Source organism: Saccostrea cucullata, unplaced genomic scaffold (assembly GCF_032062105.1).
Source record: "Saccostrea cucullata isolate Sc308-1 unplaced genomic scaffold, CSIRO_AGI_Scuc_v1 ctg3194, whole genome shotgun sequence".
Lineage (NCBI taxonomy): Eukaryota > Metazoa > Mollusca > Bivalvia > Ostreida > Ostreidae > Saccostrea > Saccostrea cuccullata.
The window spans coordinates 25,204-92,495 of record NW_026939654.1 but is presented as its reverse complement, the minus strand read 5'-3'; the positions used below and the strand labels follow the sequence as shown (position 1 = coordinate 92,495).

Here is a 67,292-nt window from a genome sequence, read left to right as displayed (position 1 = left end):
TACGACGCTGCCGTCTGTTTTTCACCGGCATATTTGAGATTTTATTAAAGGACTTAAGTCTACTAATAAGGTAACTTAAGTTTAGTCTGAGTTTGAGTAAGAAAAAGAACTTAAGATTTTTTCAGAAATGCAATATTTTGAGTTTTCTCAAATTTGAGATTAATCTCAGAAATTTGAGTAAAAACTCAGACTTAAGTCTGAGATTTAACTTAAGATTTTTTCGAGAAATCCAAGCCGGGTCTGTGTCTGTTAAGAATGGGAAATTCCATTTAAAAAATCAATAAAATGTGCATGTTCCATATGTGACTCCTTGTTGAAGGAGTACTGTGAGAATATTATCTACAAATGAGCTAGCTCTGTTGGTCAATTGTTAGTAATAAACACCATTTGTTTAAAATCTGTTCTCAGTCCAATGATTTTGTATTATTATACAATAATATTTTTACCATCCAATATCATTTTTGATAACAGTTGAAATGAAATGATGATACATGTATGTTTTACAAACTTTCACATGAAGGGCCTTAGCAATACACATAGGGAAAAAAGGAATTATTACAATAAATATCTTTATCATAATTCATGGTCATTTTTTTCAAATATAAAAATAGTACAGCCAAAGAAAGCAACTTACACAAAATTAATTACTAAATATCATTACAAAAATGAACAGAAAGGGAATTTATAAATTCATTAACATCAGTAAAAATTTATATTCCTAACCTAATCTAACCTACAACACTAAATAATATTCTATTTACTTCTACAGAGCGAATTGCAATAATTGATAAAAATCATGTCATTGTTTCATAATTAAAGAATAGAGTTATAAATGGTTGTGTAAAATTTACATTGCAAAATAATTAAATATAATCTAAATTTCTAATTCTTAGTTTCTCACGAAGGTATACCATAAGGCGATCTCCTTGGCTATTCCTTTATTGTACTTTTGATTAATACAATCGTAAGGTGAGTTTCCTGGCCAAAAACACATGTGATAACAGAAATTGACATGGAAAAAAAAACAACAAATTCCTTGTCCATTTAAATAACTAGGAGACGATGCTCATTTTCCTAACGTTTGAAGAACTGGTTTTCTGAACTTGGTACAGACTACATTTTATTATTCATATTATCAAGTGAGCAATATATAACAAACGTACGTGAACATCTTTCATAATTTCTATTCTTTGTATTTTTTCTTAAGAACATTTTCTTTGCGGTATACTTAAAATCGATCATATAGATTGACCTGAACAATATCTTCAAAGAAGGATATAAAGATAATGAACAGTATTCAATATCAAAGTCAATGAAATAATACAAAATAGGTGAAGAGCAAACACGGACCTCCAAAACATCAGAGGTGGGATCAGGTGCCATGGTATCCCCCTGCTGACAGGTCATACCGGCCGTGTGCTCCTTGTCATGATCGGAAAAAATAATGGAAAAAATCCGTCAGTCAGCATTTATTTGACTCAATGATAAATTATATTTGCTGATTTGTCATTGTATCGACCATAGAACTTACAAAATGATTACTTTAAACGAGACTGCTGATATTCTTGTTTCATCAACTTGCTTGACAATAATTTAACTTGGATTAGAAATTGTTCATTATTACGTAGAGTATCTTTTGCGTATCATCATCATGCTCTTGTGTATCGAATCAACTGAGATATATACACTCCGTATGCAGGTGATGAAGGTATATATTGCTGCATAAGTAAGGAAAATTGACAATAAGAGATTTAGTCATCACGTTTTTTATATAGTTTGGTATGTAGATTACCATTAACGTATTTTTTCAAGTAAAATATCCAAGTATGAAACAGATGTGTCAGACTCTGTGGTACTTTTTATGTCAACCTCACCAGGGTATATCGTATCGACGTAGGAATGGAAATGACAATTGTTAATTGACAATACGTCGTCGATATCTCTAAATGAAGAGTTGAAGGCCACAGCAAGTTTTTTTTTTCTCCTGCATATGATTTTCCAAAAATTCTGCTTGATATGAATATGAAAATAGATCTGTTAATAACGGAGTGCAAATGATACCCATGTGAATTTGAATAGATTGTTGGAATACCTGGTCTCCAAATACCACATTGATATTGTCAATCAGAAACTGAAGCATCTTTCTGGTGTCAATTTTATAGCACTTGTGTGTGCAATCAGAATGTGTTTTTAACAATATAATTTTGCAAATGACCAATGGCCAGGTAAGTAAAATTACGAGTTCCGTTTTTCTTTAAAAAGCAGCTGTCAATGGTATCAAAAAGCCTAGACTTTAATTTATCGTGGGAATGGTTGTGTATAATGTTGAAAAGTCGAAGGTTGTTATGCCGTTGATTTTGGTAAATTGTAAGCATATTTGCTTTTCATTCACCGATAGGTCAATTGTTCGTGGTCAGAACCACTGTGCGTCTTCATAATAATATCCATATAAGGTAAACAAAGGTCTATTCTACCAGCGCATCAACAGCGATTGTAGAAAAATGTTGTGTGACCTACAACTATTACCGTAATTTATCCCAAAATCAAAAATAAAGTAGATTGTGATTTATAATCCCCTTTTCTGTTTAAAATGAAGGAGATTAGTCAGAAAGGTATGGAAACACATTTTCATAGAGACTTTTTCAAAAAGAAATAAGACTACATGTATACAACTTTCCTTTTTACTGCACATGTAATATATATCAAATAGGTTCCACCACATAACATTTTACGGGTCATCCTACACCACGTATCTTGAATTTAAATCACAATAACATTAGTAGGGGTTAATTTACAAATGGTTTTCTGCTCAGTGTAACGTCTATGCTACTTCAAAAGTGAATTTCTTTGCGAAAACAATAGGAAAGGTCATGGGGTTTTCTTAGAGGTCTTTTATAATCTATAGAACTTTTCAATTTTGAAAAATTACAATAAATACCTCAACATTTTTTATAATTTGATAATTTGATAAATGTATATTGCATTTACTTATTGAATGTCCTTCCGTATTGACAGCACACTTTTTTTCTTTTTCAAAAGCTTTTAAGGTATACCTCTAAAAACTCCATTGATAAGAACAAAAAACATCCTATTGCACATTGTACACCTATAATTTTTGTGTTGAATTATTTCAATTTCAAATAACTAGGTCAATGACTTACTTTTCAGGCCAGTGGCCCTTGAGTATTTCATTGGAAATACCTCAATTTTTCACACTATGACCATTTTTTTTTTCACTTAATTATTACAGTCCGAATTTCCTCTGTCATATTTATATTTTTTTCCAATTTTTAATCGAATACTACAAAAATCTGAATGCGCAGTACAGTTAAGGTGCGCAATGGAAATATCGACTAAATTTTGTATTTAAAAATGTATTCGTAATCGGGATGGCGATTATTTTTAGTATATTATTTATATCAGATAATTGTAATTATGATTAATAACTACATATCGAGGACGATTATATTTTATATTTAGACTAGTCACGTGATACGGCAATTACGCGATTTTAGCACATTGACTTGAAGTATTGATGTTACATATAAATATCACTAGTGCAAGGACATAACCAAGTTTAATTTCCAAGTTTAGTAATATATAAATATTTTCAACACGCATTGTAGTTTTTAAAAAGTGCTGCGATCCTGTCTAAATTCTGCAATTTCATTGTTAAAATTATACTTGTATGACCGAATGCTATATTTTTTGCTGGTCAGCGGCATGAAATATTGATATAATTAAATTGTTTTTAAGATTTCATCAGGATCGCAGCACTTTTCAGATACGTTAATATTTCTATAGTTGATTTGTAAAAGCTTACTTTGATCCATAGAGTGTATGCCCTTGCAATAGATCGATTTATTAGGACCCCCCACATTACCCTACGATGTACTTGCATACAAATATACGGCAGTGTCAATTAAATACGTAATGTACAGAAAATATATTAATAAAATAGTGAAGACATTAAGTTCAAGTTATTGGACCATAGAATATCTGTAAATAATATTTTATTTAATGAGAGAATACATATTTTGTTGAGAAAATATTACTTGATTTGTCTCCCACTGCATACAAACTACGTCACGTTGTAAGAAATGACGTCATTTTGACAAGTGTATTGCGATCAGTGACTTGTTTATAACTTGTTATGTGGGATTTAACTAACGACAAAACAACACGCTGTAGTAAGTTTTTATGTAGTTTGATGATTTCCTACTGGTTAAAGTAGCAGATAAACTCATTATGTGGTATTTTAAAGAAATGTTGTATAACGCATATTGTGTATGATGTCATAGTCAAGTTTTCCCGTACAAATTAGGCTCCGCCTCCTTTTTGTAACCTTAACTGTGCTGCGTGATAAGAACTCTAAATTAATTATAGGCTCAGGTTACTTTTGTTGCCCTTATTCTCATGGTACTAGCATTATATAGGGTCAATGATCAAATTATTGAGATATGTTGTCTGGAATGGATTTTGTTCATATTTTTAATGACTTTATTTCATGGCATTTAATTATTTGAAATAACGTATGAGTTTTAACACATATAATATTTGCATAATGATGTCTTAAAATACATGTAACCTTTAAATTGTGATTGATATTACAAAACATAAATTTTTTTGACAAAAATAAAAAGTTAAAAAATTACGGTAATCCGAATTTCCTCTGCATTACCATACTTTACTTCCTGTATATTTTCCTCAAATAATAAAAAATTAAATTCTAAAATTGATATTGAGTTAAAACTAAGTTATTTTATCCATGTAGAACCTTTTTTGATTTAACATATTATACTTTAGAAAATTTCCTTTCTATTTTCGAAACCTGAGTAAACGTCACCCTTAAGACTTTCCAATAGATTTTGTTTAGCGTAGTTTTTTTTTTTTAGTTTATTTGATTCATGGCAAAATAAGTTTTGTAAAGCTGGCCCTAAAACTCCCTTTTCTCAGCAAGTTTGCAAGTTTGTTTCCCTCATGTACATGTATATACACGTTTTTCTTACGGGTAAATTTGTCCATTGGTTGAAGTATATAACTTCGTTGCAGATTACATTTTGGTTAGGTGTTAGAAAGATTAGAAGTTTGTTTTCTTCTAGGGTAAAAACACTTCCTCGCGAAGAAATACATACAAAATCATGTAGACCTGTATCGCCCCCACCCCCCCCCCCCAGGTTATATAGAATATAAATGGTAATTTTTGAAGAATAATTGTTAAGGGTGTTGAACACAATTACATGTACCCCAAAAATTTCAAAAAGCTTTAAAAAACTAACTGGTGAAAAATTATTTTTAAATCATTTCCTTATTTTTATTAGTATGTACATCTTTCCACCATAGAAGTTTTTGATATTCATAGTTTTTAAATTTTTATTTTCAAAAAATATGCTTATTTCCATATACTGTAGATCACTTAATTTTCGCGACACCTTATTTTCGCGAGATAGTCATTGACTCTTGATTAGCGAGACAAAATTTTCACGAATTGTGGTTATTGCTCTATATAATCTTAAGGAATGCTATTCTACGCGAGAAATAAATATTCGCGAGCACTCTGTCTTGCGTAATTACGCGAAAATAAAGTTCTCGCGAATTAATAGTGATTTACAGTACCTCAATGCATTCTAAATTAATTAATTAATTAATGTTCGGATAATTATATTTTTTTAAAATTTCTCCTCGTAAATCCTATCTACTCTAAACTCTTTGAATTAGTTTGAGAGTATTTCATACAGAATGGATATTTAAGATTATAAAATATGTTTTTTATGGGTCGGATATCTAAAACGTTTTTTATAATGGCACGATAAGTATAGGTTACATCATAGAAGCCGAGTAGTATTGATTATATCGTTTTCATGGGGTGTGGAAATCGAGGGCGCGGAGCGCCCGAGATTTCCACGCCCCATGAAAACGATATAACCAATAGTACGAGGCATCTATAATGTAAGCAACTTGTCGCATGTCTGATGACGTAAATTTCATTGAGAGTGTCAAAATTTAAAAAAAAATATTCAGAGTCATAAACTTAAAATTCATTTCAAGCTAGCTCTCCAACATGTCGGACGTTCTTAGTGAATTTGTCTTTGACTTTTTAACTGAGTTTGAAGATTTTGACAATTTATTTTTGAGGTTAGCACTCGACAAATGTAAAATCACAGAAGCAAATATCAAGGAGTTTAACGATATAAAGTATGGAGATTTTTCCGTAACTTTCAAAATTTCAAAATGGATTAATGAACGACCGGGAACTTTCAACCTAGTTAAATACATGTGTTTAAATTTAGTTAAAGGCTAAGAAATAGCTTAACATCTTCATTTTTCTGTAGTTATGAACTTGTGAAATAAAATTAGTTTTTTTTCTCATGACCTGATTTCTGCCTCCTGCAGTGATATATGAAGGGGCGTGGAAAGTATTATCGCATATGTGATATGGGATATATCACCACACAAAGATCAAAGAAAATCACCGCAGATATGCGACAATTATATTTTTTCAAGAATAGTGTTTGATTTTAAAGATATCTGAATAAGTAGTAAAACCTTTTATGCATATCATGAAAAAAAAACAACACTGAGCACTGTGTAATATACTCTTAGTCATTAGAGGAGCACAATACTATTGCTCTGATTAGCCTCTATTTTTGATTTAATTGCGGAAATCTTTCTTTGTTAACTTTCTTTTTCCGCATCTTGTCTTTGCCTTGAACATGCAAAAGTTTAGAAATATTTACGATTAAAAAAAAAATCCAAGTTCATTTTCTTGACAATCCTAGGTTTGAATCAAAAATATTCTTTGATATTTAAACTGATTTGAGATATATCTCTTAAGGAAGAGGATATGCTATTAATATTCACAATCACAACAAAGTGGTGTTGGAATCGTATTCTCGTGATTATATATTTTAGTCAAGTTTTTTTTTTTAGGAATTGCACAATAAAACAGGTACAATAACTTGATCAAAAATCAAATTGACGGACGGCTGATAATTTAAGTACGGCTCCGTGTAAAAATCATGCAGACAGTACAGAAAAGGTGATTCATCGACCATCTTCAAATTCAATAAAATTGGGTCTAATATATTCATTTGGGTCTAAATTGAATATAAACAGTTGATTTTGTTATAATTCTTCTTTTTTCATATAGCCAGGGATAAAGTACTTGAGGTGTAATTTTGTATAGATAGTGTGCAAATAATGCTTATTTCAGAAAAGAATATCTTTAAAACCCTAGAAGAAGTACAAAAACTTAATACATAATTCAAGTGAACATGGAAGGCTTAATAAAAATTTACTTTAATATTTTTGTGCAAACGAAGTATTGAAAAGATACAAGGTGTTTAAAATCGAGAATTTGTCAAGATTCTTCAAATGAGTTATCTCCCATTGCAATTTTACATAGGTGGCGCTAGTAAAAATAAATGGCAGCCTCCATGGTTAGCTGTACGATGCAAAGTTATTTTGATGCATCCTGTGATGTTTATTGCAAAAATATGTGTGAAGTGACATAAATTGGTTGAAAGGATTCTACAAGAACAGATTAGGCATAGTTTTCGGGCAAAAGTATAGCCATGTGTCGTGTTGATTAGTATATTGACCTTGTTGACGTTCTCCCGAAATGGTACTCGCCTACTGACACCGTTGTGATCTATCTCAGAAGTTTAAATTCTACGGTAATCCACCAGAGTCCAAGAGTAAACTCTCAGAGAGGGGTGGCAGTCCGATTTTGTCAGCTTACTCGACTTGGAGACTGGAGAGGGAAGATAATGTACATTTGGACAGTTACGTTACATTTGACCAGGTAAGATCAGGTCCAGAACACTGCAGAACAATTTCTTGATTAAGATAATTAATTTTGTAGCTTGAAATAGCTATGTAGCTTTAATATGTTGACGGTGCGACCGTTAGGGCGAGCGCATATACTTATCCATTTTCATTTAGATTGGACATGTAAATCCGCACGTGACATTCGGTGCGTATTAGATTCTGACGTCATATGACGTCGTTTGTATGTTGCTTTACCAAACTGAAGCCTGAACAATGCTGATTTCAAAAAGTTTATGAATATCTTTCTGCAATAAACAGATAAAATCATTAAATCAAGACATGTTTATTATTCGTTTAACTTTTGTTGTTATTCACGCGAGAATGTTGCTTTAGAGTTTGTGTATGAAGCGATGCATTGTGGGTCTAAATTACTGCGGTAAAAAATTCTTAGGAATGAATGTGCAGTAGTCTGAATTTTCTCTTTGCCCAGGCGTTTTCATCAGAGCTCGCAGATACGTGCATCGCTTTGCGACCCTTGCTGCACTCGCTATTAATCTATTCAAAATAGCTTGGTAAAGCTTTTTATATGCAGTCAAAAGTATTTTACAAGTCCTATATGACAATGTATTATGAGTCTTTTATAAAAAGGAAAAATCATAGATACTTGTAGTATTGCAGCTGTTGAATACTTTTAAGCAAAAGACGAATTTCCATTTTCTTAAGAGCTCGGGTACACTACCGTTAATGGAAGGTAATTTTCAGCACAATGTTTTTGTCTCTACTCTAGCATTCTACAATTAATTGAATGAGTCCCCAAGCATGACAGTCTACTATTTGTTAATACAAATCAGAAGCGACACACGGTTTTCGTCGATTTACTGCATACTTTATTTACTTCATCACCAAAAACAATAGAGTTTCTTTTTTACTTTATACAGCCAAAATTGAAAGATTAGTTTCCAAAGACACTGCTCGATGCTCACATTTAAAATTGTAGTTTTAGATGATAAATACAGTGAACCTTCAGATATCTGGATGCAATATATCCGAATGCTTCAGTATTCGGACGATTTTTCATCGGAACGAAAATTTTTAACATTATTTTGTCTTATTTAACTGGTAATTCAGGTATCCGGACACTTCACATATCTGGAAATTTGACTAGGAACCAAAGCGTCCGGATAAATGAGGTACCACTGTAGTTGCTTCCAATAATACCGTACAAACCTTGTGACGTTTGTATGTCTTACTTTTGATATTTGATTGAGGGGTTAAATGATAATTGTGCACCTTGTGCTGCTGTCTAAAACTATGTAAAGAAAACTGATAGCCAATTTACATGCAAATTTAAGCTGATGTGTCATCAGATAATCTTGTCGTCTAGACCTGTTTGAGTTACTGTGCACTCCCCTATGTGCGATGAGGCATGAATAAGTATGATGGTATGGTTAAGGCAGTGTTTGAAAAAACTGTTGCTCAACGCCTGAGATACACAAATTTTGTCACAGGCAAACAGATTTGTAACAGATTACAGATTTGACACCCAACTGAAAATGAAAAACTTTTCAAAAACTTGACCTTGGTCATGACTTTTGAATGAAAAATAAAGGGCTTTTCTCATTGGGATTCAAAACCCAGGCGCACATGGATCTTAAAAAATAGATAGAAAACTTGGAATGGTTTAAGTAACAATCTTTTTAAATCTTCTCAAGAACATGAAGATGATGATAGGGAAGCATTCTCTGGTGATGTAGTGTAAAGTTAAACCCCCTTTGGGTAGGATGGGGCCACAATGGGGACCAAAGTTTCACATTGCAATATATAGGGGAGAATATTCCCTAGAACAGCAAAGCCATGATTAATATTGTTATGACCGCTGCTCGGGGTAGGTAGGGGTCCACTTTGAATATTGTAATATTCAAAAATATAAATTATGTAAGACCCCTAACTCTTTGGTTAGTGGCTATAAAAGACAGCAAGAAAACATCATTGAACACCACCAACTAATTAGACTCCAAAGGTGGGAGAATATCTGTCATGCAACTATTTTAGATTTTTAATGAAATTACTGCATTATATAAACTTGATATTCCATGTAAAGTAATTTATAAAATCAAAATAACCATTTAGTACCTTGATAATAATGTAGCATAAACTAAAGAATTCTAAATTGATGAATGATAAGTTCATGTACATGTATATTGTATAGTGTTGGCAAATCGGACGATTTTTAGTAACTGGTTACTCGCTTAATCTTCCGATCGAGTACCCGGTTACTCGGATGATATTTTGTTATAGTTTCCGTATTTATTATTAATCTCATCCTTTTACACATTGATAGAAGTGGATAATAAACTTTGCATATATAAACTTTATTTACAAGTGCAAACTCCAAAAACACAATATCTTCGAAGAATTTTGATTTTAAATGTCACTTGAAACGGGGATTTTGTTTTTGTTTTAAGAAAATAATTTTTTCGACACCTGTAGAAGATATATGTCGCGATCGAGGAAAATTAACATACCCTGTAACACTAAATACAATTACTGGTTATATTTGTTGAGTTTAATACAAGTCACTGGTTATCGAATTATTTTTCAATCTTATGTAATATAGCATATTTGTAGTTCTACCCGTATACGCCAACTCTGATTCACATGAATTGCATCCGACAGATTTCGAGTCAGTCGTTCTTTAACAATATTTCCACGCTTTAGATGTTTGCGGCGACATGTTGTTAAAGACAAAGTTTGTAACCCTGACTAACATAGGTCTAAATGAGGTAATTATAACCCAGGTCTTCAAAACGTGTGCCCCTGGCAATTAAAGTCATCAATTAAACTAATCAAAACAAATCGATCCTATTTTTGAACTACTAGTCTAGAGCAAGCCTAACGGTAATTAAATTAGGGAAATATGTCAATATACATTTACAAATAACATAAAAAATATTTTACACATATTTACCATGAAAAATGTATTTTTATCCAAGTAACCGAATAGCAGTTTTACTAACCGATACTCGCATCGTTCGAGGGTTAACCGGGTACTCGTTGCCAACACTAATATTGTAATTATTTTTTTTAGGAATAATGGAACATAAGATATTTAAAGCTGTCAAAAAGCTGAGATTAGAGTTCAGTGGATTCCATGACGGTACTTTGGATAATGTTAATTAGGCAGCAATTCTTTTCCAAAGGATCTTAAGTGCTTTTAGAAGAGGCTAATAAACAAAGGACAGTCACTTACTACAGAAGAGAAGCAGGGGAGATTAGTGATATTCTGAGTGGCATGACTGCACCTTACAAAGATGTAAAACTTTAAAAATTGTGTTTACATATACAATGATTATATGATAAATGTATCTAGTAATCAATATTACAATGTAATATGATTAATATTTTCAAATGTTTTTTACATTTTACTGTTCATTAATGAAAAAAATAATTTGTGTTGTATTTGAATTTGGAAATGTAAAGGAATTTATTTTAAAATGTAAACTGATATTCTTACATGTAAACATGTACTGGCATATGTACATGGTGTATTTATTGGACTCTGACAAAAGATGATGCTACTTCTTTTTTGGTGAAATTATTAATCACAATGATATTTGTGCACATGATTTTTTTTTTAATTTTCCATAGGGTATGGTATCTATGAAAACTACTCAGCCTTTTTATTTTTTAAATCATAGATATATTTTATTTTCTTGGTAACTGAAATCCTCAAAAAATGATATTTTGTTGTTTTTTGTCAACATGAATTATCTCCCCCTTTCAGCTTGAAATTAGAAATAATACTGTAGATATAGATATAATTTGATTATTGAAAATAAATAATTGTGTTGTATTTGGATTTCGAACTATAAAGAAATTGTTTTGAAATGCTATTTAAATTTAACATGCATATTAAATATATACTTGACATTTATTTGACCGTGATGAAAAAGTGAATTTCCCATTTTTTGTTTAAAACTCTTCAATGGCTTTTAGAAATTAATAATCAATTGCTCAAAAATGTTTTTAATATTTTATTTGCCATAAGGTATGGTGTCTAGGAAATAAACACTGCCTTTCTGTTTGGCTGTAGTGTATTTTTTCTTTAAATTTTTTACCATATAGCTAAATTTAGCTGTAAATCCTTTTGAAATTGAAAATTTCAGTTTTTCTCGACATGGATTATCTCCCCTTTTCAGCTTAAAATTAAAAACTATTACTGGACGGGGTAATATTTGGATTAATTATGAAAAGTAAATAATTTAATTGTATTTGAAAATGGAAATATAAAAAAATGGTTTTGAAATGCTATTTATATTTTACATGCAAACATATATGGCATATATTGGACTGTGACAAAAAAAGAGAAATTACCATTTTTGTACAAAATTCATCAGTTGTTTTGGGAAATTAATAATCATTTGCACAAAAATGTTTTAATAATTTTATTGACTTTAGACTATAGTCTCTATGAAACTAGCATGGCTTTTTAGTTTGGCTGTGGGGTTTTTAGAAATTTTTGATAGATAAAAATCCTAAAAAATGGATATTTTACATTTTTTGCCAATATGGATTATCTCCCCTTTTTAGCTTAAAATTAGAACACATTACAGGTCATAAAAATATTTTGACTAGATATGGATAGTAATTACTTATGCTGTATTTTAATAAGAAATAAACATAAATGTGTTCTATTGTTTAGTTTTCTTTTCATTTAATCTTCATTACTGGTATTTTTGCCTGTTTTTAGAGGAAATTTCAGCCATTTTTTGCCCAAAACAGTTTTTCGGTTGCCATGGATACCAATGGCAGAATTAAAAAAAAAATTATAATTTTTTTTGGAGTATCTTAGCATACTCTACCAACATGCAAAGTTTGAAGAAATTCTGAAACCCCCCATGAATCACCCTCTGCATGATTTTTACACGGAGCCATACTTAAATTGTCTAATTTTTCTATTATGCAGTATTTACTTTTTTGTGCTTGTTCATGAAGATGATTTTTTTTTTTCAAAATTTTTTACTTGAAAATACAACGCCTAAATATTAAATTTCTTTAAAGTAATACACGCTTTATGAAACGCCGATTTTTGTGTGAAACCAAAATGGTTATATGATTTGAAACCATGAAGTGTAATGAAAAAATAATACTTTCCACAAAATTTACTATAGAAGTCGTTGTAATAACTAAACAATTAAGCAATATCTGCAATTAAGAATTCAGTTTTTTCATGAATATCGACGAAGGAAGTGTGTAAATATAAAGGCCTATATGTAGACTCGCATGTCCACGGGAAATCATAGACTACGAAGTATGTTGCATTTTGACAACGATTATTATTAAAAAGTTATTGTGCGTCATAACAGAGTAGATGGTTCATGCTGATTACATTAAAAGATAATTATCATTAAGAGTAAGACACTTACATCCATGTCAAGAGTTAAGTGAGTTGTATCTCAATCTAAAAGTAGCGACGGCGTCACCTGATGAATTTATTTTAAAAAAACATTTCTTTTATGGCAGGATTATAAAGAATAATATTTTGATAACTTTATAACGCGTTTAATTTTAATGGTGTATTTTACAGTATTTGTGTAACTTTTATTGGTAAAAAAAATATAAAAATTTCAGACCGTATTTAAACTGGCGCATGTTACAGCGTGTATTACTTTAACGTATTCTCTTACTAAATTATCTAAAAATTTCCTTTTCAACATTATCCCTTTCGAAAACACAAGAATCTTTGTTTTTTCAACATTAATGCGCATTTTTTATTGTAAACCATATGTTTTAAGTTCGTTTAGTGCATGTTTGTGTTCATCAGCTGATTCAGCTGCATAAAAGTTACGAACAGTTTGAAATACATTTGTATTCATTCTCTATAGCATTTGTACATGCAATACTCTGCAGACCTACAACATTCTTATTCAATAAAACGACTTTAAGATCATTTTTATACCTCGAAAATAAAAAGGTGAAAGATTATTTCTCTTACCCCTACATTAGAGCTTTAAAAATCTGTTGACATACCATGCAATTGTATATCGAAAAAAATTTCCAGGTATTCCACTGATATATAATTTGATCCAGATCCCCTATCGCCATACGGTATAAAAGTGACACAAATGAACTTGTGATGAAATTTATGAATAAAAGCATTAATGAAAAATAAGTTTGTATATCTGATAAATAAATCAAGTCAAGTCACATAAACTAAAGACGATTTGTGATTCCCTTACACACCCTTAACACGGACACATATATACACATTCAAACGTTTTGAAAATTCGGAATAGTCCAGAGTGAAACTGTATTTTCTTGTCGACGGAATTTCCAGTGCATCTTATTTTCACGTCCGGCTAAAACTCACTCCTCAAACAACATGCGGTATTTACTAAAACTTCAATTAAGGGGATGAAGGACCTTTAGCTGAAAAAATACCTGTCATTTAATTTTTTTCATATTTTGTATATATCTTATTTAGTATGTCCTACATACTATAAAGCAGACATATCAATAGGTTTCTAGACTTATTTCTGAGATATTGAGTGACAAATACCATACCCCACAGTGTCTGAGCGGAGTTTTTATTCTCCGTGTTTCTGGGTCCATTACTCGGTCGATAATTGAAATTTTTCACCATAGATAAAAAATATACCAGCGGAAATGTGTCTTTTAAAATATTTTAGAGTATGAATAGGGTTAAAAATTCGAAAAAGCAAGATTCTTTTGTAACATCACATCTGGAGACGGAAATTTACGACTTTTTTAGGACAACTTAAACCATAAAAAAATTAATTTGCAAAAAATCCTATCATTCAATATTTGAAAATTTACGTCGAAGTTCAAGGTCGTCATTGTATTGATTAACTGTAAAAATATCGATTGGTGAAGCTGAGCTCAATATTGCACGGGGCAAAGTTAAACGAGTCATGATCATGAGAAAAACGTGTCATGTTTACATTTCTCGAGTACGGGAAAACCCAACTATGACGTCACACATTCCTGAAATAAGCGAAATAAGACAAACCCACAGAACTTTTCCGTCAACAACCATGTAAAAATATTTTTTGCGTTCTGAAATTTACAAAATACCCTACCATGTACATATTTTGGCCCGTTTTTATGATTTTATACTACCCGTTTTTACCGTGTATGATCTTACTAAACTAAGAGATCCACTATGACGTCAAAGACGCACTGGACGCGCAGAGTAGGGAAACGGCAGAGTGGATTAATCTATTCCGTAATTTGATAATATTTGCAAAAAATTTTGAATGTTTTCAGATATTTTTATACTAGATGGTGAACGCAAACAAACAGTCAAAAAAAATTATACAAGTACTGTGGTTTCAATCTCGTTTTGTACATATTTTATCAGAGATTATGACGTAAATCAACTGAGTCACGTGACCATACATCCTTCATCCCCTTAACACATTAACACAATTGTTATACGTAAAAGTCGGACACTTTAAAACAGAGGATTGATACTAATCCCTTAAAAAATACTGAGTAACAATTTCCTTTCTTTCTTTCAAAACATTAGTTGACACAAATTATATCTTTTTTTTACTTTTAGTGATCGTTACTGAAATGTATACATAGTATATTACGATATGAAGACACTATTGTGTTCTAAATAAAGAATCATTTAGGTATTATATCATTGACAGTCCATTATGCACTTGTGGAAAAATAGAAGACGCATATCATTTCATTTTTCCTTGTTCGAAATACACTGCCCCAAGAAACGCTCTGTTCAATGTTTTTTTAGAATTATTAATTTACGTATTGTAGACACCGATGTTCTGTTACATGTATGGGGAGATGATTCAATCAGTATCTCTGAAAATAGAAGTTAATTTTGAAATGCACGATTGTTTATAAAGAGATCTGGTCGTTTTGGAATTCATATATTTAAATTCATTTGTACATACTTCATCAAATCAATTTTGTACATGCATAACCTGTGTAAGCAGATTATCATATTGACCTTTGGTTCCTGGGAAAACTAGTTGTTGAACAATACTTTGTGTAATTAATTGCTATAAAGGAGAGGACGTTCTAAATTTTAATAACTTGTGTCAAATTAAGGATACTTAACACTAACAAAAAAGGATGCATGGATTGAAATATATTTTTGAAAGATTTTGATTTGAAATGACATAAATGAAGGATATGGAGAAAACGAACAGTATCCTATATCAAAGTCCATAAAACAATACAAAAAAGGAGCAGAGCAAACAGGGACCCCCGAAACATATCAGGTGGGATCAGGTGCCATAGAGGAGTGAGCACTCCCTGCCGACCGGTCATACCCGCGGCATCAACTCAGTATATGAATAATGAACTAACAATTAATATGAAAAACGTCAGTCAGTATTTGTCTTAATGATAAATTGTATTTGCTGACAAGGTCATTGTATCGACCGTAGAATTTACAAAATGATGACTTTAACGAGACAGTTGACAATTTTGTTTCATCAACTTGCTTGTCAATAATTAACCTCGTTTTTGAAATTGTTCATACATTGTACGTAGATCATGCTCTTGTGTATCGAATCAAATGAGATATATACACTCCCTATGCAGGTGATGATGGTATATTGCTGCATAGGTAAGGGAAGTTGATGCTAGAAAAGTTAAAGTCATCACGTTTATCAGATAGCTTGGTTGTTAGATTACCATTAACGTCCTTTTCAAGTAAAATATCAAAGTATGAAACAAGTGTGTCTGTCTCCGTGGTATCTTTTATCTCAAGCTCACAAGGATATATCATATCGACGTAGGAATGGAAATTAACATTGTAAATTGACAATACACTGTCGATATATCTAAATGTCGAGTTGAAGGCCACAGCAAGTGCCTTCTTCTTTTCACGCATAAGATTTTGCACAAATTCTGCTTCATTTGAATAAAAAAATATGTCTGGTTGTGTATAAAGTTGAAAAGTTGAAAGTTTTTATGCTCTTGATTTTGGTAAATTGTAAAAACCGTTGCTATTCATTCACCGATTTGTCAATTGTTTGTGACAAGAATCGCTTTGCGCATTCATAATAATATCCATATAAGGTAAGTAAAGGTCTACCGGTATTCTACCAGGGTATCAGCGGCGATTGTGAAAAGAAAATGTTGCTAGTGATCTACAATGTACTTGTGTGTGCAATCAGAATATGTTTTAACAAAATTATTTTGCAAATGAACAGTGACCATGTAAGTAAATTTACGAGTTCCATTTTTATTGAAAAAAAAGCTGTCATTGATATAATAAAGTCTGGACTTTAATTTATCGTGGGGAATAGTTGTGTATGAAATGAAAAAATTGTAATTTTTAAGATGTTGATTTTTTGTAAATTCTTGTAATTTCCAATTGTCCAAAAGTGCTTTTGAATTTTTGCTTATCCACATTTGATTCATACCACTTCTTGAATATATTGTTGCACAGTACTTTTGAAGATTTTCCCTCACTACTGTCTATATCTCATTGAGGAGTAATATAAGAGGCTTGGTTGAATATTCACTGGAACCCGCAATGTATCTTTGTTTGTAAGGATTTTTATGAAGTTTCAAAATCCAAAAATATAAATCCCTGAAATATAAATAAATTGAAGGTTTTCATGGTGCTTAGATTTGAGACTTTGTTTTGCTTCCTATGTCATTTCATACAAAATATGTGACAAATGGCTTAAATCAATGAAAGGGGTAAAATAACGCGAAGTTTTTAAATATTTCAAAAACTACTCACCAAAAACTAAAAATTTTTTGCATGCTGCTGCTGTAAAATGATGATTTTGTTTTTTCCCCTTCTACAAATTACATTGTCAAAGTTTTCTTTGTTATCAAGCCATTCGGAAATAAAATGTCATGAAATTTACCTAAATACATACTTTATGATTAGGTTATGCACCGGTTTTTAAAAATTCATTAATTTGACATCATTAATGACAGATAAATAACGATGTGAAAGCACTTTAAATTAGACTTATTCGAAATGGTGAGGTTAGACGGTAATGCAGAGTACCAAATTATCAAGCAACACTATGTTGAGCGGGATATGACTCTATTACAAATAGAAAGATGTTAACAATGAAAAAACACAAACATGAGTATGGAAAACCGGATAATCTCTAGTTCAAGATGTTTGAGGTTGACTTGACTGGCTGTCCGTTTCAAGAGAAAAATAAAAAAGAACAAAAAAGCAAGAGCAGGACGTCATAGACCTACACTGTACGTGAAGACCACTGTTAAACAATTCCATCTTTATCAGTTATGAACGGGATTTTGAAATTGTGTATCAAAAGAATTTACTCTGCAATTTTTGGTAACAATCGTATTTGAGATGAATAACCAGTTAACTAAAAAAATCAAATACGGTGCCTAATCTATCCTTTAATAGGTTAAGCACAGTTTTTTTCGGGAAGTTTTACTATAAAAGGGAACAGATACACAAAAACTACGAGCTTCGTTTTGACATCGTCAGGTGCTCCGACAACCGGTTTGCTAGATTCGTTTAACAGAGAGAAAAAATGTCATTTATGAAGATATGGATTTCATGCATCTGTAATAAAAAAAAAATAATTCAATATTTACAATTCAATACATACTCAATTATACTAAAACGGTGAACATTATCTATTATAAAGTCTCTGTACGTGATTTTTTTTTTTAAAAAGCCCACACTCTCCTTTAACGTGAATTATAAAATTTTGAACATCGTGTATCAAAGAGTAAAAAGTAGGGTTGGCAACTTTTTGTCCCCCGCTTGAAAAGTGGGGGATATTACTTTGTGTCTGTCCGACCGTCTGTCTAGCTGTTCGTCCGTCATTCTGTCTGTCTGTAATGCTTTCGTTTCCACACGATATCTTGAGAACCCTTTGAGCTTTTGCAATGAAATTTTGCATAGCAACTCCCTATGGAAGACAGAAGAACCCTATTGATTTTGAGGTCAAAAGGTCAAAGGTCAAGGTCATAATTTCGATAATTATGTCTGTTATAACACTTTCGTTTCCGTGCGATATCTCGAGAACCCTTTAAACTTTTGCAATGAAATTTTGCAGAACAACTCCCTGTGGCTTAAGGAAGACCACTATTGATTTTCGTCAAAAGGTCAAAGTTCAAGGTCATAAATAAATACATTCTGTTTGTGTGTAACACTATCGTTTTCGGGCGATATTTCAAGAGGATTTTGAGCTTTTGCAATGTAATTTTATACCAAAAGTCCCTAGGACCTCCCTCACCCCTCTCAATGTGTCCCGCCCCGTTTGTTTTACTAGTATTTATTTTATAACATGTCGCTATTTTAAGCATAGGGGCATGAAGGAAAGTTATTACGTATTAAACAGATTCTCGACGAACTTTATATTCTTATTACATCTATTAGAACTGTTTAATGAAGGTTAAATTAGACACCATGCATTGTGTAGAATTTTGACAATATCGAACGTGAATATGTGTCTTCATCTTTGCATATAATTTTCGTTTAAGTACAGCAGTTCCGTGGTGTAGTGGTATGACTCCCGCTTCACATGTGAGAGGTCCCGGGTACAATTCCAGGACGATCCATTTTCCAATAAGACTTTTAATATATTTTCATGTGAAATGCTATTGCAATACATGTATATACATGTAAGTCGTGACATTACACAGAAAGTTTGAGAACATATTAACTTCAAATCTGTGTCTGCATACTTTTAATCTATTTATTATCAAACTGTGAAATCACAAATTTTCGTGGGGGGGGGGGGTAATTTTCGTTGTTTTCGTGGTATGAAGAGACCCACGAATTTATGTCCAGAACGAAATGTAAAATGTTACATACATAAGTACTCATTAATTCTTGATCCACGAAATCAAATCCCAATGAACCAAGAGATTTTCCTCAAACAACGAAAATTTGACCCCACGAAAAAATGTGATTTTACAGTACTATTGATTAATTTGGATCAGTGATATTTTTTGTTTCCTACATCGCGTTGACCAATATGAATTGAAGGTGAAAAGTTTTTTTTGGTACATTTGTACATTTGTCATTCGATAACTTGCTGCCATTTTTGAATAAAAATAATACAAGTCTGATTCAGCAAATGTATTATATTTAATTTTTTTAAAGAAATTTAAGCACAAGTTTTAAACGGATACATAAATGCCTAAAAGAAACTACAGACATTGGAAGAAAGATCACAAAGAATCATTATGAGTATTTCTTTGCATAACTAATCTATTCTTTTTAAGGATTTATCATGAGCTTGCAATCATTTTCTTTTCTTTATGCAGTATAAAATTGCATTAATGGCAAAAAAGTCATCAAATCACTGCACTAATATTATTGAAATGAAGCGAAATTTATTATACGGAATAATTGTTGTTCAGATCAAGTTTACTAAAACACCAAAAATATACGCATTGCACATGAATTTTGACGATCACTAATGGCACAATCGGATACTCTGATTCCTCAAAAAGCCGTAAGTTCATTGTTGGCAAATTAGGACTCTTTTTTATACAAAAAATAGATTATTAAATCTTACGTATATTTTGGACACAAGAAGGGGGAACGTATGCTCCATTTAAATTCGCCAATGCTGTTAAAAATTGATTCTGAATACTATTATACAGTGGAGCCTCATTTATCCGGACGCTTTGGTTCCATATCAATTTGTCCGGATATGTGAAGCGTCTGGATATCTGAATTACCAGTAAAACAAGACAAAATAGCGTTTACAAATTCCGTTCTGATGAAAAGTTGTCCGAATACTGAAGCATCCGGATATCTGGCGTCCGGATATCTGAAGGTTCACTGTAGTACACTTTTTGATATGTAAGTTTAGTTCATACTCTCCTTTATATCCCAAGTGGTTCGATGGCCATAGTCATTTAAAGGAATGCGAAGATTTAGGAAAATCTTTGGAAGGGGTTGGAATTAATTATTTAAAATAGCGCTTTTGTCTGCTGTCAGAATTAGAAGCTGTGAAATACATGTAACGTCAGAAGAAAGGTTTTACCCAACTTCTTTCCATTTGTTTCAGTATTAAAGAGACAATACAACGTTTCGTATTAAAAAAAATACTACGGAAAAAAATCACTGTCAGACATTTATTTGTCAGACCAGATACATGCAACTCATTTTTTTACGTTGGTAGAGGGAAAAATGATAGCATTTAAATGCTATTCAAATTTTTTGATTTTCGATTTCACGATTTCAAATGACATTAATATTGCATCCTTAATTTCATGAATTTATCAGCATTATTCAGTTCGTGACGTGCACAACACTAGATCTGAACTTGAAAAATGCATTTCAACAATGTAACGTCAAATATTTAAAGTAAAACGTCTGAAGAATTTGAATGAAAGCGCTAACGTTTTACAACTTGTGTTGTCGTTTTTTTCTTTTTTTAAATATTTATTGCCGGACACTGTGACTATTATATAATTTATTATATACACACTTTGGAGATATATATATATATATAATCAAAACAATCAGTTCAATTTATGTACACCTGAAGACGGATTATGAGATCCAGAAAGCGCTTGTGTTAAATGAAATTTGGAAACTTCATTTTCTTTTTCTAATTATATATATATATATATATATATATATATATATATATATATATATATATATATATATATATATATATATATATATATATATATATATATATATATATATATTAATTTTTCTTTCTTTGGCAATGAAATTCATTATCAAGTAGATTTCAAGTAAATTTGTTTATTGTTTTGTCATCTTTCGTTTATGATCTTTATCAGGAATGAATATATAATAGGGTGAGAAAGCGGAAATGCGAGAGTTCGCGAGATTTTGCGTGAATTGAACCTCTGGAGATAAACAAATCCGCGTATATACATAGGCATTATAGATTTCTTCTTTTTAGTGATACAGAATGGCATTGTCCATTCTGTATTGGTTGAATTTTGTATCCGGGACTAAAAAGCTACACCAGAAGTCTGAAGTGGCTGTGAAATCTGAACACGTTCTTAAATTCCTGTACGATCCTGAGCTGAGACACGTCCAGGGAAGGGTGCAAGCCAGCATGAGGGATAGAAGCTATCATATTAACGTATGTATCAAATAGTTTTGATTTTTGATAATAATAATATATAAGTACATAAACGACATTATTTTCAATATTTCGTGTTGCATTTAGATCACACTTGGGGATAATTACACTGTGGAAGACAGTATCTGTGACTGTGTTAATGGCCAGGATAAGTGTCACCACAAAGCTTCTCTTCTGTTATATGGGTATGCATTTTTTTAATACAATAAAAAATATAAATGATTTTTTACCTTCATTTTATCACAGGTACTTGGGTCGTGGTTTATAAATATTTATAATGTACCTTATTGATATGTAAAATACTTTTTTTACATATCAATAAGGTACATTATAAATATTTATAAACCACGACCCAAGTACCTGTGCATTTTATAAATGTTATTTATCTTAATTTAGGTACAAGAATGTTAGTAAGACGGATGTAAGAGAATCTTGGATAAAACACCCAAAGAGTGGACCCCCAAAGAAAACGATGACCATGGATGAATTATTTCCTCCAACACCAAAACTAGCAAATTATAGGTATACATAAATTATGTGAATGTGAAAAAAAAAAAACAAAAGTGATATAGATTTTTTTTTTAAATCTCTCTGCATTCTATTCAAATAAGATTAAATTACGTTACACTGACAGGGCAACATCAAGATCAGTTGATGAGAGAGATATAAATTTCTTACGGGAAAAGCTGAATGACCTTGGTCGATTTTCAGGTCTTGATTTGAAAAAAAAAATGTTGAAACATGTTTTGTTCTTTGTTTAATTGAAAATGTTTATACATGTTTCCTTATTTTGTTATGTGACCAGACTAACAAAATATTTTCATTCAGTTTTTGTTGAAATGAAGTTGAGCACTATCAGACTTTCCTGCATATTGAAAGCAAAGTGTACGAGATATCCATTGAAAGTGTTTGCATACACTGTATATTGAGAAAATGTTAAAGTATTGTTATTTGATAGACTAATTAAGTATAACCCATTTTATTATTAAAATCAAACCATAACTACTGTATCATTTTAGATTAATAAAATATACTCATTTCAATCATTCATACATTTATAATTTATTAATTCTATTCAAATTGTTGGCCATGCAATGGATAGTTTCTGAAGAACCCCCTGCTCCCAAAGTGGATGTTCCATGCGTAGAGGATCTTCTGTTAACGGAAGGTTACACAAGTGCGACCAATAAAGTGCAGTGGCTTAAAACAAACCTCCGTGTATCGAAGCAGCAGACAGAACAAGTAGGACATTTATATAAGTATACTCTAGAATTATTATGAATTATAAATACTTTGAATCAGTCCCCACCCATTCTTTATTATTTTTTTTTGGGGGGGGGGGGTGTACTTTGATTTTATTCCTTTCTTTTAGTCTCTGTTGAAAATACGGATTGGCCGGATCACCTGGTCATTATTTTAAATGTAAAATAAATCACTTCCTTAAGATATTTTAAGATTGAAACAGTAATGAATATGTCTAGATGTCAAGTGTATAATGCACACATCAGTAAATACAAACCCATTTTGAAAAATGTGGGTCAGAGTATACAAATCAATTTTTTGATAATGATGGCACAACACTCATATTTCAACTGATTAACTTTCAAGAGAGGGGATTACATTTTGTAAATATTGTACTTGACATGTCTTCAAAAAGAAAAAAAAATATATGTGACATTAAAAATAAATATTAAATTGAAAATTATGAATATCATCCATATATCATTTTTACACAAAATATTTTTTAAACTATATTAATACATGTAGTACCAACTATATTATTTTGCAGGTGGCACAAATGACATGTGGTCAACGAACAAATTATCTTTGGGCTTTGGTTAAAAAAAATCGATTAACGGCATCAAATTTTGGTGTGGTACTATCGGCAATAAGAAGACAGAGGTAGTACTTTTTTTCTCATCCAAAAGTAAAGTTAACATATCTTATACAGGTATATTACCTTGTTCAAGTTAAGTATATAATTTACTTTCAACTGAGGAACTATTGATATATTTTTCAGATTCCCACCATCATTATATAAGCAAATCTTTTCCTCATACAATCTCTCGACAAAGGATGCCATATTATGGGGGATCAGTAATGAGTCAACTGCTAGGACAAAATACTGTTCATTTGGAGATGCTATTGTAGAAGAAACTGGTAAGTGCATGTGCTTATGTGTAATTTATAAAATAGCCCACAGGTTTCAAACATCTTAAAGGACAAGAATTAATTTAAACAATTTTAAATATTGGAATTGAATGTGAAAAACACCAAACATATTTATTACAGGTGTATGGCTGCATGAGAGTGGCATATTGGGAGCCAGCCCTGATGGAATTATTCGACGTGCAGCGACACACAATTACAACTACCAGGATGTAGAATTAACAGACCTACTCGAGTGCATGGCTGTTAAACCAGAAGTTTTGGAGGTGAAGTGCCCATTTAGTGCAAGGAATATGTCAATTCCCGAGGCCATAGAATCTGTCAAAGACTTTTGCTTGGGTAGGTTTTAGTTTTAAGGTACAATTTCCGCAAAATCTGAAATCTTGATTAAGGAATGGTACATATTTAATACAAAGTTTATTATTTCATGTCTCAGATTACCAAATATATGAAGGAAGGAAGTTCTACAAGTTAAAGGAGGGCCACAGATATTACGATCAGGTGCAAGGACAGCTGCACATACTTAACAGGTCATCATGTGACTTTGTAGTGTGGACTACGAAAGACATAGCTATTGTGAGAATTCTTCAGGACAGCACCTGGACCCCAAATATGTCAAAACTCATCGATTTTTACTTTTGTAAAATAATCCCAAATATTGTTCAGGAATGACATTTGGTTAGTATGACATCATATAGGCAATTTTGTATATTTGTACTGATATACGGTAGGTTTTTTATGAGTGACTTAAATTGAAGTTTTTGATTAGTGATTACGTACCAGTAATCCCAATTTATACACATACAAATATGTTATATGTTTATGTAATAATACAGTGAGTTGTAGGGCAATGTCAGACTTGTATACCTGCTACATTGAATATTTTGGGACTTGACTTGAACCGCTTGTTTTCAGTAATCATGAGGCACTATTTATAAGGAATCTTATTGTTATACATATGTACTCGGGGTAAAGCTGGAAACCAACAACAGAAGTTATACTTTGTTTTCTGAATTATTTCTGAAAGTTTTCTCATCATTACACATAATCATGAATAATTATTTCTTGAGTTTTATATTGTATTGATTGATTTTTGCTTGTAGTGTATTTCAGGTTGTTCTTAGTATTTCTTACCACTTAAAAATACACAATATAATTTTTTAATACAGTGAAAGATTTCTTTCAGAACTGTAGAAGAAATAAGTTAAGTATTCTGTTCAAATGTCTTTTTAAATATATATATATCACAAACTGTGTAATAAATTTTTGACTGTATATGCTTTTTTTTTTATCTAGTCGAATACATGTATTAGGCCATGCAAAGTTAATTACTTGGTTCTCAGGCCTTTTTTCAAGAAATATGATGAGGGAGGGAGGCATTTTTTTTTCTTATTTATTGCCCCCAAAACATGACGAGGCAGCTTTTTGCATTGTACAAAACCTCAAAAAATGATGAGGGAGGTGATTTGGTGTTTATATTTCATTGATTTAGCATTAGAAAGGGTCAATGAGGCACCCTTGGAAGAGATGAGGGAGGGCCTGAGAACCAAGAAATTAATTTTTTTTTTGCCTAATATGCAAGTAAACAAGAGACGAAGTGATGAAAAAATACATGTAAATTTTATGTACAATATGGAACTACATTTTTTGGTATTTCACATATTCCATGTAAATATTGGACATCATTTTGTCAAAGAATTATTTCATAACAATTGTACTGTTCCATTATCCAAAGAGACTAATGACTCGATGTATTAAAAAAAATGGATAAAGAATAGAAATTTACTATAACATATGTAAAATTTGCTAGCTTTCATGATATTATAGAATTTAAAATATACATGCTTTTTTGCAAAAAATAATGATAAATGGAGTATTTTCAAAGAATCTTTGTAAAGGTCAATGACAACATACTATTTACCTTAAAATGCTCTTTTCAAAGTTGTTTACAAGATTTATGATACATATAATACAACCTTTATTTTCCTGGCACTTATACATAGCACTCTACTTGAAGCAAGGTTGGGTTTGTCAAAACTTTGTTACACTTACATTTACAATATCAATTTAGGGTATCAATATCATAAAAGAAATATATGTTAAAGCTGAACACAATTACAAATACTTGGAACCTCTCATGAAATAAATTACATTTGCTCCACCTCTACATTCTTATATCATATATTAATGAGTGTCTAAATCTTGAGCCTGAATGTAATTATCTGCAATCTCTGCAATCATTGGATCTTGAAAATTGACTAGTATAGAACATACTTGAAAAATTTTCGTGCTTAAATGTCTAAACTTGTGAGGAATGTGAGATAATATCTCAAAGTTCTTAATTCTTTCATTTACCCGCTCTACATGGATACGAGATCTGGCAATTTTTCTGCACAGTTGCACTTCGGCAGGAGTGTATTGTCCTTTGTCTTTCAAGAAAGGAGGGATGTTGAGATGCACACCTGCTGGAAGGAGAGAGTGAATAGTAAAACCTTTATCAGCCAGAATCATATCCCCTGGTTTCAACTGGCAGAGCATTTTACTGTGTTCAACAATGGCCACATCAGATGTACTTCCTGGGTAAAGTTTGCTTACATATACCACAGCTCCGTTAGGGGCAACGCCTGTAACAGATTTTACGGTGTGCCTGTTTTTATATGAGCTATAAGTTTGAGACTGTGCTAACATATCCTGCCCTGGAACGTCTTGGGTCACCTCTGTCGCATCGATCACAAGACGGCAACAATTAAAATCACCAAAACTTGTCGGCATAGAGGACTTGCACTTTAAGAGGGAGGGAATGTTATTTTCAATCATGCCCTCAAAGAACACCTCATGCAAAGCAAAAATATGTGTAACCACAATATTTTGCACTGTTGTCTTACTTGTGCTGAACCTCTCAGCTAAATCTAAATTGGGAGAGTTTAGCTTCAATTTCATCAGTGTCATTAATAACTGGTCAGTTCTTGAAATCACTGCTGGTGTCCAGTTGTTGACATAATTTATGTTAATGGAAATCTCTGAATAGTTGAGTCCACTACTCTAAACATGTCTACTTTCAAGGAGGTGTACATCAGCATCTAATAAAATATGAATTTATGGAATGTAGTTGTTCTAGTTTGTTATAAAGGTAAAATAATTTCTCATACTGTATATAATTGCATAGAAAACGGTCGTATTTTTTAAGGTTGAATTATTTAGAGGGATTGACCTGCAAAAATCATTTTTTTTTTATAACTCACGTATAACATGGTATAAGTTGGATGAAGAGTTTTGGACCAAAGTTTAACTCCCAAAAATCAATCTACTTATAGGTGAGTTTATACAGTATATGCGATTTGAACAAGGACTTATTGTTGTTTAACATCGCTCTCATGAATTTTTCACTTATATGGAGATGCCTTCACTTGCCAGTGGAGGGCTACAAATTCTGACTATACTCGGCACTTATGGCCTTTGAGCAGTGAGGGATGTTTTTCATGCCAGCACTTACTGGGACCTCTGTTTTTACAGTCTCATCTGAAGGACTGGTCTCCATCCCGCAATGGGATTTGAACCCGGGAGGTAAGGATCAACTCCTTATTTCACAATGCTCTAACCACTTCACAGAGGGAGCTACATTGGAACAAATAATGTATCAGTCAGTAAAAAAATGGATACCTTCTTTTCATCATTGATGATCTGGCTTATGGTGAAAGGTTGTTTCCTAGTCTTAAGAATAGCTATTTCTGATGTCAGCTTGTCAATTTGTTGTTCCATTTCCTTCAAAAACCATATAAGTGTGTAACTGTTTTTTTTACAACATTGTACACAAAACAGAGTTTAAGTACTACAATACTAAATACATGTACTACTGAAATTTTTATACTCACTTGGATTTGTTTTAATAAATTTGACTCTTTATCGCAGTAACGGTCCCGTGTCGCAGTAGATGCTGGTCATGGTCAAAACCCTCACTAAATGATTGAATTGGTTGTGCAGCTTCTGTCTCTTCCACCATAACCGCATTTTCTTCTCCCTGGTTTACAGATGGGCTCTGTTTGCATTGTCTGTATGTGTTACATAATTTGCTTATAACTAACTACTTCAAATTTTTACATATATTCTGTCAGATTTTTTTAACTTCATAAATTTATATTAGCTGTTGATAGAAAATATTTAGTTATTGAATAAATTGTATGGTAAAATGATGTCTCAAAATAATGACACAAAAATATTCAAAACATACCTTGAAATAGCATTAGAGTCTCCAAAGTCAAAATACTGTCCTTGATTCCAAGGGAAGATAGTTGGTCCATTTTCTTTTTTTCCATCTTTGAAATGACAGCTGCATATTCGAGATCTGTCAGCTGCAGTTACTGTCCTATCTTGTCTCCTGAATTAAATATATTATATTCAAATTATAAGTGTAAATATAATCTAGACAAAGATTTCATGTCCGAATACTATTATTTTCAATTTCATAGCTCTTGTAGATCCACCTCCCCTCTCCACCCGTGCTCTCGTGGGTGATAATTCGGGATAACTTTAAGTTGACTATAAAAGACCACTGTTACAATGAATCAGAATATATTAAAAAGTGAAATACAGTGATTTAAGCAGTTCCGGATCGTAACGGGAAAAACACTCGGTAAATTATTTATGCAGGACCTGTGTTTGATTTCTACATTGAAATAAATAGTCTTTTATTTACTCTTTCAAGCCACATTAATATTTTGTTTAAAACGTTATACTTTATAATCGAAGTTTTCCAATTAAAATATGCTGGAGCTCAAGCAGTTTAGATGATTTCAAGTAGTTCCGGTTTTCGCCACCTATCGTTGTTATTTATAGTTGTAACAACAGAGGTCGTCTCAAAATTCATTTTTAACGATCAGATCTTAAGTTAATTAGGGACAATAATATTTTTCCCCACTTTTTTAAAGACTTGAGCTCGAAAATGGAATATCAATTATATCATATACAAAGAAGAAAAGATCATGTTTCAACAACTTTATTAACGATAAAATAAACTATCAAATATTTTAAAAAATAAAAAAAAAACATAAAAATCAGAAAATTGCATTGGAAAATTTAACTAAAAAAAATCATCAAAATAAAAAATATATTTAATCAAGGAATTGTTGTTCATTTCATACAAAAAACGAGGAATAGGACATAAATGCCCAACATATAATTCACCAGTTCACTTAATTGTATTTGAATGCACATGAAACTTTGCTTTATATAATGTGTGAAGTTTGAAGAAAAGGTTAAACTTGAGTACATGTACTTTCAAAATAAATCATTTTTATACACAGTAGATGAGAAAGTTGAAGGCAATAGGGGAAGTCAGTTTTAAAAAAAATACACACAGTTGAAAAATTCTTACCAAATTTAAAATTATGTATAAGTTACAAAAATATCTTGAATAGTTTTTTTGGTTTGAAAGTTAGCAAGCTGCAAATTTGAGAAAAGTGAGGTCAAGGTAAAAACAAATCTTTAAGCAGTTGAATACCTCTCACTATATGTGTCAGCAAATGAAGTTTGATAAAAATATCTTGAAAAATTTCTTTGAAACTGAGCTTAACACAAAGTATCACAGATTGACAGAAGGACAGATGACGGACATGACAAACACTATACATGTTACGTGTAATATACATTATTAACCTCTGCAAAAAATTCTCCATTTTAATCCAGAATTGTCTAAAAAGAATTTGATAAAACTTTCGGCACACTGATGACCTATCAGAAGGCCTGCTGCATACATTGTAATTAGCAGTAACCCTCTTTTGGTTTCATTGGTGGTTTCATAAAGTTCTTGCTTTCTTTTAATTTCGGACATTTTCTTCTGTTTTCTTCCCTTGACTACTTTAAGTTTCTTTGGACTCAGTGATATATTATAGATATAGCAAACATTGAAAAAAAAATTACACTCTACATTGTATAATATTTAATGAGATTGTTCATTCTTTAAGTTTCTCGATTCAATTTTATTAATTTGTTTACATGTATTTTCTTCTAAGGATCTTTGAATTTGTAGTATCTTCTGTAAACAGCATGTGAGAGAGAGAGAGAGAGAGAGAGAGAGAGAGAAAGAAGCTATATGGGGGAGAGAGAAAGATACTTAAAGCCATGACTTTGAAATTAATAATACTTTCTCAGCCTTTTAAAATCAACATAATTTATGATAAAACTCTGAATGTAAAATAAATTCATGTTTCTGACTTCTTGTTTACGTATTTTCTCTTGTTTGTTTTACCAGCTCTTTTGAGACAACCCCGTTTATGGTTCATTCGGAACTGCTTAAAATGGGATGTTGTGAATATTGCTCTTTATTTTGGATTTACGCCGTATTTTAACGAAACCGAAATTTCATGAGATAGAAGATACATCAATGTTTCATTCACATGTCTTAAATGAAATACATACCTTACCACAGTTTCAGAGCACGTCTTTACTTTCAAGAAAGCACGTGTTTAATGTCGGTCAACGTCACTTAAGCGCTTGCGTTTGTAAACAAAAAGCCTGGACACGGTAAGATAGACGGAGTTTTTTATCTCGCTATGTCATCCAGAGTATGGACAATACATAAAGCTTCATTTATGTAAAGAATCATTAGAAACAGAAACATTTATGTTTGCATAATTTTATTTATTTGATTAAAATTATTCGGAACTGCTTAAAATCCGGAACTGCTTAAAGCACTGTACAACACTGATAACTCTGTATTCTTAAGCTGAATTCAATTTCAGGCATTAGGTAACATGTTATAGGCGTACGATTGAAAGGACAGTGTATAACCCGACATTCCTCTGTTATATTTTGAGAAGTGTTTTTTAAATAAAACATCATACCTGCAAAGTTTTTCCCATATCTTTATTGATTTCTTTGGGAACCTGAAGAAGCTGCAAGTTTCCCGCAAGCTTTGGTGGTTACAGCTCGCCACAAAACAAAGCATTTTTCACGAGGTGAAACCGGCAATATTGAACCGAAAGCACATGTTCGTAATGTTTATCTCCAGCAGCCAAACCGGAAGTGACGCACAAACGAGACTTTCTTGCCCTATTGTTAGAATTTGTTATTGTTGTCTTGGGGTTTAACGGTACCCTACACAGTGTTTTTTTTTTATTTTTTTTTTTTATATATAGTTTTTCATAGCATTTTTACATTATTGTTTTCTTTGCGTTTTAATTATTTTTAGTTTTATAAAACACAAGATGAAACACACCCTTTAAGTCCGGTTTAATGGTGGCTTATAGGTCCTTAATGGTGGTTTAATGGTTGTCTTTAAGTCACCATTAAGAACCTTTAAGTAACATTTACACCACAATTAAGTTACCATTAAGCCATCTCAAAGTCCTTAATGGGTGCTTAAATGTAGCTTAATGGTGGCTTACAGGTCCTTAATGGCGTATCTGAGGTAAAAAAAAAAATAAAAATACGAGATTAAGCGGAGATTAACATGATATTTGTTATTTACATTCAAATTAAAAATTTCATCTATCTTGAACTTAAATATCCCTTCGTTTCTATTACTTAAATTGACTTTAAAATATGTCTGATATTTATTTCCGAGTCGGAAATAATTTGGTTATTTTTTTTAAATTCTGCGATAACTTTGAAACGCAATTGATTTAAATTGTGTAATTTACAGGAAAGTCTTCTCTTTATGTAAAGTAACAAAACAAATAGAAAGATCTTTTTAATTTTAGATAGTCAGAACTTATCAAAAATCCGCCATATATCACTTAAATGGGTGCTTAAATGTAACTTAATGGTAGCTTAATGGTGGCTTACAGGTCCTTAATGGTAGCTTTTAGACCACCATTAAGTCACCATTAAGCTACCATTAAGAGAGAATTACAGGTGCTTAATGTCCAAACTCCATTAAGCTTCCATTAAGCTACCATTAAGCCACCATTAAGCCACATTAGGCAGTCGATAATATTGTTTATATGGGTGAAAAATTATTTTTATAGTGATTTGTTATCAATATTATAAATATAGAGTTCGCACATATCTTGATTTGGTAAAAATAATGAAAAAGAACGAAATTCAAAATTTGAAAAAAAAAATCGCCATAGTCGGGGCGCGATCCCCGTGACCTTAGGATTATATGGCAGATGCCTTATCCACTAGGCTATCACCGCTCTTGATTACAAAAGAAAATATTAAATATTTAACCTTTATTTTTTACAAAATTTGTTTGGACTTATAAAAGTATTTACTAGTATTTTGTTGAACGTTTCCAAAAGTCTTGAATTGATTTATTAATCAAAATATAAACAATTTTATTTGTGGAACTGTTTAAAAGGCTTGTATCACATTAATATTTCTAAACCATTAAGTTCGGCTTTTAGATTCATTTAATGTGATTGAGTTCTTCGCTCTGTTATTCGAAAATTTATACATGTAAGCATTAAATCATGATTGAAAATAAATTAATTATTGATAAAACACAAAAATCTATCATCGAAAAAGAAAGACGAAAAAACAGATTCTTCTATTTTTTTTAATATACTGTGGATATTAACGGTTTCTGTGTCAACAATTTAGTGACAATCCTCGCGTAAGATTTACCTGGTTTTACGTTTACAAAAACTTTTTTTAGAATATCATATTCAGTATCAATTCTTTTTGTATCATAATGGGTATCAAAATAATTGACTTTTTACGATGAATCATAATTTTTAAATTGTTATATACTTGCGTTAAATTTGAATTTTGTAAAAATAATTGATCATCAAAATCTGTCAGTGTACGTTGTGTATATATAGTTTCCTGCTAGTTAACCGGGGACGGTGGGCACACCTAATTAAGGTCTATTGTCTGACCAGTCGGTGTACTGTACACTGATAATCTGTTAATCTTACCCCGTTTCTCAATGTGTATACATCTGGTCGGATGTCATGTTTAGTCTGATCGGCCGTTCTTCTGAAAATCTGTTTTGAAATAACAATCATTGAAGGCCGACTAGATTTTGACAGATACTTACCGCTGCATTATCAACAAAAAAATAATAATAATAATAACGAATTGATTAAAATTATTCATGATGTAATAGTCATTCAAAAGTTTTTTATGGTAAAAGTCAATCTTTGAAAACTAAAGATTTGTATACCAGTAGCCCCCCCCCCCCCCCCCCTCAACAAAGACATTTTTTTTATGAGATTATACATCTTCGCTAGTCAAGGGTTTCCTATCCGATACCTACTCTACAAGAGTAGGTATCGGATCAGAAACCCTTGGCTAGAGAAGATGGAGATTATATGACTTGAAGTTATATTCCTGTGAATTCTGTAGCGGAATGTTTCTTTTAACACATGAAATAAAAATACCATTTTGTTTTTAAAAAGTAATATATATTTTGTGTTCATGGATAAAGATAATTTTAAGAACAAATTGATTTTTGGTATTGAAGATTTAAGATATTTGACAAGGACTTGCTCCCGGTGTGTAATAATTATTTATTTTTAAAAATCATATACACTAAAAATAAAAACAACGCATGTAATAATTATTTATTTAAAAAAAAATAATACACGGTTCTGATAAAGGATGTCTTGTTTTATTATCATTGTAAATGATTTTTTAAAAAAATTATTAGACACCTCGAGCAAGCCCATGTGGCTATTAGCTAACTTTGTTCTCAGTGATCAAGTTTTATGCATGTTGACAAAAAACTCGTAGATATTATGATCGAAACAAAATTATGAGTTGGAATAGATTTTGCGTAAATGATATTAAAATAACTAAAAGTTAGTTCAAAGATTCTATATAACATGCGTAAAAGTTTAATGAGGTTCGACCGTTAAGTCACCATTAAGCTCAGCTTAATGGTGGCTTAATGGTAGCTTAATGAAGTTTGGACATTAAGCACCTGTAAGTTGCAGCTTAATGGTGGCTTAAAGGAATTAACTTCTTTAAGCCACCATTAAGTCACCATTAGGCTACCATTAAGTGATTGCTTAAAGGTGGTCTTTCGTCTTGTGATAAATGAACAATTATTCAAGATAAATATTTAAAAAATATTTACATATTTGTACATGTGTATCTGGTTTCTTGAAAATACATTTTGAACACAGGCACCTGACGTTACTTATTTTTCTTTTAATAAAAAAAATATACACATACCGAATAATAAACTTCGGTATGTGTATATTTTTTTTATTAAAAGAAAAATAAGTAACGTCAGGTGCCTGTGATTTTGAAGTATATTCTTTGGTTTCTAAAAATTATTTTTATTTTTAGCTGCAGAACTGTAGCTCTGCAAAGAAAAACTGATTAACAGACCGGTCTGTCAATATATTTCTTCAGGCTATTATATTTTATTTCATATCTACTTTCTTCCTTTTTTCTCGTAACATCTTAAGTGACATAATATAATTTAAAACTGTTTTATTTTTTTTTCATACTTACGTATTTGTATCGCCAAACATTATGAAATCAATAAAAGCAATTTTTTAATGTATAAGTTTCGAGCTTGATCATCATCTATATACACGTAATATTCAGTTTATAGACAAAATTTCATCATCGGCTAGGGTAAAAAAATGATTATTTTAACAAATTTATTAATTTCAATTAGATTTGATTTTTTTTTTAAGTTATTAATCTTAACGAGAAGACCTCAAAATGGCGGGGGCATGATAAAAGTTAATAACACAAGAAATTGAAATTGTAAATAATCGTATAAGACAAGATTGAAATGGGGTGAAATGACCTAGGTAGGTGAGAGAAATGACCCACCGTAAAGTGACCTACCATGAAATAGTAGGAGAGAAAAATAATCTGGAAGTGAATAAGTTTTAGAGAAAAATGACTTGACACCAACACAACCATCACAAAAAAAAGCCTGTTGTTTAAATTTTAGTTTTTTCGTAAATTTACATAACTACGAATTTACATGACTGGACATGATGTTAAAAAATGAACACCCCAACCCGCTTATGGCTGTGTACAAGTTGACTAATATTAAAACGATAAATTGATATCCTCGGTTTTTAGAACCCTTGGTTAGCATAATAAACACTAAAGAGATATCAAATCGTAAAATTCCAATGTACAGTTGTCAGTCAGGCGGAACAAACCTCATTATAAGCACACTTTCTCTGAGGACAAGAATAACTAACTATGTGTTACTCAATACAGGTACTCTTGGCAGCATTGAGCTGCGATGAATGTCAATTGTATATATTCCTTACAATTTAATAACATTGATTTTGGCTATATACATATCAGTAACTGTACTCCTCGGATTTGATTTAGGCCTATATAATTTGCATCCATTAATGGAATGTTTTACTACATTCACGAATAAAATTGCCTAAACATAAAGAACAGAATTTCAGAGGCAGTAACCATTACCATTATCATAATCATTTTTAAGCGGTTAGCTTCGCTAACCGCTTTATGGCATGTATCGACACCGGAAACTTCCATAAGGCGCTACCTATCGACAAAGCCTCTACCTATGATTTGTTTCTAACACATATAACATATGCTAATTAAAATCAAGACTATCAAAACAACATAATCTTTCGGTTTTTAATTTTTCTCTGATTTTGTTTGTCAATGAAATAAATTTATAATTGTTGTATTAAAAAAGTTTATGTAAAGGAGCATTTGGTGTCGAGATTAATTTTCCGTGACGTCAGCTGATGGCGATCGGGCCCTGTGACGAAATTCGAAGTCAGCATGAAGTTTAGCTGATAACATTATCAACGCGTTGGATTTAAACTTAAGGAAGAAATATATAGCGAGAAATATCATATTTGAACCCAATGCTACACGAAAACCAGTAGGCGTATCCGATTTATGTGTTAAATTGAGGCCTGAATCGAACAAGGGGTCAAAATGGCGTTGCACGCCTTGTGTATTTATACTTTCTATAGAGGGGATAGAATGTTTCGATATTTGGCTAATTTAGAGACTTACTGATAAAAATTCAGGTGCCTGTGATTTATTATAAGGCACCCCTCGTGAACAATAAATATTTGACCGAATTATGCTACTGGCACTGGGAGGACGGGTTAATTACTGGCTAAAGGGGTTGAAGGTTATTACCGACTGCAAAACATCGGAGAATCTCTCGATTGAGTTTCCTTTTCTTTGCAAGAATATTAAGACATCCCTTTAATTAACTTGATTAATACTAGTACATGAAGAAAGCCTTGATATAAAAAACTGAATACATCTGTAAGTTGTACAGTTATGGATTACTTCCATAATGAAACGTTTGTTTTCTTCTCCTTTTTTTTCTCAATTGAAATTATTTAAAAGATGATGAAAGCTTTGTTTCCAGGGATAAATTCTGTACTCAGTCTAATTATTACAAACGATTATAAACGATCACATTTTTATTTAAATATTTGCCGACTCTTTTTTAAATAATTGTCATTTATTACTTATTCGAACATTTAATTGTATGAAAAGTCAATAATGTACATTTCTTAAAACTTTATTATCTTGTTTACTTGTCTTTCTTCCTGTGAGAGAAATAGTTCATAATATTGATAAACAGATGTACTCAGTATCTGTATCAAAATACAGAATAAACAGCGATCGGTCTCAAAAGAAAAACGGATCCTTGAAAGTTCCGGTGCCTAGGAGAAGTAAGCATCCCCAATGACAGGTCACACCTGCTGACCCGCAGTGAGCCTACGAAACTGAAGCTCTCTGAAATTAATTAATTTACAAATTCTCTGCTCGTCCATCCGTTTTTCTCAGACTAGCCAGCTAAAGATCTATGTACAGTACATCAAATAAATTAATCTAAAAAATTTGAATTATCATTTATTTTTCTTTTTGAGTTGTTTGTTATAGTAGCCTTTATAGTTACCTAATCATGCTAATTTCAGAATCAATAGAGCATGAAAGACAATTAAATTTGCAACATCAACATATTTTTTTTTGTTCTGAGCACTTTTGGACGCCACCAATGGAGACAATTAGGAAGAAATTTTTGAAATTGAACTTCCTGTCTTTCAAATTGAAAATCTCAGGTTGATATTTTGAAACATACATTTGTGACATCAATCTGGGATGTTATTGGTTTTACCATTTAGTTAAGTACTACAAAAGTCAGTGTGTCTGCTTCTTCGCTGATGACATTGGACAAAGATATGCATGCTTACTTATGTATCATTACTCAATGCATTTTTTGTTATTCTACTCTGTACAGTCATATTCCATGAAAGCATGCTAACCGCTTTTCAGTACTTTCAGTACTTTGATTAGTTATTAGCAGTGAAAGTAAAATGATATAAAGGTTTATTAAATCAGAATATATATCATTAGTGACGCAAATACGGTGTCTTTATAATTGGAAAAAGGACTTTAATTTTGTAAACAATTATTATCTTGTCAAAACAAATTGGATTTTGTTGTTGTTCCAATGCACTTTAATTTGGTGGATCATTTTGTAATGAAATTGATCCGAATAGACCAATCAAGCCCATCGATAGTATAAGTAATAAAATTTGAACGGAAATACTAGGGTATTATGAAGAGTTTTGACTAAGAGCAATAAAATTGGGAACTTTGAAGTAAATAAGTAAAAGAGCTTAGGGCTAGAACTCCTGTGGTGCAGAGATGGGGACTGAGCCCATAAATATTATTAACATGTATTTACCTGCATTTGAGAGTGGTGCCATGTTGGGGTTCATAGGTCAACGGACAGACCTACGAACAAAGCGTAGGTGGTTGGTGATGGTGAATTAGCCAATGAAATGCATTTTTATATCCGGGACCATGGATACCCACTGAACACAAAATACCCTGTTTTGGTCAGAAAAGAGTATTCCCGGTTTTATTCCTAAATTACCAACTCTTTCTTATTCTATTTCTGGGAATCATTCTTTTGGACTTTTGAGTATTTATTTATTTGGAGTTCAGTCTTCAGTTCTTTGTATTTTGGACGGACCCTTTGAACAATTATACTCTTCAAAAAAAGAAACGCATCGTAGAATTTTAGTGACACATTGAACAAAAATATAATTTAGTAAAATGATGCATTGATAAAACAGAATGTGGTAAGCAAACGGAATACTATCTAAATGTCATAATTACTCAACAATTTTAAAATTATAGTCAGTTTAAGACCATTAAAGATCAATATCTGGTATACCCCCCGCAGACACAAATGATAGCCACAAACGGCATCTAATGGAAGCAAACGTGTGTAATTAAAACCGTATAGGAATACTCTCCCACTCCAAATGTAGAAATTTAGTCAGCTGTTGCAGAGTCTGGGGATGCAATTGTCTTTGACAAATCATATCAATCCATTTTGTCCAATGCTGCTTCATTTGGATTACATCTAGCGATTTAAATGACCGTGACTGAAACAGGTTGTTGTTTCTTTGCAAGAATAGGTGTATCAAACGAGCCATATGTGGCTGTTTATTGTGAGATTGCAATACGGCTCTAGGATGCTGCAAAATTGAATGGGTATGTGGAGGCAGAACATGGTTAGAGTACCTTTTTCCATCAAAGTCCATTGAATTCGAACCAAGTCAATTTTACTTTCTTATAATACCATTTTCCATATCATTACACTACCACCACCAACCTTTTTAACGTCCTGGGGGCAGTTATCTATCTAACCTTCATTAAAAAGCATTAGCACTCTTAAACTTGTGAGAGGCTTTCAGATAAACATTCTGGACTCGTAGGTTCACCAAAATGTTCATCAGTGATGCTGTGGTCATACTCTATTCATTTGAGATCTTTGAAGTCGATATTTGGGGTGTTGTGGGGTCGAAAAATTGCACGAATAATCCTCTTGCAATAATTCGTAGTCAACTGAAAACGGTCTTGTGATATGATCTGTGCAGTTCAGGGATAGCTAATGCTTTAGATGACGTCCTTGCATTACATTCATGCAATTTGCATTATCCTCGGAAGTGATGCTGTGCTGCTGATGTCACACGTAGTCTACCATATTTTTTGCGATCATTGGGTGTTCAATGTTAATGGTTTATGTTTTATAGGTTAGATATGGTCTGTGTGTAACATTAAAACCTCTTGCAAATGTAGATTGCGGTACCCCTGCTTCCAGTCGCCCATTTTCCTTTTTGTGCCACGCAACATTCAGATGCAGCATTTTTAGGAAACGTCATTTCTCAGATAAAACAGGATTCAAAATATCGAGAACCCCTGCTTTTGATAGCCCCTTTGTACCTGAAGGAATTGCATCGGAATTCAACAACTGAAAATTGAGATAAAAATTTTGGTGGAAATTTTGCAAAATCACGTCTTTTTGTCTGTGAGACTTGTAGAATAACTGTAAAGTTAACAATTGTATTAAAAAATCATTCATTTCACTCGGATACATCGTATCCATACAAAAATAAAAGGTATGACAAAACCATCACAAATTTTCAGTGCATTGTTCCTACTATGCGTTTCTTTTTTTGAAGAGTATATATAAAAAGTGTATTGGTCTTTTCTGATCATATTTCAGGAACGAATATTTCTAAAACTATACGATCACGGAGAAATTGTAAATTGGATTAATAAACTTTTAAACCAACAAAAATGTACTCAATGGCTTACAAAATACTTCCACATGTACACGTAGGTACTTGCACGGCTTGTCAGCATAAATTTGATCGATATTTTACTGGCTCACCTGAGCTTAACCCTAAATGAAAATACTATAGTTTTCTAAATCTATAGTTAAGTTTTGTTTATTATGTACCTATATTTTAGTTTTATTAAGTATAGTTTACAATAATGGTATCAAAGTTTTTTTTTTACAATAATAAAAAAAATTATTTTTCAGATTTCTTCCAACCTAGGCCTGTATTCTTTTTATTTCACTTAAAAATTTATTCGGAAAACGTTTTCTATAATATATGCTTTTTGAGTTCTAATTGCTTATTGACACTTACCTGACGTTTCAGTACCATGGGGCCCCTATCTATTTAGTGGAGATTTTTAATCTGAAAAAACCTACATAACGTTTTATGGCCTGAATACGACAATTTTAAACATTATTATATAGCTAATTAATAATCTCTAATAAAATGCTGCCAAAAATCTAGAGAATTTTAGCGTTCAATATCTTGACGTTTTATTGAACGCTAACTTTGTATTATGTAGATGAGTTTGCCCTAAACATTCCGAATACGAGCGTTCAATATCGAACGCCCCGTTGTAAACAAAATCAAAGTACTGTGAGTACTGAAAGACGGTGGTATGAATGATTTTGTTTGTTTAACGTCCCTTTCAGTATAAATTTTGAGCAGCGAGGGATGTTTTCTTGTTAGCAATTACTGAGACACGGGATATCAATCTGAATAAAGGGATGTCCCGCAGTGGAAGTCGAATCCGCGACGTAAGGATGGACTCCTTCAGGTCCGTGACTTCAGAGCAAACCCGCTACGTCAAATGGCAACTGGCATTAAATAAGATAAAATGTTGTAAGAATTTGTAAAATGAGGTATAGAAATTATAAAAGTTTACGTCCTTTTTCACAATAATTGTACAGTCATGTATTTTTATTTATAAATTAGGGAATAATTATCTTCTAATTTGATGTTTGCGACCGTTACTGCTGATTTAAAAGTCACAAACTGAGTTTTACCGGCGACGCGTAGGCGGAGTGGGTAAAGCGGATGTTTGCGACCGTTAAATTGGTATTGGCCCTGACATTTTCCAATATACGACACAATAGATAGTGAAAAAATAGGATAATGATTACCAAAATCTTTTTGATACTCTTATTTCGAAATAATACTCATGTATTATTTGATACTCTTATTTCGAAATAATACTCATGTATTATTTTTTAATGGATTTTTTTATCGTGCGTATGTACATTAAAGCATGTTAATAAAGTTTTTGTCTGTATTCTATTAAAAGAATTCAGATAACTTAAATATGAAAAAAAATCTGCCATAAATTTCATCTTACGGCGCCCATTATTTTTCGAGAAAAACGTTTTGTCCACGATTTTAACGGACAACTCTCGTCTACTGCTCGAAAAAAAGAGAAAGAAAAACAAAACAATAAAATATTTTTCTGCCTCTATCTTTCCGTCGTCTCAAGTCATGGTCGGAGTCTTACCATACGTAGCTCTCTCCAGAATGGGAGAGGATCGTACATTTTGGTCGTAGTTTGCGATGAAACTATTTCTCATACGTAATGTTAATATAATTAATACGTCATTAATCATTAGTTAATTAATTCATTCATTATTAAGTCATTGCATTTGCAATACATAGCTTAGTGAACACACGCAGAAAACTGACCTAAATTCAGCCGAATAAAATCGTATGAAAATCTTATCCCTAGTAGTATTTCATGCACATGTATTTAAGAACCCTTTTGTACACCTTTAAAGAGTAAATTTTATTAGAGGCACAATAGAGTTTCTAAATAGGAATGAATTATTTTTTAGAAATAGAATGGTAATAATAAATGAAAAATTCTATGGCAAAGTATATACCCTAAACAACCCTTTTATTTTACTGATTAGGATGTCGTGATCTTTTTTCTTCTTTTTAAAATGCGTACATGTATTCGTTTTCCTAACATAGAATCGTAAACAGATATTACAAATTAATTCAAACATTAAACTACTTGAGTTCTATTGTATAAGAATTCAGAAAAAAGTATTTAAGAAACAGCCGCGACTGTGTTGTTTGGCAATTATAATTATTTGATTTCGAAGTTAGAAAGTGAAACAATTATCTACAAATATTTTTCATCAAATATTCTGACTATAATTATAATTCTAAACTAACACAATGTGTACGAAATTACTTTTCGCACATGTGAGAAAAAACGAAAAAATTATGTACGAATTGACTTGTGTACTTTGCATACGAATATGCGAGTCGTTTGATGTACGAGTTAGTTGTAGTTCAGCGTATTTCAATGAATATTCATGAGGCGAGAAATAACGATAACGGCAAATATCAGGAGTTAGGCTTTGTTTCCATCAACGAAAAATCTTTGAAATAACTTGAAAGTATTTCTTACGGGGGTCTAGCAATGAGGGTTTTTTTTATACATAGATTATGGTTCCCAGCACTCCTCTATGTACATTTCATTTTCAATCATCGAAACAAGTCAATTTTCATTATTTCGACTCTGCAAGAATCGCCGCTAGGATCCCCGTGTGTTTACATGTTGTTTATTCATAAGCCCAGACCAGAAGCAATAGCCTATGGCTATTTATAGCCACCGTCTAAAAAGTCGTCTGATCAAATTCTTAGAGCTGAATTAAAGAAAAGAAGTGGCATCTAGGTAAGATGTGTTTATTTTTCACACATAAATGAAATTATTTATCAAAATATAGTATGTATTAGACCCATTAAAACCTAAATAGGCAAAATAATCATATCGCTCGGTATCGTCATCGGAATGACGCGATATTGAACGCTAACGGGACAGACGTTAATTTGAATACAGATACTAAAAAATCATTAATTTGAGGGTTTTTTGTTGGAATAATTATTACAAATTATGTGGAAATGTTTTAGATATATAATAAAGGAGTTAATGAACTAAAATATTGGTCCATATTGGCACGAGTTGGCTGTTCAAATGCACGAGCACATTTTTCTGACAATCCAAACTTGTTTTTTAAAAAGTATACAACAGGAAATTTACACATTAAAATGTAGCACGCAACCCCTTCAAGAATTTTTCATCTTCAGTGAAAAGCACGATAAGGTTCAAACTATGTTGCGTATGCCCTTAAAAATGGCAAGCGTTGTGTGTAACGTTATGTAACAATTTGTAATAAAGAAAAAAACCCGGGAGATAACTCTTCCTCAGTGCATACTCAGTTTTAAATGTCAACGTATTGGCATTTAAATTTAAAGCAAGAAAAAAAATATTTAATGTGGATTATTTTTTAGGCTAAATGCATATACAACATCAAAAAGATTTGTTTTAAAAAAGAAGGTACGTTAGGCACAAAAATCCGCCTAGTCCCAAAATCTGGTGATAATATTCAAATAGTTTGTCTTGGATACCCCTGTTCTAAATCAGTTTATTTTTTGAAAATATCTCAAAGCGTTTTCCCTACACAACTCACAAAAAATGCAATGTTTTCTTAAGAAAATAACACTGACGACGTCATGACATCGTAACGTTCACATGGCGTTATCAAATTTAACGTAATGATTCCTGTACAGCGTAAAGAATTGTACATTTCTCAACCTAAAAAATATATTCTCTTAAATAAATTCATATTTAAGTCTATTTTTTACTTATCTTTTTTTTATTTAATCTGTTCTAAATTAAACCTTTCATTTTTTTTTCTTTATATGAATAGATATTTACAATAACCGTGGGTCAATTAAGGAGATAATTTTCCGAGAAAAACTATTTCATGAAGAAAGCGTATTTATTGTCAGAATTTTTTACCCTCTCCATTTCCCTAAAATTCATGATATTAATTGAAATACTACATTAAATTTTGAAATACAGTATACGATACAATCATGCTTATCTTTTATTTACTTATATAGGTATACACATGTACGGGAATATACATACATAATTTTATGTATGTACACTTGAAAGTGCAAGGATTGCTATTTTACTGCGTATAAAATCTTGACTGCAACATAAAAATCAGTTTTTATATGCCAGCATTTTCCTTGATATTTTTTTCCTATTAAAGATTTATTTTTGATTTAGCTAAGACATTATCTATGCATTACTTTGTTTCGGTTTTAATACTACAGTATAGTATTTTTCAGGCACGTAGCATCGTTTTCGAAAGTGGGGGGGGGAGGGGTATGGGGCAACCTGAGAATTTTTTTTTTACTTACCTGAAAAAGTTGACGAGCAAAAAAAAAAACAAAAACAAACAAACAAAAAAAAACCCAAAAAAAAAAACCGAGAAATTAAAAGTTGCTCAAAGTCGAAAATCCTATTTCGTGGGGGGGGGGGGGGGGGGGGGGGTTAACTTTTTTCAAGTCCAACTACCTTTTAATTCAAAGTTTTTGGGGTAAATTTTCTTTATAACACTGTACTGTGCTGAAGTGTGGAACCTTACTTTGAGTGAACATTTTCTATAGTAAAGGTACTGTAAATCACTTTTTATTCGCGAGAATTTTTTTTTTCGCGTAATTACGCGAGACAGAATGCTCGCGAAAATTTTATTCTCGCGTATTATAGAATTCCTTAAGATTATATAGAGCAATGACCACAATGGTCGCGAAAATTTTGTCTCGCTAATAAAGAGTCAATGATAATCTCGCAAAAATAAGATGTCGCGAAAATTAAGTGATCTACAGTAATGTCGGGAGAAAAAGTGATACCACGTCCCTGCTTTTTAATAGTATATACTCATTATTGATATGAAGCTGAATAAGGTTACATATTTTTTTAAAAACAAAGACCAGACAAATATATTTATCTTACGTGTATGAAAGAGAAAATATTCCCAACGACGACAGCTATGTCATCCCCTGTCCTTTTGACAATCACATATAATCTGTATTTAGTCAGCCCCCGGGCTGACTAGTTACGTTAGGATGAAACTGCAAGTGCGCTTGCGTTAATCGGAATTCTGGGAAAAAGATTTGCACAATTTTCTCCAACCAGATGGCGTGCTTCTTCACGCACACTCACGACCTCGATCTATTTATAGACTGCATTGTTCTTCGTCGTTCTCGAAACTGTTCAGCTATTTGTCAGTTTTTAAATGACACTATGAAAATATTTCATTGCTTCTAATAGAAGATAAGTACATTTATTCCCTTAATCGCCATTGCAAGCCGAAGATTTAAATTGTGTATTCCTCTGGATGCCTGATGCAAGACTCCCTCGATCAATATTCAATACCTTGCATAAGACATGTACGGGTCGGAATTCACACAACAATCCACTTGCCACAAAAGGCCTAAAATAGTAAAAAAAAAAAAAAAAAAAAGAAAGAAAGATCAATTTCTTTTCACTCTAATGATGGAAGTTATGAAAACATCAGAAGACCACTGTAAGACATTAAATTCTTATAATTTACATGATGACAGACGTGTAAGTGCCGCTTGTGCACGTGAACCGCGCCCATGCACATGTGAGATATTGACCACAGTGGAAATGCGATAGCTGAGAGAACTGTGCTGATTTATAGACAGGGTCAACCCCCCTCCCAATGAAAGGAGAGAGGGGGGGATGGATTCCAGTTTTTTAATCTATAGTTTTGCTATGATGGTAGACATCATCAAAGACATTTTGTGTACATGTATACGTACTGCATGTATAAACATATTTTGATTTTCCATTTTAAATTGTTTTCCGTAGCGTTCATTACTTTTTTGGAAGCAATTCTTTTCTTTCCTAATAACACTAACATGGATGCTCAAACTAAGAAATGGAATTAGATATATATACAGTATCCCCCCCACACACATCATGCATTGCCTCGAAATGCACAAATGAAAACTGTTATTTAATAATATTTAAAAGCTATCTAACACAAACATGACAAAGTCTACCTTCCTTTTATTCACCAAAATCTATGTCATTTCTATACAATTTAATGTGATCTTAGTTGCTATGGTGGTTTTTGTTCATTTACCGGTATAAGATGAACTTTCTCTGATGTCTGCGCCGAAGAGAATTTATCGGAGATCATTGTAATGATCACGATGCAGAATTAAAAAAATATTCTATGCTTTATCATTTATTATGTAGAGCATTATGTTACAAATAAGAAAACGATTCCAAGAATTTAACTTTTCTTACAATGGCATGTATTACATTTAAGGAACACAACATGATGGATAGATCAAATCATAAACCATTACAAAACAAGAAAGAAACTTTCTGTATTCCAGTGGCTGACGCTCAGCTTTTTTTAAAAAAGCTAACCTTGTTAGTATTTGTGGTAGTCGGGTCTGTTATTATGCTTCTAAAATAATGTACATTGCACATGTATTTATAATTATGACGTGAAGCGGTCACCCATCCAAAGGTTACACAGGCTCGCCGTTCAGGTTGCTGAAAACCTACATGTAGCAAGGCAGTATAAGTTGCATATACAGTGTACCCCCCCCCCCCCCCGGCTTAGGGAAGCTTCGAACCTAAGCTTAGCATGAGTTCTCCCTAAGTGTCTGGACCTCTTCAGTACCGGCAAATAATGTCATCCACGAATACAAAGTCTGTACCTGGACACAAAGTCCTAACCTTAGAGCTTCTTGATGCTAGCTCTAAGACTTCCTGAAGCAAAGTCGCAAAACAACACGCTTCCATCAATTTTGTCATGTTTGTGAATGAAGCCCGTTATGCTTAAATTATCCCATGTTTCCCACTATTGTTGATGTCCCTGACATACCCTCCTAACTAGACAGTGATTCCTTATATTTCCATTTCATTGTGAAATAAAATTGTAGATTTAGACTTTAAAAATGCAGACATGGATTTAAACATCTTCGCTAGCCAAGGGTTTCCGATCCGATACCTACTCTACAACCCTTGGCAGATTTAGTCCTATCAAACGGGAACTTTGATTGCGCCGCCTATCGTCGTAATTGAGTTAAGTCCCTTGAAGCTCTTTAATATTTGTCCAATGAAAATAGCTGTAACATACGTAGATCAATATGACGTTTGAAACAATATGGCGACCTCCATGTGGAATATATCCAAACAACTTCATACAGCTGTGGGCATTGGGCACACCTCAAAAGTGGTGGAAAGTATCGTTCTTTGTTGATTTTTAGTCAAGAGTTTGACACTAATTTCTACTTGTTGCCGTATCAATTATTATCAATGAGCCGTGACATTTGATTGGCTAAAATTGATGCATCTAAAATGCGGAACACGGACTTATGTGGTCCTTTCAATAATTCTTGAAAACATATATAATTAAAAGAAAAAAATTCAAATTAATTAATCCCTTGTTTTTAAGCATAGATCACGTCCTAACTTTCATCCATTGTAAATATTACTTTTATTTTGTGCATAAAACACGAACAGACTTTAATTCAGCCGAAAATCGTCGATTAGTAAAAACCTTGCGAAGACTCGGACTTCGCAGCCAATCAAATTCGTTTGCGCGAGTTCTAAGATTTTCGGCCAAATCTGCCAAGGGTTGTAGAGTAGGTATCGGATCGGAAACCCTTGGCTAGCGAAGATGGGATTTAAATTACACGATGATTCCCATCCCAATTTCAAAAGCCCTCGCCCAATGACATCAAACACAAAGGCAGCCACACAAGATTTTCATGCATATTTGGCATCCTTAGCGTCAGGCTCCGAGACAGATGTGCACAAGATTTGCATGCATATTAGGCCTCCTTAGCTCCTGACATATTGACCTACCATTTAAATTCCGGTAGAATTATCAAGAAATTAACTCCGCTAGCTCTCAAAGAGTTATCACAGAGAGAAAAGTTAGAAATGGAAATATTTACTTTTAAACCACTGTATGACTGAATGAGTTTTTCGAAGATGTTTACAGACCATTTCATTAAATTCCCAGTAAATTTGACAAGCATTAAAAAATCAAAACTACGTTCAGTGTTTTTGACGGGTGTAGATACCCCCTGTCAATGTCAGAATATACTTCATTACTTGTCCAAATGTTCTTGTAAATATTTATAGAAGACACCACCCTTCACGCGACAAACAAAATAAAAAGGAGCTAGTGAAGGTTTGATTTTAATCGGACTGCCTTTTATGCATTTACTTATAATGTCGTCAATTGAAATTCAATTGTATTTGCTTATTTACCGCTGTCTGTTTTCAAGTCGACGAAAGAAAATTCGGAATCCGATTTCACACAATTTTTTTGAACAATGACACTAAAATGCAATTGCTGGAGTAAAATAAGGAAAGCAAGTCGTAATAAGACAAAATGCAAGTGCAAGCCAGAAAATGAATACTTATTCATCTGTTTATTCGCACGCACTTATATATATTATCTATTTATAACTCATTTATATAACCCCTTACAACTTTGTTGCAATTTATGGAGGAACTGACAATGCGGAGTCAGTTCAAGTATTGTTTTTAGAAGGAAAAACAAGGTACATACATACAAATTGTCACGGGAAGGAACGGGAGAGGAGGGGGGGGGGGAGGTTAAGATTTTTTTTTGCAAGAACATGTTTATGAATCAGTCAAAAAACTAGGTTTCTGAATTTTACGTGTGGAATTATTTGAAATTATTACACAGGTAAATTGTATAAAAAGAATCAAATTAAAAATAAAACAAACCCGGTTCTCTCAAACGAAGGGGCGTGCCCACCCACCCCCCACAATTTTATAATTAAATTACATTCTATACTTATAAACAGTGTAAATAACTTGTAACATGTATTATGCAATATGCACCACTAAATATTCATAAAGGCAGTGGATTTTATTCATTTTACATAATACACTGAAAACAATAAAGCCCACTTATATGATCTTAATACCATCGGGTGTACGAGATATTGATATTTACAGCAACAATGACTAGTTTTGTTGGACAGCTTACCTTGAAAAAAATAATCTATCATATTTTCTTTTTCTGGATTTCAGAACGTATTTCAGAAGGAACATGCAACAATTTATTTGTTAGAAATTTTACAAACATTTTTATTCTTATTTTAAATAAGTAGGCCTAGATCGATTGAATTTACTTGAACAAAAAAAAAAAACAATTTACCTTTCTCGTCCACATAATCTCAGGATCTCTTCACAATTATAAATTGTCATATATCTTTCAAATTACCTTTTCTAAGGAATTATGAAGTTCTAAAAAATATTATCAACAGCAAGTCAGCAACTTAAAAAAAGTTGAAAAAAAGTATTTTTTACACGATCTATAGTGACGTCATCAATGAATCTATTGCGTAATATTCATAAACATTTCCAGGCGAGAATCAAACAATTATATCAGTTGCAAAACAAACATAAAAAGTGCTAAAAATCTTGATTATTTAAATATTTTCTTATTTGCGTACTATTACAATCTTTCTCTGTTACATTTTTTTTGGGGGGGGGGGGGGGGGGGGGGCAGATGAACACTTTAACTTCAATCTTTAAGCATGCTGATCAAACGTTATCCCTATCGATAGTTTTCACCTGAAGGGTGGATAAAATATATTGTCTACCTAATTTATTGTTCAGTCTATGTTCTTAATGATAATGATTAGACTTATTTACTTATTTTGTAACTTTCTAAAAAAAAATTAACAGCAATTACGGTGCCTTTATTGAAAAATGATTTCACATTAGATTTCTCAACTTGAAATCCGGAATAACAAAGAAGGCATATAAACTCAATTTCAACATTGGCCGCAGCAAACGCGATTCACAAGATGTTGTTAAATCGAAACAATTTTGCGTTATAAAAAATATATGTAAGTTTCATGAATCGCGTTCATTGCGGCCAAAGTGAATTTTGCGATCAAAGATATAAAAACTGCCATTTTTAGAGAATATATTGAAACATGGTATGGTTTTGAGATTTACGTAGCGTTTGTGTGACGTTTTGGCGTCATTTTACATCCGTGATCAGATAGACCTGATCGTGTACAAAATATATCAACACTTTATTTCTGAAGGTATCATTGTTTATTTTTGACGAATTTACTAGGCCGATAGTGGTAACAACCGTATTTTCTTCTTTGGTACCTATTTTGAATTCAAATTCTTTTGTATTCTTTCATTATCATATTTTTGTTTTTTGCTATTGAATTTGAGAGTATAGGGATTGGAGAAACATTTAAATTATGTTACCAAATCTTTCATTATGATGAATAGACTTAATTCAGAGACATTTCATTCATAAAGAAGTAATTACCGAATTGTCCAAAGTTTATGGACACATTTCATATGCAGGATATTACTGTAAACCAAATTTTATTCGCAACAACTTTATTTTGCGATTTATCGGGGACATACTAGTTCACGACAATTTTCGCGATCAAACCTTTTTGGATTTGTAGTCAATAGGCATAGAGACTTAAAGGACCAGTTCGCGACGAGAAATATTCGCGGCGAGGATGCTCTCGAGGACATTTGTATGAAATGCAATACTCTCAGAATGCTCATTTTAATTTATTATTTCGAAATATAACATGTATATAAAACATGTTCCTCGATGATGGCTTTTGCTATCCGGATACAGCTGAGGTGGCAGCTGCAACTCCCAGGAGGGCTAGTAGTCCGATACCTCCTCCAACAGCTAAAACCACGCCCCCTAGTCGGCTTCTCCTTGTGGTCGTCATGGGTGTGGTCACTGTCGTTGTTCTTACTGTAGTTGTTGTAAATGATCAAAAAATAAGAGAAGGATTTAAAATATCATATTTTTAGACAAAAAACTATTTTTATCTTTAGATTTATTTACATAATTGAATACATAGTCACATACTGTGTAATCACTAATTTTGCGGGGTCTGATTTTCTTTTTTTTTTCTTCATTTTTGATATGTGAATGTACACCACCACGAAATGAAAATTGTTACATACTTAACAACTCAAAATTTTTACATTCACGAAATATAATCCCCACAAACTAATTGTTTTTTTTTTTTTTTTTTTTTTTTTTTTTTTGCAAAGATAAAAAAAAATGACCCAACGAAAATATGTGACTTTACAGCATTTCATGTTTTTTCGTTAATTTTTTTCTGGACAAGAGCTTTACATTTATTTTCGAGATATGACACTAGTATTTGTTTTTTCTTCTGGTAAGTTCCGGGCTGGGGCGGAAGAGGGTATCCATGTAAAAGTGAATTTCTTTGTGCTTTCTATATCTATATATATATATATATATATATATATATATATATATATATATATATATATATAAAAAAGCAGGAAATACTCGTATTTCCCGGGGCGGTGTAAGATACTTCTAATTCCCGGAAAATACTGGGAAATAAGACAAATCTAAATATTTATGACGTTAGATCATCTTGTTTGCATGGGTCATGTAGTGTACATTATACATTATACATTTATTACATGATACTGAGGGAAATATGAAGACTTATTCAGCCAAGAAAAATCATATTCCCCGAGGGCTTCGCCGGAGGAGGATATTATATTTCTTGGCTGAATAAGTCTTCATGTTTCCCGAATATTCATACAAGGAATTGTTTATTATACCGAAACAAGCAAAACCTTTGAAATAAACATAAACTTTCAAATTCGGCATCTCTCAAATTCATTTTCATTTATTACGCGTTGTGTAGAATATTTATAATGAGGTATAATAATATTGTTTATGTAAAAATGTAATAATGAAATAATAAAAAATATAAAAATAAATATATGTCATTGACATATCCCACTGTATACTAATAAGAAACTTTTTAGTATACAGTGGGATATGTACTTTTCAAAGTTTGCATCAAATCAAATATCCGTGACATTCTAGTGTATATGAAGCAGAATTATTAACAAAAAACTTAAAAATTAACTGCGGACTAAAAAAATGTTACGAGTATAGTTCGAATATCCTCGACAATATGTTATATAGAAAATATACAGTATCCTTGACCCAAGCGCCTATGGTGTGTTTCTGTGCACATTTAACTACACCTCTATTTTTGTACTATATTTAATGCAGGATACATCGCGTATAGTTTGACCTTACCTTGACATTGGCTACCCGTAGTACCTGGTGGGCAGTCACAAACTTTCTGTCCCCCCTTTTCAACACATGTTCCCTCATTGCAGTCACTGTTCCTTTCACATAGATCTGGGAGTACAAGAGAAACATTATTGGTCAAAATAAGCATTTATCTTTGCTATAATGCTGCTTTTTGTCAATCTCAAATAAATGTGATTCAAAGAAGGTGGGTTCATGTATCAAGTGTACTTTTAAGAAAGAGGGTAAGGCAAAACGAAATATATTCATATTCCCGGACTTAGCTAACAGGCTTTTACGACTGCTAACATGAATACTTGATGCACATCTATGACACTATAATTACATTGTAATATATGTTTCTTTTAACTTGGCGTCAATCTTGTATGCTAGACTTATTCTATAATGCAAATAATTAGATTAGAATTAATCAGAATCTAGGTTATTTTAATTCTTTTTATCTGAAATGGCTAGCTTTAAAAAAGTACTTGTATCTCCTTTCGTTATTAATATTGCATTACAGGAAAAGTTTCTCTCTTTTTTAAAATTAAGCTAATAATGAAATAGAAGTAACACTTACGAAACCAAATTATGATTTATTTTTATTTATAAGTAAATAAATTTAAAAATAAAAATAAAAAAATAACTCTCCATGCGGGGATCTAGTCTAAAACTTCTTTATTCCTGACTGAGCAATCCCCGCTACACAAAAGATAAACATTTTGCAACGTCATTGACACATCTAGCTACAAACTGTAGCTCTCCAAAAAAACATTGACAAACCGGAGAGCTTCGTACAGAAATTCATTTCTACTAACCGTATGTTTCCAACTTGCGACTATTTTCAAAACAAAAAAAAAATCCTTATAACCACTGCAAATAGCCCTCCCAAACTTGAAACGTAACGGAAACCATCGAAAATTCGGCTATGTACACTGTCATTTTGAACAACAAGATAATTCGGTCCATCGCACTTCGTGTCGATTTAAAATATTATAGTAAAAGTAATAGGGGTGAAAAGAATATTTTGAAGTCAAGCTTTTGTACAGTTGAGGTAAGAATTTGTAGAAATCAATCCAACAGAATGAGCGCAACTTTTTATGCGCAATAAATATATTATTATTTATTATTTTATTAATTTATAAAGTGCAAAATCACATATAGTTACTTTGCGCTTTACAATGGTTTTGCTAACATTAATAACAATATATCAATAAAAACCGATAAAATTGTTATGGAAAGTTAATAATCGATAAAACAAAGAAAGACCTTATATAAAACATGGTTGGTACCGTAGCTCTTTGGTCGTCCATTCCATTTGTTCAGACCAGCGAGCTACAAAACTAGAGATCTGCAGTTATGTTACAACAGGCACGTAATATGCGTAGGAGGGGGCGGAGGGGCGGAGAGGGAGGGGGGGGCAGAAGGCCCTCATGAACCACGTTTTCTAAGTTACGTATTTTCTTATAGTATATTAACCTTTAGATGCCGCCCCCACTTTTGTTTCTTTTTGCGGTTTTGAGGAACACTGACAAATTGCAGGATCTTGACAGTAAATTTCTTTTGGCTTTTCAGATTATTTTGAAAAGTTGCCCTTACCCCTCCTTTTTAGCTCACCAGAGCCAAAGGCTCAAGTGAGCTTTTCTGATCAAAATTTGTCCGTTGTCTGTCGTGATCTTTTCACATTTTCATCTTCTTCTCAAGAACCACTGGGCCAATTTCAACCAAACTTGCCACAAAGTATCTTTTGTAAAGGGAATTCAAGTTTGTTCAAATGAAGGGCCACGCCCTTATTCATGGGGAAATAATTCAGAAATAGTTAAAATTTGGTTGTATGTTTTAAAAATCTTCTTTTCAAGAATCACTATGCCAGGAAAGATGAAACGTATCGGGAGGCATCCTCAGGTAGAGTAGATTCAAATTTGTTCAAGACATGACCCCCGGGGTACGGGTGGGGCCACAATGGCCGTTTACATATGAATAAATATTGAATTCTCTAAAAATCTTCTTAAGAATAGCAAAGTCATTAATTATCACGTTTATATGAAAGCATCATCAGGTAGAGTAGATTCAGGTTTGTTCAAATCATGACCCCCGGGGATAGAGCGGGTCCACAATGGCCCGATCAAAATTTTACATAGAAATATATAGGGAATTCTTTAAAAATCTTCTTCTCAAGAATAGCAAAGGCATGAATGATCATATTTATATGGAAGCATCCTTAGGTAGTGTATATTCAAGTTTGTTCAAATCATGACCACTAGGGGTAGGGCAGGGCCATAACATGGAATCCAAGTTTTACATAGAAATATGCAGAAAAATTCAAGTCATGACCCATGGGGTTAGGTGTTGCCAGGTGTTGTAAGTTCAAATGTAAAGGGCAATAAAGCCACAGGTAGTCAAAGAAATATGCAGGCATCCTTAGTTAGTGTAGATCCAAGTTTGTTAAAATCATACCCTCTTCCCTTTAATAATTGGTTGAGACCACTTTTTGGTGTAAACCTTTCAATAAAAAACTGATATCTGCTTTCTTTCCAAGCTACAGTGTTCAGGTGAGCGATGTGGCCCATGGGCCTCTTGTTTTAACTTGTCCTCTTGTTTTCGGAAATTGAAACCATTGCTACAATCCTGCATACTGAAATTTAATTGATTTTTATCTTTGGGCCTTCTCTTCAATTTTTACAAACGTTTTGTTGCTTTTTTAAATTTAGAATTCACATAAACGTTGTAAAATCGTGGAGATGTGACATAAAGATGGCAATTCCTTTTATCATAGAATGTATTATAAAATGCAATTAAAATAAATTTTCGATTTGTTTTTTATTGAATGCACACTCGTTCTTCTTCCAAAATCAACATCATCAAAACGAACGACTTTTTAATTCTATACAACTAATAATAACCACAATAATAGATGGACATGCTTTTGACATCATAAGAAAACTGCGTTTTGAAATTAAAAAATGTGATTAACATCATCAATTTTTTATTGGAGATAATTTTCAGAAATCTGTTGAAATTTTCATGGGTACTAATGGTGTCCTATTTTTAGTTGAAATGTTTTTTGTATTCAATTTAGCAGATTTTTATTCATAGACTTCTATATAAAAAGAAAAATTATCTTGCTGTGGCCTTCTTTTCGACACTTTGATATATTGAATACATTAAAATAGATCAATTAATAATATCCATTTTAATTTCTACATTGATTCGATATATTCTACATCTAGTATTCTTTGAATGTGATATTTACGAAACAACAACGGTTTCATACATGTATAACGCTGATGGCAAACTATCAAGCAGATTTTATGAAAATCGTGATGAGTTCTGCTTTCTTATCCCTTATTTATGTAGCAATGTTTCCTTGTCACCTGTAATTGGAGTTCAAATCTCCCAGTTGAGTCGGTACTCAATAGCATGTTTTTTTGTAAGCATTTTTAAAAAAAAAAACAAGTTTTAAAGGTATTTACAAAAAGATTGATGCAAGGATTTAAAAAAGCTTCGTTAAGCAATCAAAATTTCGCAAATTTTATTGTCGATACAATGACTTTGATAGCGAATAAATCAATCATTTGTCGTTAAGTGGTGATATTCATTAGTCTTACAATGTGGATTTTCTCCTTTGATCGATAACTACAGCTGTATATGTCCCCCCCCCTTTTCACTACCGATAATTACATTTTATTTTTGGCCAATAGCATATTATAAATTGGATGCATGTAGATCTGAATAAATAAAAGTGAATTTGTAATACCATTAATCAGAACTGTATACATAATGAAAAAATATATATTCTGTAATTAAAAACTTTATTTGAATTAGTAAAAAAATTGAGATCGGTGCATTCATTTGCAAAACTATTTTAAAAAAAAATCTTTTACCCATGCATCTTGGTCCAAAAAACCCCCCGTGACAGAAGCAGACAGGGTAGTCAAAAATATCCTCAGGAATTTTACATTTTCCACGTGGTCCACATTCGTCTTCTCTCTCTACCAGGGAACAGGCACCCACTACAAATAGGAAACGTTATTCACAGCATTAATGAATTACAGCAAATTTGAACAAAATTGGATACAACTCCTTGAATTAAAGTTCATACAGCTACTAAGACGGAAATATCTGACAGCTTAGTTCTTTAAAACGTATTACATGTGCACTATAAGTATCGGATGTAGGAGCGACCGATCTATTTAAACTTGTATTACATTGGAAAATTGGGCGTTATTTTTTTTCTTACCCCGATGAAATAATTTTTAATTAATATTGATAATCAACATAAAAATCAGGAATAAAAGTTTTAAAAATTCGCTCTATACTTCGTCCTTATTGTTTTTATTAGGTGTAAATTGATAAGCATTTTTCAACAGATATTCATTAATGTATGATTTAATAAAAAGTTGTTTGCATGAAATGCTTCTCAACATGAACAAGCATAAGACTTGGAACTAAAACGTTTTGAGTCTCCGGATATGAATAACAGTGCCGAAAATAACTAATAAACTGTAAAAGTTTTAAGGGTGTTAATAAATATTGTTTTGGTTTTGAAAATAATAATAATTACAGTTGCAAACGACAAGATTAAAGTTTGTTTTTTTTTTGGCATTTCACATATGTAATTTGAAATAACATCAGCATTATCACATGACATGACAATGGTTACCGATATCAGGATATTGCATATCCTTTTATATCTGCATTTGTATATTCCAAATTAGGCATTTTGATACTTGCGGCACTTGTATTTGCTACAATAATTCCATGATGATACTATCCTATCCAATATCCACGAATTAATTTACTTCGTTTGACCATACACAGAAAATATAAAAAAAAAAATGTACCATGCAAGGTACGTCTTTTTCAAAATTTTCTATAAAATATCATATTTCCTATGTATTCTTTTCGTGATTTTTTTAAAAACGATATATTTTTGCGGACGAATTGATGTTTTGCATCAATTAAACTAGTAAACATATTTTGAGATTACTAACTATATTCTTTAGGATTCTTTGCAAATAAGAAAATGTTCATATTCTCGTGATCTCGCGTTTGATGGGTTACAGTTCCTTTTGACATCTTGTGATGTAACTGAAGTAAAAAGAAAAAAGCATTCTCTTTTTTTAAAAAACATCACAAACAATTAATGTAAATATATTATGAAAAATGAGAATTCATAAAGTACATGAACCTTGACGCTTTATGCATGTATGTTTATCACGAAGTGCTGACATTGATCCATAGTCACTTAAATTCATTTCTTAAATTTTTTATGGCATTCTTACCTTGGCACACAATAGATTCTGATGGAACATTTTGGAATGGGGCAGAGTTCATGTCACAAAAACATTGGTTTGAATCAACATCGCAATTTGCATTTTCTATACAATCTGAATCATTATTACAACCGCCAACACTCTGAGCCAAAATATTTTGCCAGTGCAATATGATACCACCAACAAGTAGAAACTTTCTTAAAAGGGACATCTGCATTGTTGTATCTAAAAGTTAGGACTGAAAAAAAACATATAAGTACCAAACAAATATACTAATTAACCCTGTATACAAGGGTTATCCAAAAGTAATATCAACGAAGGTATGACATATCATTTAGTAGTTGATACCACCCAGGTTTTTATCTGTTTGTATGCTTATTACCAGTCTATTGATTAATTATTATTGATGATTATTTTTTGATTCCTTCAAACTTTCGACGACAGAAGATTTTGTAGAACGTTACTATGAAGGGTGGGGGTAAGGTGAAAAAAAGCATTTACAAAATGTGAACCACTATATCACTGTATAGTTTTATGTGTGATTATTGAATAATTTAGCTATGTCACAATTCTGTACGAATGATATTTTTTTTTCACAGTTTTAGGCAAAGCATTCATTCGGAAAAGGGTGAGTGGGTGATGAAATCAAAGAAAAGAGTATTGTAAAAGTGGAGAGGGACGATTATGTGCTTCATAATTTTAAAGGCTTCTGTAGATTCTTGGAATATTGCGTAGATTCGAAAGTTTCAAATAAAGAAGACGAAAGTGTTGAAGAAAGAAGACAAATTCAATGATGAATATATGGCCTTTGATCTTTTGACCTCAAAAAGAATATGGAGTTGTGATATAAAATTGTATTGCAAAAGTTTACAGGCCTCTCGAGATATCGCGCGGAAACGAAAGTGTCGAAACGGACATAATTTTTAAATTTATGACCCTTGACCTTTTGACCTCAAAACCAATAGGGATCTCCGTACGGCCATGGGGATTATCGTGTAAAATTCCAATGCAAAGGCTCATGGGCTTTTGGAGATATTGCGTGGAAACGAAAGCATTACACACAGACAGAACTACATATGGACGGACAGACGGGCGGACTGATAGACAGACCGTCATTAATATCGGCCACTCTTAGCGTGGGGCAAAAAGGTTCAATGTGTATTCAAACTATGGCATTTCTAAGGCAAAGCGAGAAAATTTCCCCTCGGCCATCGGCGAACTTGATATGGCGAGAAATTAAATGCAAACATTAGGTCACAAACAAATCCTTTAAATGTTAACATCAAAATTGTCAAAATTTCACAAAAAAAAACAAAACAAGTGTATCTAGTTTAGCCTATACTTAACCTTTTGCCTTCAAAACCAAGAGGCGTCTTCTGTAGACCATAGGTCACATAGAATTTAATTGCAAAAGTTCAAAGGTTTCTCGAGATATCTCTTGGAAATAAAAGTGCTAACGGAGGGACGGAGAGAAAGGCAGGGGTGGGGGTTGTGGGGAAGAGGTAGTTATGACATAAAATTTAACTGCAAAAAGTCAAAAGCCTCTAGAGATACCTATCATCTAAAAATTTAAGTTTTACACACCCCTTAAATATATTAATACATGTATACTACCCTAAGTCTAATAGAGGTCTTGTTTTAGCCATAGCGAGTTGTAGTATAATTAAGGAATCACTGTCTATAGGCGAAGCCCGTTATGCATAAATTATCCGATGTTTCCCACTATCGTTGATGTCCCTGGCATACTATACGAACTAGACAGTGATTCCTTATATTTCCGTTTCATTGTGAAATAAAATTGTAGATTTATATCTTTAAAATGTAGACATAGATTTAAGGGGGCCGACTATAGTTTTATTGTGTGAAAACTACAATACCGAAACTCTTCATTTTTATATCATATATAACTTACATTACCTTCAGTGTACATGCAAAGTTTGGGGGAAATCTACCGTCCATGTATTTTTGAGGGGCTGTCTCAAAATACAGGTACATTTACTATAGGATTATATAGGAAAATGCCAATTTTTAGCACTTTAAAGCAAATTATACAAATACTACAATAGACATTTTGTTCAAACTATAATATTTGATGAGTAATACTATATTATATAATATATGTAAGAAACACAAAATTCTACCGTCTTGTTACCCGAGGGGCGTCTCAAAATGCAAAAAATTAGCAAATTTTACTATTTTTATAGAGTATTACAAAATATGACGTACACAATGGATTCACATGAAAACATAATAAAAATATTGGAAATATTCTCAAATTTCTATGTTTTAAATTTCAAGAGCGTATGTCTATTACTTTTTCTTTAATAATATTTTTATTACCCCTTTCTTTAAGAGCTAGAGATTATCATAACGTCAAAAACACACTGCAACGACGTCAATTACCTATCAATTGCAAAATCGGTTAAAAAGTCAGTTATATCAAATTGCAATCAATTCTTTATACCTATAATTTCTTAATTTTGCTTAATTTTAAAAATTAAGCGAAAAAAGTTGCATTAAAATAGTAAATACGCTTCATTTTACCATGATGCGCGAAATATTGCACAATAAAAACTATAGTCGGCCCCCTTAAATAACACGAGGACTCCGTTGCCAATTTCCATAGCCCTCTCCAACAGACGTCAAACACAAAGGCAGCCGCACGAGATTTTCATGCATATTTGGAATCCTTACCGTCAGACACAGAGACAGATGCGCACGAGATTTACATGCATGTTAGGCCTCCCTAGCTCCTGACCTTTTGACCTGCCTAATTTACATTCCGGCAGGTTTATCAAAAAATTAACTCCGCTAAATTTTAAAGAGTTATCACAGAGACAAAAATAAGAAAAGAAAATATAATATCATTGCAAAACCTCAAATGTTTTTGGAGATATTGTGCGAAAACGAAACTGTTTGAACAGACAGAATTCTTTTAATTTATGACTTTTCCTTTGAACTTTTGACCTCAAAATCGAAAGGGACCTTCCTTATGGAGAGTTTTTGTGTAACATTTTATTTAAAAACCTCAAAGGCTTCTCAAGGTATTGCGTGAAAACAAATGCGAACTTCAAACGGACTGACGGACAGCTAGACGGACGGATACACAGACCAAAATTAATATCCCCCACTTTTAGCGAAGGACAAAAAATAGAAATAATTTTTTTTTTTCATCATTATTTTTATAAATTATACATACACAGATCTTGTGCATCTTTTATCTGTTCCAGCAGTTAATATTATATACTAGAAAGGACACTTAGATCTTCAATGGCGCCTTTAGTGGATGATGTGTATGCGATTTTTTTTACCTTTTTTTTTAAACTTCTTACAAAAAATCTCTAGCTTTAACGGGTATACGATTTAATTTTCTTTGTATATGTGTGGAAGAGAGATTCACATGGATTTGAATTGAAAACTTAAGTAAATCATCAATTTTACCTCATTGATTTAAGGAATAACTGTCTTATTTTTCGATTTCCTGATATGATCAATCGATTGGGTTGCGTAATAATTTGAATAAACGACGCCGAAGGCGTTTATGTATAAAATTATTACGCAAGCCAATCGATTGATCATCGTCATGAAATTGAAAAAATTGACAGTTATTCTTTATATTTACATGTTTTGATTCCATCATTCCACTTGCTCCAAGCCCTGCTTCTGTCTAGCTGTTTGTTCCGCCCCTGCATGTGATTTTTTAGGAACCGCGCCAATACATTGATTGGGTAATAAAGTACACATAAATTTAGGGATGTAAACGAATATTCGAATATTCGAATATTCATTCGATGAGTTGATATTCGAATATAAATATATGATTCGAATATTCGGTTTTTAGATATACAAGCTTTTATTAGAGAGAAAATCTTGTAAGTTTTATAAGTTCATACCGTTGACTAAGAATAATGTTTGATTTAAAAAGAAGCTTTAAAAGAAAGTCCTTTGGATTACTTTAAAAGTGTAACTATTAAAATATATCATTCTTTGATCATTTGATTAGTGGTATAACATTGCCAAATACTTACAATAAGTTAATACTATTGTAAGGACACAGTTTTACAGAAAACACATGAATCACTTGTTTATGTAAATATCATTAAAATAATTATCAGGAAATTAAATAGCTAAAATTAATTGGTTTTAATTTTTCTTCAGTAGATAATTGTTAAGCTTGTTTAGCATGGTATTTTTGTTGAAGTAATAAGTAATGACCAATAAATGTATACTGGTTGACAGGAGAGTAAAAATATGTTCATGTACTTCATAATGCAAAATGTGTTTATTTTATCGAATATTCGAATATATTCGATTACTCCTATCGAATATTCGAATATCAATTATTGACAATTTTGACATCCCTACTTATAATTTGTAATTTTATCTCGGACAAAGACATTTGAAATGTAAATATTCTAGTATTCGTTGTACATGTGATATGTTTATCAATATATAAAATGTTCATTAAAATTTAATTCTTCTGCAGCCAGTTCCTTCTTCATGATCAACACATTTGAATTTCATTCAAATTACCACATTCGAAAGACCCACCTTTGGTGAACGCAAAATTTGTGTACGAAAATATTATATATTGACAATATTATTCTCATGGTGATTAATTCAATCTTTACATTAATGAAATGATAAAAGTACTTGAATATCTCATATTATATAATGATTTGTTAATCGATGAATAAACACCTTTTTCTCTACGTTTCTTTTCAGGTTGTGTTATACAAATTAAGAGCTTATATTAGAGGACAGAATACTTAACTGCGAACCTTTTCAGTGTTTGTGATTCTAAAAAATAGATCCACTACTCTGTTGATCCTATAGTGAAAAAATGTAATTACATGCTTTTTGCTTAATCATAAATAAACAGTGACGTCAATGAATGCGCGATTATTCTTTAGAAAGAAATGATTTCTGTGATTCTCTTCTTTTTAAATTCTGTGAATAGATTGGATAATTTTTTTTTTTAAAACCCTTTGTAATACATGCCATTTTTATCTATGAACGTCTGATGACACTTATCTTTAATTAAGAAAATTTAATAAAAAAATCATTAAGTAAGCTACATGTGAATTGCGTATGTCCATAATGGAATTATTCTACGTATATTCAAACTAACTTAAATAATCAAACTTTTAGTCCTCTAATGCACTTCACAATATATAGCAGGACCTCACATGCTTGAGATCCTTTTGATCCGAAATTCTCTGCTCCCATGCTAAAAACCTACCAAAACATAAAGAACAATTGGTTTCGGTATTCGTATGCTTTTAAACATTTTCACCTAAAATGAACAATAAAATTCAAAGAACTGTGGTCCCCCGCTTTCGGTGTCAAAAGTCATGTACAAGGGTAAAGTTTTTGAATTTAGGTCAAACTTCAAGGCACGAGGTCAAAAATCGTAGTGTACTTAGAAAGGATTTGTCATAGTTAATACACATGTTTAATATGAAAGCTCTCTCTCTCTTCTCTTTCAAAAGTTATGGCCTATTTTAAGTCTTTTATTTTTTTTTAAAAAGTAGATCAAACTTCAAGGTCAACGTCATGGGGTAAAAAATCATAATGTATTTTAAAAGGTCTTGCCACTGGTAATATACACGTGTAATATGAAATCCCTATATTATTCAAAAGATTTGAAGAACGGTTTTGTGATGGGCGGAAAGACTGACAGACGAATGATGTTTAATGTTCTCTCTGTTTTGAAAAATCGGTGGACAAAAATATCCCCTGTTTGACTCTCTAAGTTATTTAAAATGCTAAACTTGATAACAAGGTGTAAAATGTGCATTTGAGGTGTCAACCGAATCCTTAATTTCTGTAAATTTTATGTGACTGTTTATGAAAGCTTTAATTTGATTGGTGTTCTAATTATGAGAGAAGCAAGCCCAAAACTGTCTAATGAAATATAGCAGGGACCCAACGGCAACGTTTTGACCCAGGACTCCAGGCACTGCGAGGAAATAAGGAAGAAGAAAAATATGCTAATGAATTTTGTTGGTGTTTTTCTTTAAGCGAAAGGGCTTTTGCCTCTGAGGTATACAACTTCCTTGTTTTAATAACCTAACCCAAAATGTAATCAGCACCGCATTCGCACATTTCTTCAACCAGCTGAGTAAATCTAGCCGTACGGAAATCATGTATATCTCTTTCTCAACGCTATTTTTAAACATGACTTTACATGATAGAAAGAATGTATTCCTGATGAAATACGATAGTTTTAGGGTTAGTTTTACAAAAAAATATTGCCATAATATCGTCCAAAAGGATGATGTGACATACAGTCCCCGGTAAATTGACAAAAAAAATGAAAGGTCTAGATTTTTTTTTTTTTTTTTTTTTGGGCATGCAACTAATCACTGATATGTTTATCCTAATGGAATACTACTTTTGAAAAATAGAAAAGCAATTTAGAAGATACATAAATTATCTATCATTTGGGTAGGGGTACCATTTTTGCATCTTATTCCCATTGAATATTAGCCCCATTCTTTGATGCCCTTAAAATATGGGAGCGCAGGTAGATACATTTTTCTCCTTTGGCTGGTCACTGTATTTTATCGAAATCTACAGTACCAATATGAGAAAGGAGAAAATTGTATCTAAATAAGCTCAATATTATATTTAAAATGCAAATTCTAGCTGGCCTTTTTTTTATTATGAACAGTAGACGGGAAAAAATTCTTACTTAAAGATCATTTTTTTATAATTCTTTATTTTTGTTTTACACATTCTGTTATTTAATGCAATAAATGATTAATAACAAATACAGAAGGTGTAATTTTTTCATTTTAGAAAGAGAGGGAAAAAGAGAGGGAGGAGGGGGGAAGAAGAGAGGAGAGAAAGCTAGGGGGGAGAGAAAAGAGAGGAGTGCATGCATTCACAATACCGGTATTTATATCAGTCTTAAAATTCATTGAAATAAAAGCTTCCAGTAGTTCCAGCAGGTATCAAACATATCCTTTTCACCATTTTTGTATGCAATATATTTTTGAGTTTCATAAAATGAATTCATATATCGCAGCAGGTACATTAAGTGTCTTCCCTGTGCACCTCATTGTGTAGATATAATATTTAAGCCATAGAAAAAGATTATTTTGTATCTTTTTCCTTTTATCTAAGAATCCAAAAATAAAATTATTTTTTGTTACTGATATCTGAAGATTTGTTATATTTTCAAGGTAATTCTCAAATTCTCTTAAAAAATCTTGTACATGATCACACTCCCAAAGCAAATGTTCGATTGTTTCTTCTTCTACTTGACAGAAGGTACAATTTTTGTTGTCTATGATTTTGATTTTGAATAGATATGAGTTTGAGGCCAAGATTTTGTTCAAAATTCGATACTGGAACCATTGCAGTTTGCAATTGTTTGTAACTTTAAAAGGCAATTTAAAAATCATTTTCCATTCTTTGTCATTTCGTTCAAATATTTCATTCCACTTTCTTTTACCGGTAGGTTCTGTACTATTTTGGTTGAGAAGATTATAAAATTGCCTTGATTTTTTGCACTCTAAAAGGGTATTTATATTTGACATAACCAGAGGGTTTTGTGATTTAGTTACATTTCCATCAAAATTTGCTTTTTTCATCCATGCTTTAATAGTACTTATAACACTCATGTATTCTAGAAAATTAATTTTCACTTGTGGATATATATCACAAACAGATTCATAAGTCAAGAAAACACCTTCTTCATTTATAACATCATTAAGGTGTCGGATATTAGCATCAAACATGGATTTATTGAAAAATACTTTCCCCCCAACAAGGATGTTGGGATTATAAAAAAGTGGAGCATTTGCTGTAACTGCAGTTGGGTTTTCTTATGATGTAGCTCAATCCATGAGTCAAATACATTAACCCAGAATTTGTTTTTTAGTGATTTTTTAATATTTTTAATATATTCAATTCCACATGTTGTAACTTTCTTTATATCTAACATTGGTATAAAATCGTGTAGATCTCTATTTGACAGTAGGAGTTTTCGCATCCAAAATAATTTTAAGGAAGATGTAAAAGCCTTTACATTTATCATCTTTAATCCCCCATCTTCATATGTTTTAACAATTACATCCTTTTTTATTCTATGTTGAGAGTGGTTCCAAAGGAAGGAAAAGAATACTTTATCCAACTCTTTATAAAAATTATCATCTGGGTTTGGAATTGCCATGAAAATGTGATTTAATAAAGGCAGAACCAAAGTTTTGATAACAGTGATTTTTCCTATTGGTGTTAAGTGTCTTTTCTCCCACTGATGCAAGATTGATTTTATTCTGCTTAACTTTGGCTGATAATTCAATTTAGACATATTTTGAAGTTCTACATCAAAATTAATTCCAAGTAAAGTGAATCTATTAGTCCCCCATTTCAGATTAAAATCTCTATAAAGGATATCTTGACTACATTTTTTGGATCCAATCCATACTGTATTAGTTTTCGAAAAATTAACTCTTAGTCCCGATATATCTGAAAAAAGTTCTAATACTTTGATTGTTTCTAACAGTGATTCCTTGCTACCATCAAGGATAATTGAGGTATCATCAGCTAGTTGCGAAATTTTCTTTTCATTATTACATACAGTAATTCCTTTAATTTTTTTATTTTCTCTTATTTGTATAGCTAAAATTTCTGCACAAAATAGAAAAATATATGGTGATAACGGGTCCCCTTGTCTACAGCCTCTATGGATATTGAAGGATGCTGAGAGATTGCCACCTTGATTAATAGCAGAAGTTATATTATGGTAGAATAATTTTACCCATTTATGTATATCAGGTCCAAATTGAAAATATGTTAAGGTTTTTTGTATAAATTTCCATGAAACAGTATCAAAGGCTTTTTCGAAATCAATAAGTAGTAGAAGACCAGGAATTTCTTCCTCCTTGTACTGCATTATATCATAGATAAGCCGAGTGTTTTCCCTATATATCTGTTAGAAATAAAACCTGTTTGATCAGGATTGATAAGTTTATCCAAATAAGTCTTTAATCTATTTGCAATAGAGCCAGAGGCTATTTTATAAACAGTATTTAAAAGTGTAATTGGACGCCAGTTTTTCAAATATTGTCTTGGTTTTTCTCCTTTAGGCAAAAGTGTAATGACAAGATCATACGAAACATTGTCCTGGGCATTTTGGGTTGTAGACGGTAATAAGTTCATCTGAGCAATATTAATCAGCTTGAAATAACATTTTGGATTTTTTAAGCAAGTTAGAGGCAGTAGAGTCGATCAAAATTACATGACTGAAAAAATGAATTTTGATTAGCACGGCTAATCTCCCTTTGCTTATGAAGTCAGTAAAACCCAGTCGCAACATTGAACACTGTTGACGTACATGTACTTATATTTATATAGTTGACCATGTCTTTTGTAGCGTAATTTTTAAGAAAAATCATTATCTTGACTAAAACCTCGCAGAAATATGTGATTTTCAAACAAGATACTATTTGTCTTTTAGCATCCCGTTGCACATGTAGCACGTTTGTTAGATTTTAGCATGTTTTATTTGTGTTATTTAGTGTCCTCCTTGACACTCCAATCTTTTTAAGAGAGAGAGAAAAAATACTATATGTGTGGAGTGTGAAAGTAAAACTAAACCTGCAAATAATTGATTTTATTTATTTAAAAAAAAAAAAAAAGAAATGAGTCTATCGTTTCCCCGCTTTCCTCCCAGTCTTTTAATATATCGCTTTCCTTTTTCTCAAAGTCGGAACATAGCTGATGTATATTCACATAACACTGTGCCTTTTTATCGTGTAATAAATTTTAAGTCAGACATAAAACGTAATACAATAGATCTATATAATCATACTTTTCTGTGTGTATAAATGTGCGGATCGAATTTTCTAAATTTGTTTCATTTTATTTTAACAAAGATTATATAGTCTGCTGTTTAAAAACGTGACTGTTTAACTGAAAAAATATTGATTTTTTAAATTGTATTTTCAACCTGCAGTTGCTAAGCCAAACTGTTATAGATACTCGGCACCCTATCATTTCTTGTGCATACATGTACATGCATACTCGTAATGCCCGTGAGTTTTTAGCCATTAAAAAATACAAGCTAATTCAGAGAATTTGTGTCCCCCGCTTAGGGAAAAAGTAAACCATACGCAGTTCGGGGGGAGGGGGGTCGGATCCCCTTTAACTGAATTTGTAGAATTATTAAATGTATACATGTATACTGAAGCAAGTAAAATATGCCGATATGGATATAAAGGTTTGATTGCTTATTCTTTATTATTTGTATAGAAGATTCTTTTTATATGGAATATATATTACACTGTAATGATAATTTTATGAGTTTGTACAAGCCAGACCTCTTTTTTTCATTTCAAATGCTGAATACTATCATTTAGTAAAAAAAAAGTATTTCGAATAAAAAAAAATGGATCGTCCGGAATGAGAACCCGGGCCCTCTCACATGTGAAGCGATAC

At 32.0% G+C, this 67,292-nt stretch overlaps 5 protein-coding genes across 5 annotated transcripts; 2 read left to right on the top strand and 3 right to left on the bottom strand.

Moving 5' to 3' along the window:
- The first annotated feature begins 21,614 nt into the window (after positions 1 to 21,614).
- LOC134253512 (uncharacterized) lies at positions 21,615 to 22,434 on the top strand. The gene is made up of 3 exons (XM_062736034.1): positions 21,615 to 21,857; positions 21,945 to 22,042; positions 22,254 to 22,434. The coding sequence occupies exons 1-3, from the start codon at positions 21,681 to 21,683 to the stop codon at positions 22,387 to 22,389; spliced, it is 411 nt and encodes a 136-aa protein (XP_062592018.1). The 5' UTR covers positions 21,615 to 21,680; the 3' UTR covers positions 22,390 to 22,434.
- Positions 22,435 to 22,946: 512 nt separating this feature from the next.
- Positions 22,947 to 24,776, top strand: LOC134253509 (uncharacterized). Its single transcript, XM_062736032.1, has 5 exons — positions 22,947 to 23,099; positions 23,647 to 23,759; positions 23,878 to 24,017; positions 24,150 to 24,365; positions 24,463 to 24,776. Exons 1-5 carry the CDS (start codon positions 22,947 to 22,949, stop codon positions 24,696 to 24,698), a joined length of 858 nt encoding a protein of 285 aa, XP_062592016.1. The 3' UTR covers positions 24,699 to 24,776.
- Positions 24,777 to 25,751: 975 nt separating this feature from the next.
- LOC134253508 (uncharacterized) lies at positions 25,752 to 27,937 on the bottom strand. Its single transcript, XM_062736031.1, has 3 exons — positions 27,899 to 27,937; positions 27,687 to 27,788; positions 25,752 to 27,106 (listed from the first exon to the last, which is right to left on the bottom strand). The coding sequence occupies exon 3, from the start codon at positions 26,973 to 26,975 to the stop codon at positions 26,211 to 26,213; it is 765 nt and encodes a 254-aa protein (XP_062592015.1). The 5' UTR covers positions 26,976 to 27,106; positions 27,687 to 27,788; positions 27,899 to 27,937; the 3' UTR covers positions 25,752 to 26,210.
- Positions 27,029 to 31,079, bottom strand: LOC134253515 (uncharacterized). The gene is made up of 5 exons (XM_062736038.1): positions 30,866 to 31,079; positions 28,255 to 28,401; positions 27,940 to 28,075; positions 27,687 to 27,788; positions 27,029 to 27,106 (listed from the first exon to the last, which is right to left on the bottom strand). Exons 1-5 carry the CDS (start codon positions 30,967 to 30,969, stop codon positions 27,029 to 27,031), a joined length of 567 nt encoding a protein of 188 aa, XP_062592022.1. The 5' UTR covers positions 30,970 to 31,079.
- Positions 31,080 to 50,027: 18,948 nt separating this feature from the next.
- On the bottom strand, positions 50,028 to 57,061 carry LOC134253513 (neurogenic locus notch homolog protein 2-like). Its single transcript, XM_062736035.1, has 4 exons — positions 56,853 to 57,061; positions 55,452 to 55,580; positions 51,574 to 51,678; positions 50,028 to 50,229 (listed from the first exon to the last, which is right to left on the bottom strand). The coding sequence occupies exons 1-4, from the start codon at positions 57,058 to 57,060 to the stop codon at positions 50,090 to 50,092; spliced, it is 582 nt and encodes a 193-aa protein (XP_062592019.1). The 5' UTR covers position 57,061; the 3' UTR covers positions 50,028 to 50,089.
- Positions 57,062 to 67,292: the final 10,231 nt, after the last annotated feature.

Excerpts from the sequence above, each read along its gene's own strand:
- LOC134253509 (XM_062736032.1), top strand. The coding sequence starts at position 22,947 with ATGCAATGGATAGTTTCTGAAGAACCCCCTGCTCCCAAAGTGGATGTT. Across the intron at positions 23,100-23,646 it reads CGAAGCAGCAGACAGAACAA|GTGGCACAAATGACATGTGG; the intron begins GTAGGACATTTA and ends ATTATTTTGCAG. Across the intron at positions 23,760-23,877 it reads TCGGCAATAAGAAGACAGAG|ATTCCCACCATCATTATATA; the intron begins GTAGTACTTTTT and ends TATATTTTTCAG.
- LOC134253515 (XM_062736038.1), bottom strand. The coding sequence starts at position 30,969 with ATGCTTTGTTTTGTGGCGAGCTGTAACCACCAAAGCTTGCGGGAAACT. Across the intron at positions 28,076-28,254 it reads GACTCTAATGCTATTTCAAG|ACAATGCAAACAGAGCCCAT; the intron begins GTATGTTTTGAA and ends TAACACATACAG. Across the intron at positions 27,107-27,686 it reads TCATCAATGATGAAAAGAAG|ATGCTGATGTACACCTCCTT; the intron begins GTATCCATTTTT and ends ATATTTTATTAG.
- LOC134253508 (XM_062736031.1), bottom strand. The coding sequence starts at position 26,975 with ATGACACTGATGAAATTGAAGCTAAACTCTCCCAATTTAGATTTAGCT.
- LOC134253513 (XM_062736035.1), bottom strand. The coding sequence starts at position 57,060 with ATGCAGATGTCCCTTTTAAGAAAGTTTCTACTTGTTGGTGGTATCATA. Across the intron at positions 55,581-56,852 it reads AGAATCTATTGTGTGCCAAG|TGGGTGCCTGTTCCCTGGTA; the intron begins GTAAGAATGCCA and ends TCCTATTTGTAG. Across the intron at positions 50,230-51,573 it reads TACGGGTAGCCAATGTCAAG|TAAGAACAACGACAGTGACC; the intron begins GTAAGGTCAAAC and ends CAACAACTACAG.
- LOC134253512 (XM_062736034.1), top strand. The coding sequence starts at position 21,681 with ATGGCATTGTCCATTCTGTATTGGTTGAATTTTGTATCCGGGACTAAA. Across the intron at positions 21,858-21,944 it reads ATAGAAGCTATCATATTAAC|ATCACACTTGGGGATAATTA; the intron begins GTATGTATCAAA and ends TGTTGCATTTAG. Across the intron at positions 22,043-22,253 it reads GCTTCTCTTCTGTTATATGG|GTACAAGAATGTTAGTAAGA; the intron begins GTATGCATTTTT and ends ATCTTAATTTAG.